The sequence below is a fragment of the Zingiber officinale genome, chromosome 1A, assembly GCF_018446385.1.
Source record: "Zingiber officinale cultivar Zhangliang chromosome 1A, Zo_v1.1, whole genome shotgun sequence".
NCBI lineage: Eukaryota > Viridiplantae > Streptophyta > Magnoliopsida > Zingiberales > Zingiberaceae > Zingiber > Zingiber officinale.
The window spans coordinates 79156222-79228310 of NC_055987.1; positions in this window are offsets into that span (position 1 = coordinate 79156222).

Genomic DNA, 72089 nt, shown 5'->3' on the forward strand with positions numbered 1-72089 from the left:
TTTATCAGCCAAGGCTGACTCATAATCAGACGTTAACTTGTTGAGCTCGACCATCTGTTTCTCTAAATTGGAAGTTAATTCTTTGTTAAGATCCGTAGCTGATTTAAATTGCGATTGAAGATTCTCAATTTGAGCTTCATATTGTCTTTTGGACTCCCCTGAAACTCTAGCAGAAGACATCTCAGTGATTTGATGCTTCAACTTCTTGTTCTCATCGTATAAGTTGTGCATCAATCGAGACAGACCCATATTCTCTAGCCATCGCTGGGACATGATAAAGGATCATAAAATAGTAAAAGATAGATAAAAAATAAATTTTGACAAACATACCTGGGTTTCCTTGTTAGAAAATCGGTCAATTACCTCAGGAGGAGAGAGCTCCCCAAAAAGAGAATGAATTTTTTCCCAGGCATCATCAAAAGAACCTCCCAGTAAGATAGGGACGACGGGAATGGCAGAAGAGCCTGTAGAAAAAGAAGAAGTTAGAATAGAAGGGGGAGCAAAAACTAGATAAGAAGAGGGTAAAGAAGGTAAAGATCCAGATGCGGGTATAGACAGAGGAAAGGTGAAAGAAGGGCCACCAAGAGAAGTGGTACTAGAGGAAGATGGAGAAGAGAAAACGAGAGAAGGATAAAGGTCAGCCAAAGTGAGCTCATCAGAAGGAAGGGTAGTAGAAGTAAAGTCTTCTTAGAACAATTCTTCGGCGGAAAGGATGAGTCTCCTTTTGGGAGGAGGAGCCCTAGTGAGTTTGCGCCCCGGGCGTTTGCCAGGAGCAACTTCAGCTATCGATTTACTAGAGCTCACAAGAGACGTAAGCTCAATGATAGGAAGGGGAGAGGCTGATGAGGGAGCAGTATGTAACAACCCAAATTTCCTCATTACAAGTCCTAATAGTGCTTAAAAATATTTAGAAATGCTTTAGAAATATTCTAGAGATTTTTAGAAATTTTTAGAGTATTTTTATGTAATTTTTGGAGTTCTTTCGGTATTTTTACCAAAAGAAACAAGCTGCAAAAAACTAAAGAGGTTAAGCCGAGGTTCGAACCGGAGACCTCCGGTTAAGCAAAGCCTTAAGTTATCTCGGCTGACCAGGAACCCAGCAGGGCCGTGCTGATTAAAGAAAGAGTGAAATTAATTTAAGTAGTAGTTAATAGAAAACAGAAAATATTAAGTATAAAAGGGATTCGGCCGAGGTTCGAACCTGCGACCTCCGACTCGACCCGAATCTTAAGCGAAGCGCGATAGCCAAGTGCCCAAGCTGGCGGTGCTAATCAAATAGAGGTCAGAAATTTATTTAAGAAGTAATAGTTCACAGAATACTTGAGTTATAAAGAGAGGAACTTAGGGCTTGATTTCTTCCGAGACCTAATTCTTTCCCCTCTCCTTTTCTCTCCCGACGGCGTGGCTTCTCTGTTGGGCGAAAACCAAAGAGAAGCTAGGGCTTCTCTCCGACGGCCAGCCGAGGGTTCAATCCGAGAAGTTCTTCCCGTCTTCACGATCATTTCGTCAAGGAGAGTTCGTGGACACGAGGAGGAGCCGAAGTTCGAGCTATCCTAAAACCCTAGAAGCCCTTTCATTCGGTTGTGAGTCCAAGAAACCATTGTAAGTTGCTTCTCACCTGCAGTAAGAGTAGTTTTGGAGCTTTATTTCACTCCTTACCATCCACAACATGCTCTTTTGTTTCGGATTGTGTTTGTGCCGAATTTATGCTTGCTAGGGATTTAATTCCTTCTTGTTTCGGATTATGTTGTGCAGAATTTAGGGTGTTAGAGGGTTGAGTTCTGAGATTTGCTTGCTGCTTTGTAGTTCTGTTGTAGCATGCTTAAAAAGGATTTGCTTGCTCCTTTGTGTTCTGTTGTAGCATGCTTAAAGAGGATTCAGTCGTGTGATTTAATAGCATGAACAGTTAGTTTAAGAATAGTTTTTTTAGCATGGTTGTGTTAGCTAGAGCCCTAGAGCCAATCATTTGATGATTGTATTTTGGACTTGTTGTATCATATTCTATATAAATAAAGGAATTTGGTTTTGGTTATTATACTTACTTGTATTGGTGCCAAATAAACTAAGTATAATAACGTCCTTGAGTAGACGGTTCTCACCTATATCAATCGGTTAGTTGAACCGATAGTGAGATGATATAGGGAACACTACTCTTAATCATTCCTAGTCGAGTATTAACATTCAGGGACAATGTTAATGCAATAAGACTTGCATGTAGGTCAACTCGATGACTTGATCTCACAAGTCATGGATATAGAGATATCAAGTTGACACATGGGTATGCATTGTAGAATGTATACTGAATGACCCGCCATGAGAAAGTATCATGGATCGTTATATGAGTGTCATATACTTTCTCATGTGGCTATTAGTATGACTACTAGTCCTTGGACCTGAAGTCACCATGGATACCTACATAAGGAGTTATGTACTTTGATTTCGTCAAACGTCACCCGTAACTGGGTGGACTATAAAGGCGATTACTGGGTATGTAACAAATTATGCGGTGGGATGTGAGTGATGTAGATGGGATCTATCCCTCCTATATGACGGGAGAGACATCGGTATTCTTGATAGAGTGAGACCACGAAGTGCATGGCCATGCCCGAATGAGTCAATATGAGATATTGAGCTCATTTGATTCAGTGAGTCTACTTGGAGTTCAGGATTTAGATTGATCAGTGGATGACACGGTCTATGCCTCACATTGATCAATCTAGATGTCTAGGATAGAAGGACACTTGTCATATATTGTGAGGAGTCACAAATAGTAGTCACAAGTTGATGTTGGATCTCAACATTCTTGTAACTTGGGTAGTAATGATGTATTGCTAGATACCGCTCATTACTTATGCTTCTAAATGAGTTTAGGGGCATTGCCAACGTTACAAGAACCTATTGAGTCACACACAAAGAACAAGTGGATGGAGATTAGGTTCATATGATGAACCAAGATGATTAGATTCATTTGATGAATCAAATTGGATTAAGAGTAATCCAAATTGGGCTAATTGAGTTGGACTCAAGTTGATTCATGTATTTAATGAGTCTAATTTAGATTATGACTAATTAAATCAACTTAATTTAATGAATTAGATTCATTATATTAAGTTGGCTTGAATCAAATGGTTAGATTAGATCAACCATGGAAGAGATTTGGTCAAGTTTGACTTGACTTGAGAGGAAGAGGAAGAGTCAAGTTTGACTTGACTAATTGCCACATCATTAGTGAGATGGCAAGATGTGGACCAATGATGATGCTCCACATCATCATGGTGTGCCACCTCATGGAGGTTACAAGCCTCCTTTCCCATTAATGTGGCCGGCCACATTAAATGAGTGGGAGTTACTCATGTGGCCGGCCACACAAGAGAATGAATGGGGAATGAATTTCATTCAAGGCTCTCATTCATTTCATCTCCTTCCTCTAGCCATTCTCTTCTCCCTCTCCTCTTTCTTGGCCGTGAGTTTCAAGGAAGAAACAAGGTGAGTGGTTTTGAGTTTCATGAAAGAAAAATAGAGTGATTGTCACATAGAAGAAGAAGAAGAAGAGTGTTCTTGTATTTCATCTTCTCTATTTTTCTTTCCAATCCCATCCGAAAGCCCTAGAAAGTGCTAGCACACTTATGGTGCTCTCTTCTCCATCCTTGTGTGTTAGAGAACACACCTTGTTCGTGTGGATATCACTAGAGAGTTGTCTACGTTGACAACTTCGAGATCCGGCGTACCTTGGACTTGTGGGATTGCGACGGGCACGCATCGAAGGTATAAAATGTTTTTCCTTTGTAGATCTACTGTAGATCAAAGTTTAAAACTCGTACTCGTATTTCCGAAATTTTTCTTTCGCACGGATCCAATGGCTAGGGGGTTTCGGGGTTTCCGCGACGCTAAAAAGCGATTTTCGCGGCTCGAAAAATCCAACAGGTTGCAGATTTAGTTCTTTTCGGTACAATACAAGTTCAGATTTCGGAATATGCTGTTATGGACTGGAATTTGCAGATTTCGATTTAGTTTTCCTCTTGGCTTTGAAATATGTTGTAAAGAATTGAGATTTGTTGTGGGCTAAGGGAAATTCTGAGATTTGTCATCTCTTTTCATTTTTGCAGTAGTTAGTTGAAGAAATTCTCTTTAGAGCTGATGTGCACAACTCTTTAGGGGTGTAGAATCTCCTTTGTTTTGTTGGCAGTAATTAGGCATGAACAACTCGTAGTAGAAGTGTAGAGTTATTCTTTTGCTGAATTGATAAGCATGTACAGTTCCTCTTTAGTATGTAGTTCAGATTTTGTTAAGCATTAGTGCAGATTTCTGTTAAGCTTTAGTGCAGATTTTGTTAAAAATTAGTGCAGATTTCTGTTAAGCTTTAGTGCAGATTTCTGTTAAGCTTTAGTGCAGATTTTGTAAAGTATTAGTGCAGATTTCTGTTAAACATTAGTGCAGATTGTTAATATGCATTGCAGATTTTTAATATGCATTACAGATTTTTAATATGCACTGTAGTGCAGATTTTTCATTAAGCATTTCAGTTCCAGATTTTGAGTTCCCTATCAGTATTTTGAGTCTAAGAAAAGTATAAGAAAGATAAAGGAAAGAAAGAAAAAGACCAAGGCCTTAAGTAGATCCCAAAGTCAAGACTTTAGAGATTTTGGCACACAAGGTGCATATTAAAATGCCAAGGCATTTAAAGAAGAAGTAATTAAGATATTTTACTTTGAAAGGCTAGTACTCGACTTCCGAGGTTGTCGTTAAACAAATCCAGGTGACCAATTCCGAGGTCTTGGCCCTGGTAAGTGTTAGCTAGAGCCCTAGAGCCAATCATTTGATGATTTTATTTTGGACTTATTGTATCATATTCTATATAAATAAAGGCATTTGGATTTTGGTTATTATACTTACTTGTATTGGTGCCAAATAAACTAAGTATAATAATGTCCTTGAGTAGATGGTTCTCACCTATATCAATCGGTTAGTTGAACCGATAGTGAGATGATATAGGGAACACTACTCTTAATCATTCCTAGTCGAGTATTAACATTCAGGGACAATGTTAATATAATAAGACTAGCATATAGGTCAACTCGATGACTTGATCTCACAAGTCATGGATATAGAGATATCAAGTTGACACATGGGTATGCATTAAAGAATGTATACTGAATGACCCGCAATGAGAAAATATCATGGATCGTTATATGAGTGTCATATACTTTCTCATGTGGCTATTAGTATGACTACTAGCCCTTAGACCTGAAGTCACCATGGATCCCTACATAAGGAGTTATGTACTTTGGTTTCGTCAAACGTCACCCGTAACTGGGTGGACTATAAAGGCAATTACTGGGTATATAACGAATTATGCAGAGGGATGTGAGTGATCTAGATGGGATCTATCCCTCCCATATGACGGGAGCAACATTGGTATTCTTGATAGAGTTAGACCACGAAGTACATGACCATGCCCAAATGAGTCAACATGAGATGTTGAGCTCATTTAATCGAGTGAGTCTACTTGGAGTTCAATATTTAGATTGATTAGAGGATGACACAGTCTATGCCTCACATTGATCAATCTAGATGTCTAGGATAGAAGGACACTTGTCATATTTTGTGAGGAGTCACAATTAGTAGTCACTAGGTGATGTTGGATCTCAACATTTCTTGTAACTTGGGTAGCAATGATGTATTGCTAGATGCCGCTCATTGCTTATGTTTTTAAAGGAGTTTAGAAACATTGCCAACGTTACAAGAACCTATTGGGTCACACACAAAGAAGAAGTGGATGGAGATTAGGTTCATAGGATGAACCAATTGGATTAGGTTCATATGATGCACCAAAGATTGGATTCAGATTAATTCAAATTAGACTTATTGAGTTAGACTCAATTAGATTCAATTGTTGAATGAGTCTAATTTAAATTTGATTCATTAAGTCAATTTATATTAATGAATTGAGATTCATTAGATTGAAATCGGCTTGAATCAAAGAATGAATTCAACTCAACATGGAAGAGATTTGGTCAATTTTTGACTTGACCAAAATGGGAAGTTGAAACATCAAGTTTGACTTGATGTATTGCCACTTCATGGAGGATGACTCATCCTACATGGCAGCCACATCATCTCTACCTCATGAGGTGTGCCACCTCATGGAGGTTACACCTCCCATTCCATTTAATGTGGCCGGCCACATTAAATGGGGAGGTTACATGTGTGTGGCCGGCCACACTAATGGTGTAGGAGGTTTCATTTTGTGTCATTCAAGTGGAGTTGAATGCTTCTCCTTCCTCCTAGCTCTCTTCCTCCTTTCTCTTGCTGTTGCCGTGGGTTTCAAGAAAGGGTGAAGGTGTGTGAGTTGTGTTCCAAGAAAAGGGTGAAGTGAAGGTCATAAAGGAGGGTACCTAGTGGATTATGTGAGATCCCTTTTCTTTCTCTTCTTTCTCCCCTTTTTAAATCCTACCCGAGAGCCCTAGAAAGTGCTAGCACACTTGGGTGCTCTCTTCTCCATCCTTGTGTGCTAGAGAACACACCTTATTCGTGTGGATATCACTAGAGAGTTGTCTACGTTGACAACTTCGAGATCCGACGTACCGTTGGACGAGCGGGATTTGCGAGGGCACGCTTCGAAGGTAAAATGTTTTTTTTTTGTAGATCTACTGTAGATCATAGTTTAAAACTTGTACTCGTGTTTTCGGAAAGTTTTCTTCGCACGAGATCCAATGGCTAGGGTGATTCGGGGTTTCTGCGATGCGAAAACGCGGTTTTCACGGCCCGAAAAACCCAACAGTGGTATCAGAGCCACGTGCGAAGACTTGTACGAGTTTAATTAGTATTTTTATGAAAAATATGCATACTGTAACATTCTGTGAATTTCCTAATTTTTATGATTTTATGGGTGTTTTTCTCGTAGAAGCGAAGCACAAGTGTTTTTACACTTGTAGGCTTCGACTACCGAGAAGAATTTTCCGAAACGGCAATGTTTCGACCCAAATCGTTTTGGGACAGTGGACTAAGGCGCTCTTGGATCGCTTAGGAGCAACTCGCGATGGTTAGATCGAGGGTAGGGGTACTACCCCTAACCCCGCAAGGGGATTTGCTCCGCGATTGCGCCCGAAATCGCTAATCGGGACCGCTGGGAAAATTTACTCATAAAATCTGTAAAATTATGAAAAATTACAGAAAAATTATGAAAAATATATAATTTTGAATTATATATTATTTTTGTGATAGTCATGGCCCAAAGACCCAATTCGATTGGACAATTGTGTTGTAATTCATAATACGACCTGCGTGCCGTTATGTGATGTGCGTGCTTGTATTTTTATTTTTTTATTTTATTTTCGCGACCTGCGCGTCGTGCCTTTCTCTTATATTCTGGTTGTAAATTAGATTTAGACTCGAATGTAACTCGAGTTTCAAAATTGTAATGTACAAAATTGGAGCTGTGGAAGGTCCACTCGAGACGGAATTACGAGGAGGGCGCGAGCAACACAAGGTGGTCAAACGAAGAAGCTTGAGAAGCTGTTGACCTTAGGTTGACCATCCGATCTTCTCATTGGCTTGAGAAGATCGTAGTAGGGCCATGGCATAATCACAAAAATATTTGATTAATTATTTAGTTAATTGTTTTGTGTGTATGTGATGCATGCTAGTTAATTAAGTAATTAATTAGTGCCTTACGATTAGATTAGATCTAAGTCGTGCACATGATGCACCCTTCGATTAGATTAGATCTATCGAGTATATGATACGCATCATCGTTTAGATTAGATCTAAATCACGTCAACTCATAATGCCTACCTTGCCGTAATACCTACCACTACCTCGATCGCATGTTGTTGTTGAATCTGCCAAAGCAGAGCAACATATACTATCTTGGTAGGGTACGGAGGGACAATCTTGGTCCCGCCTATCAACGCATGGGTGAGTACAACTCAATTAGATTGAGTATTCCTAGTTAACTCGGTTGGATCGAGTAAAACTATAGGCATTCTTCCAACAGTTGGAAAGATAGGTCAAAATCACATATATATTAATTCTCGGGCGTATTAGCCAAAGCTAACTCGAGTTTTAATATAAATGCGGATGTTGATCCTATAAACAAGAGTTGCATAGAGATGTAATTGGTAATCGTTACCTACCAATCATACTAAGTCTTGGGCGTATTAGCCAAAGCTAACTCAAGGGTTAGTATGATGTGGATCTTGTCCCACGTGAATTATAGAATTCAGTGGGAGCATCATTTAGTTAAAGGCCTAATTAAATGATTAAGAATATGATACTTATTTCTGCATTTATTTTTGTTGTAGAATTTTCATGACGTCGAATACGAACACCTTCTCTCTGCGATCTGTCCTTAAGAAGGACAAGCTCAACGGAGCAAATTTCCTGGACTGATACAGGAACCTGAGAATATTTCTCACCCAAGAACGTAAACTGTACGTTCTGGAGCAGCCTATTCCGGAGGCTCCTCCTGCCACTGCCACGCGAGCAGACCAAGATGCTTACAAGAAGCATCAAGTTGACGCATTAGATGTGTCTTGTCTTATGCTCGCGAGCATGAACTCTGAGCTTCAGAAGCAACATGAGTTGATGGGCGCTTAGATATGGTTGAACATCATTGTCACCTATATCAAGGACAAGCAAGGCACTGGAAGAGGAACTCCAAGGAATACCTGGAAGATCTTAAGAAGAAGAGAAATAAGATTCCTACTTCAGGTATACATGTTATAGAAGTCAACCTCTCAATTTCTTCATCATGGGTATTAGATACCGGATGTGCTTCGCACATTTGTACTAATGTACAAGCACTGAGAAATAGCAGAGCATTGACAAAGGGCGAGATAGACCTATGAGTAGGCAATGGAGCACGGGTTGCTGCTGTTGCTGTAGGGACTTATTTTCTATCTCTGCCCTCTGGGCTTATACTAGAGTTAGACGATTGTTGTTATGTGCCTGCATTAACTAAGAACATTATATCAGTTTCTTGTTTGGACAAGAAAGGTTTCTCGTTTACAATAAAGAACAAATGTTGTTCCGTCTTTTTAAATGATATGTTCTATTGTAGTGCACCTCTGATAAACGGACTCTATATTATAGACCTTGAGAGCTCTATCTATAATGTAAATACCAAGAGGTTCAAGTCTAATGACATGAACCAAACCTACCTCTGGCACTGTCGCTTAGGTTATATAAATGACAAGAGCTTATCCCAGCTCCATAAGGATGGTTTGCTGGACTCATTTGATTTAGAATCATATGAGATATGCGAGTCATGCCTACGAGGCAAGATGACCAAGACTCCCTTTAGTGGGCACAGCGAGAGAGCGACTGATTTGTTAGGACTCATACATAGTGATGTATGTGGCCCTTTCAATGTCGCTGCTAGAGGTGGTTATAGGTACTTCATCACATTTACTGATGACTTCAGTAGATATGGTTATGTGTACTTGATGACACATAAGTCTGAATCCTTTGAAAAGTTCAAAGAATTCAAGAATGAAGTACAGAACCAACTAGGGAAGATTATTAAAATACTTGATCTGATCGAGGTGGAGAATATCTTAGCCATGAGTTCCGTGACTATCTAGCCGAGTGTGGGATCCTATCCCAACTCACTCTTCCTGGAACACCACAGTGGAATGGTGTATCCGAAAGGAGGAATCGTACCCTATTAGATATGATGCGATCTATGATTAGACACACAGATCTTCCGACATTCCTTTGGGGCTATGCTCTAGACACGGCAGCTTTTATACTCAACCGAGTTCCATCAAAGGCCGTGATAAAGATACCATATAGGATATGGACTGGGAGAGATGCCCAGGTGTCTTTCATGAGGATTTGGGATTGTGAGGCTTACGTTCGACGTCAAGTCTCAGACAAGTTAGGACCCAAATCTGACAAGTGCTACTTTATAGGATATCCCAAGGAAACTAAGGGATATTACTTTACATTCCCAGTCAGCACAAGGTAGTTGTGGCAAAGACTGGGGTCTTTCTAGAAAGGGACTTTGTTTCTAGAAAGACTAGTGGGAGCACGTTCAATTTTGAAGAAGTTCAAGATGCGAACAATAGCACTGAAGCCTCGATGGAAGTTGAACTGGAACCACAAAGTGTTGTGGATGATGTTGTTCCACAAGTAGTTGAGGAACAACAACCAGTTCAAGTAGACATACCTCTTCGCAGGTCTGATAGGGTACGTCGTCAGCCTGAGAGATACTCATTTCTCTTGTCTGACCATGATGACGTTATGCTCATAGAAGATGAGCCTACCACCTATCAGGAAGCTGTGATGAGACCAGATTTCGAGAAATGGCTAGAAGCCATGAGATCCGAAATGGAATCCATGTACACCAAAAAAGTATGGACTTTGGTTGATCCACTTGAAGGGGTAAAACCCATTGGGTGTAAGTGGGTCTTTAAGAGAAAGACTGACATGGATGGACTTATCTATAAGGGTTGCTTGGTAGCTAAAGGTTTCAAGCAGATTCATGGTATTGACTATGATGAAACATTTTCTCCAGTAGCGATGTTTAAGTCCATTCGGATCATGCTTGCTATTGCAGCCTACCATGACTATGAGATATGGCAGATGGATGTCAAAACCGCGTTTCTGAATGGAAACCTACTCGAGGATGTGTACATGACACAACCTGAGGGTTTTGTAGATCCACAGCATACTAGCAGAGTATGCAAGCTGCATAGGTCCATTTATGGACTAAAGCAAGCTTCTCGGAGCTGGAATCTTCGTTTCGATGATGCAATCAAACAGTTTGGTTTCATCAAAAACGAAGATGAACCTTGTGTCTACAAGAAGGTTGTAGGGGACATAGTTGTCTTCCTCATATTGTATGTGGATGACATACTACTCATTGGGAAGGACATCCCTATGCTTCAGTCTGTTAAGACCTGGCGAGGGAGTTGCTTCTCAATGAAAGACTTAGGTGAGGCATCCCACATTCTAGGGATACAGATCTATAGAGATAGATCTAAGAGATTGCTTGGCCTAAGTCAGAGTACATATATTGACAAGGTACTCCTTCGGTTTGCCATGCAGAACTCCAAGAAGGGATTTCTGCCGATGTCACATGGCGTGAGTCTTTCGAAGACTCAAGGTCCCTCTTCTAGAGAGGAGAGAGATCGCATGGATCAGATCCCTTATGCCTCAGCCATAGGATCGATCATGTACGTCATGCTATGTACTTGACCTGATGTCTCGTATGCTTTAAGCATGACGAGCAGATACCAGTCAGATCCAGGTGAAAGTCACTGGATAGTGATCAAGAATATTCTTAAGTACTTAAGAAGGACTAAAGAATATTTCTTGATATATGGAGGCAGTGATGAGCTAGCTGTAAAGGGTTACAGTGATGCTTGCTTCCAGACTGACCAGGATGACAATAGATCGTAGTCAGGGTTCGTATTTTGCATTAATGATGGTGCTGTGAGCTGGAAGAGTTCGAAGCAGGACACAGTAGCTGATTCTACGACAAAGGCCGAGTATATTGCTGCATCAGAGGCAGCAAAGGAGACAGTTTGGATTCGCAAGTTCATCACAGAACTTGGGGTGGTTCCTAGCATTGCTGACCCTATTGAGCTCTATTGTGACAACAATGGAGCTATAGCACAGGCGAAGGAACCTTGCTCACACCAGCGAACCAAACACATACTACGGCGCTTCCATCTCATTCGAGAGATTATCGAGAGAGGAGATGTGAAGATTTGCAGAGTATCTACAGATGCTAACATCGCAGGTCCCTTGACCAAGGCTTCGGCACAGAGGAAGCATGAAGGTCACACTAGGTCATTTGGGCTTAGAGCCTACACTGATTGGTGTTGGGTTTTTCGGGCCGCGAAAACCGGTTTTCGCGTCGCGGAAACCCTGAATCACCCAAAGCCGTAGATCCGTGCAAGGAAAAACCGAATGAAATACAAGAACGAGTTTCAAAACTTTAGATCTACTCCTAGATCTATGTGTTGAGAGCTTTTACCTTTGAAGCGTGCCCTCACAAAATTCCCGCTCGTCCAAACGGTGCCGGATCTCGAGAGTGTCAAAATAGACACTCCTCTAGAAGTATCCACACGAACTAATTAGGCGGAGAGAAACTAAACAAAGGTGTGCTAGCACCCTTGATCAGCCACGGCAAGAAGAGGAGAGGGAGAGCTTGAGAGGAAGAAGGAAGAAGATACACGCTTGAATGAAAAATGAATTCTCATTCAAACCAAAAGTGGCCGACCACTCTACATTGTGAAACTCCCAAATTAATTGCATTAATTGCAATTAATATGAAGCCATTAAAGAGAATGACTTTGAAACTTTCATGAGGTGGCACCCATGATGATGTGGAGTAACATCATTGGTCCACATCAATGCCAACTCACCAATGAGGTGGCATAAAGTCAAGTCTAACTTGACTTTTAATCTTCCTCTCAAGTCAAGTCAAACTTGACCAAATCTCTTCCATAGTTGATCGAATCCAACCATTTGATTCAAGCCAACTTAATATAATGAATCTAATTCATTTAATTAAATTGATTCAATGAGTCAAAATCTAAATTAGACTCGTTGAACACATGAATCAACTTGAGTCGAACTCAAGTTAGCCCAATTAGGATTACTCTTAATCCAATTTGATTCATCAAATGAATTTAATCCTCTTGGTTCATCATATGAACCTAATCTACATCTAATTGTCCTTAGTGTGTGACCCTATAGGTTCTTGTAACGTTGGCAATGCCCTAAACCCATTTAGGAGCATAAGTAATGAGCGGTATCTAGCAACACATCATTACTACCCAAGTTACAAGAATGTCGAGATCCGACATCACCTTGTGACTACTAATTGTGACTCCTCACAATATATGACAAGTGTCCTTCTATCCTAGACATCTAGATTGATCAATATGAGACATAGACCGTGTCATCCTCTAATCAATCTAAATCTTGAACTCCAAGTAGACACACTAAATCAAATGAGCTCAATATCCTATATTGACTCATTTGGGCATGGCCATGCACTTCGTGGTCTCACTCTATCAAGAATACCAATGTCACTCCCGTCATATAGGAGGGATAGATCCCATCTACATCACTCACATCCCTCCGCATAATTTGTTACATACCCAGTAATCGCCTTTATAGTCCACCCAGTTACGGGTGACGTTTGACGAAACTAAAGTACATAACTCCTTATGTATGTATCTATAGTGACTTCAGGTCTAAGGACTAGTAGTCATACTAATAGCCACATGAGAAAGTATATGACACTCATATAACGATCCATGATACTTTCTCATGGCGGGTCATTCAGTATATATTCTCTAATGTATACCCATGTGTCAACTTGATATCTCTATATCCATGACTTGTGAGATCAAGTCATCTAGTTGACCTACATGCTAGTCTTATTGCATTAACATTGTCCCTGAATGTTAATACTCGACTAGGAATGATTAAGAGTAGTGTTCCCTATATCATCTCACTATCGGTTCAACTAACCGATTGATATAGGTGAGAACCGTCTACTGAAGGACATTATTATACTTAGTTTATTTTGCACCAATACAAGTAAGTATAATAACCAAAATCAAAATGCCTTTATTTGTATAGAATATGATACAATAAGTCCAAACTACAATCATCAAATGATTGGCTCTAGGGCTCTAGCTAACTATCTCCCACTAGCACTTGTGCCAATCAGTGTAGGCTCTAAGCCCAAATGACCTAGTGTGACCATCATGCTTCTTCTGTGCCAAAGCCTTGGTCAAGGGATCTGCGATGTTAGCCTGTGTAGGTACTCTGCAAATCTTCACATCTCCTCTCTCAATGATCTCTCGAATGAGATGGAAGCGTCGTAGTATGTGTTTGGTCCGCTGGTGTGAGCGAGGTTCCTTCGCCTGTGCTATAGCTCCATTGTTGTCACAATAGAGCTCAATAGGATCAGCAATACTAGGAACCACTCCAAGTTCAGTAATGAACTTGCGAATCCAAACTGCCTCCTTTGCTGCCTCTGATGCAGCAATGTACTCGGCTTCTGTTGTAGAATCAGCTACTGTGTCTTGCTTCGAACTCTTCCAGCTCACGGTACCACCATTAATGCAAAACACGAACCCCGACTGTGATCTATTGCCATCCTGGTCAGTCTGGAAGCTAGCATCACTGTAACCCTTTACAGCTAGCTCATCATTGCCTCCATATATCAAGAAATATTCTTTAGTCCTTCTTAAGTACTTAAGAATATTCTTGACCGCTATCCAGTGACTTTCACCTGGATCTGATTGGTATCTGCTCGTCATGCTCAAAGCATACGAGACATCAGGTCGAGTACATAGCATGACGTACATGATCGATCCTATAGATGGGGCATAAGGGATCTGATCCATGCGGTCTCTCTCCTCTCTAGAAGAGGGACCTTGAGTCTTTGAAAGACTCACGCCATGTGACATAGGCAGAAATCCCTACTTGGAGTTCTGCATGGCAAACCGAAGGAGTACCTTGTCAATGTATGTACTCTGACTTAGGCCAAGCAATTTCTTAGATCTATCTCTATAGATCTGTATCCCTAGTATGCGGGATGCCTCACCTAAGTCCTTCATTGAGAAGCAACTCCCTAGCCAAGTCTTGACAGACTAAAGCATAGGGATGTCCTTCCCAATGAGTAGTATGTCATCCACATACAATATGAGGAAGACAACTGTGTTTTCTACAACCTTCTTGTAGACACAAGGCTCATCTTCGTTCTTGATGAAACCAAACTGTTTGATCGCATCATCGAATCGAAGATTCCAGCTCCGAGAAGCTTGCTTTAGTCCATAAATGGACCTATACAGCTTGCATACTCTGCTAGTATGCTGTGGATCTACAAAACCCTCAGGTTGTGTCATGTACACATCCTCAAGTAGGTTTCCATTCAGAAACGCGGTTTTGACATCTATCTGCCATATCTCATAGTCATGGTAGGCTGCAATAGCAAGCATGATCCGAATGGACTTAAACATCGCTACTGGAGAAAAGGTTTCATCATAGTCAATACCATGAATCTGCTTGAAACCTTTAGCTACCAAGCGACCCTTATAGATAAGTCCATCCATGTCAGTCTTTCTCTTAAAGATCCACTTACACCTAATGGGTTTTACCCCTTCAGGTGGATCAACCAAAGTTCATACTTGGTTGGTGTACAAGGATTCCATCTCGGATCTCATGGCCTCTAGCCATTTCTCGGAATCTGGTCTCATCACAGCTTCCTGATAGGTGGTAGGCTCATCCTCTATGAGCACAACGTCATCATGGTCAGACGAGAAATGAGTATCTCTCAGGCTGACGACGTACCCTATCAGACCTGTGAAGAGGTATGTCTACTTGAACCGGTTGTTGTTCCTCAACTCCTTGTGGAACAACATCATCCACAACACTTTATGGTTCCAGTTCATTTTCCATCGAGGCATCAGTGCTATTGTTCGCATCTTGAACTTCTTCAAGATCGAACGCGCTCCCACTAGTCTTTCAATAAACAAAGTCCCTTTCTAGAAAGACCCCAGTCTTTGCCACAACTACCTTGTGCTGACTGGGAATGTAGAAGTAATATCCCTTAGTTTCCTTGGGATATCCGATAAAATAGCACTTGTCTAATTTGGGTCCTAACTTGTCTGAGACTTGACGTCAAACGTAAGCCTCACAACCCCAAATCATCATGAAAGACACCTGGGCATCTCTCCGAGTCCATATCCTATATGGTGTCTTTATCACGGCCTTGGATGGAACTCAGTTGAGAATGAAAGCTGCCGTGTCTAGAGCATATCCCCATAGATATGTCGGAAGATCTGTGTGACTTATCATAGATCGTACCATATCTAATAAGGTACGATTCCTCCGTTCGGATACACCATTCCACTGTGGTGTTCTATGAGGAGTGAGTTGGGATAGAATCCCACAATCAGCTAGATAGTCACGGAACTCATGGCTAAGGTATTCTCCACCTCGATCAGATCAAAGTATCTTAATACTCTTGCCAAGCTGGTTCTGTACTTCATTCTTGAATTCTTTGAACTTTTCAAAGGATTCAGACTTATGTGTCATCAAGTACACATAACCATATCTACTGAAGTCATCAGTAAATGTGATGAAGTACCTATAACCTCCTCTAGCAGCAACATTGAAAGGGCCACATACATCACTATGTATGAGTCCTAACAAATCAGTCTCTCTCTCGCTGTGCCCACTAAAGGGAGTCTTGGTCATCTTGCCTCGTAGGCATGACTCGCATACCTCATATGATTCAAAATCAAATGAGTCCAACATACCATACTTATGGAGCTGGGATAAGCGCTTGTCATTTATATGACCTAAGCGACAGTGCTAGAGGTAGGTTTGGTTCATGTCATTAGACTTGAACCTCTTGGTATTTACGTTATAGATAGGGCTCTCAAGGTCTAGAATATAGAGTCCGTTTATCAGAGGTGCACTACAATAGAACATATCGTTTAAAAAGACGGAACAACATTTGTTCTTTATTGTAAACGAGAAACCTTTCTTGTCCAAACAAGAAACTGATATAATGTTCTTAGTTAATGCAGGCACATAACAACAATCGTCTAACTCTAGTATAAACCCAGAGGGCAAAGATAGGAAATAAGTCCCTACAGCAACAGCAGCAACTCGTGCTCCATTGCCTACTCATAGGTCTATCTCGCCCTTTGTTAATGCTCTGCTATTTCTCAGTGCTTGTACATTAGTACAAATGTGCGAAGCACATCCGGTATCTAATACCCACGACGAAGAAATAGAGAGGTTGACTTCTATAACATTTATACCTGAAGTAGAAACCTTATTTCTCTTCTTCTTAAGATCTTCCAGGTATCTTGTGAAGTTCCTCTTCCAGTGCCCTGCTTGTCCTTGATATAGTTGACGAAGATGTGCAACCATATCGTAAGCACCCATCAACTCATGTTGCTTCTGAAGCTCAGAGTTCATGGTTGCGAGCATTAGACAGGACACATCTAATGTGTCATCTTGATGCTTCTTGTAAGTATCCCGGTCAGCTCGTGTGGCAGTCGCAGGAGGAGCCTCCGGAATGGGCTCCTCCAGAACGTACAGTTTACGTTCCTGAGTGAGAACTATTCTCAGGTTCTTGTACCAGTCCAGGAAATTTGCTCCGTTGAGCTTGTCCTTCTTAAGGATAGAACGCAGGGAGAAAGAGTTCGTATTCGACGTCATGGTTATCTACAACAGAAAATTTGCAGAAATAAATGTCATATTCTTTTAAAATCATTTAATTAGGCCTTTAATTAAATGATGCTCCCACTGAATTCTATAATTCTTGTGGGACAAGATCCACATCATACTAACCCTTGAGTTAGCTTTGGCTAATACGCCCAAGGCTTAGTATGATCGGTAGGTAACGATTACCAATTACATCTCTATGCAACTCTTGTTTATAAAATCAATATCCGCATTTATATTAAAACTCGAGTTAGTTTTGGCTAATACGTCCGAGAGTTAAAATAGATGTGATTTTGACCTATCTTTTCCAACCGTTGGAAGAATACCTATAGTTGACTCGATCTAACCGAGCAACTAGGAATACTCAATCTTATTGAGTTTATACTCGCCCATGCGTTGATAGGCGGGACCAAGATTATCCCTCCGCACCCTACCAAGATAGTATGCATTGCTCTGCTTTGGCAGATTCAACAACATCATGCGATCGAGGTAGTGATGGGTATCACGGCATGGAAGGCATTTTGAGTTGTCGTGATTTAGATCTAATCTAAATGATGTTGTATCATATACTCGAAATAGATCTAATCTAATCGATAGAGTGCATCTTGTACACGATGTAGATCTAATCTAATAGTAAGGGTGCATCTTGTGCACGATTTAGATCTAATCTTAATCGCTAGGCACTAATTAATTACTTAATTAAACATGCATCATATACACAAGTAATTAACTAAGTTTTGTGATTAGTCATGGCCCTACTACGATCTTCTCAAGCCAATGAGAAGATCAGATGGTCAACCTAAGGTCAACTTCTCAAGCGCCTTCCTTTTGACCACCTTGTGTTGCTCGCGCCTTCCTCGTAACTCCGTCTCGAGTGGACCTTCCACAGCTCCAAATTTGTACATTACAATTTTTGAAACTCAAGTTACATTCGAGTCTAAATCTAATTTACAACCAGAATAATAGAAAGGCACGACGCGCAGGTTATAAAATAAAATACAGGCACACACATCACATAACGGCACGCAGGCCGTATTATGAATTACAACACAATATCCAAATCTAATTTGGGTCATTTGGGCCATGACTATCACAAAATTAATATATAATTCAAAATTATATATTTCTGTAATTTTTCTGTAATTTTTCATAATTTTACAGATTTTATGAGTAAAATTTTCCCGGCGGTCCCGATTATCGATTTCGGGCGCAATCGCTGAGCAAATCCCCTTGCGGGGTTAAGGGCAGTACCCCTACCCTCGATCTAACCATCGCGAGTTGCTCCTAAGCGATCCAATAGCACCTAAGCCCGCTGTCCGAAAACGTTTTGGGTCGAAACGAAGCCGTTTTGGAAAAATCTTCCCGGTAGCGGAAGCCTACAAGTGCCGAAACACTTGTGCTTCGCTTCTACGAGAAAATTACCCATAAAAACTATAAAAAACTTATATTTACAGAAAATCACAGAAGGTTTAATTTTTCATAAAAATCAAATTAAACTCGTACAAGCTTCGCACGTGGCTCTGATACCACTGTTGGATTTTTCGGGCCGTGAAAACCGCTTTTCGTGTCGCGGAAACCCCGAATCACCCAAAGCCGTAGATCCGTGCTAGGAAAAACCGAATGAAATACAAGTACGAGTTTCAAAACTTTAGATCTACTCCTAGATCTATGTATTGAGAGCTTTTACCTTTGAAGCGTGCCCTCGCAAAATTCCCACTCGTCCAAACGGTGCCGGATCTCGAGAGTGTCAAAATAGACACTCCTCTAGAAGTATCCACACGAACTAATTAGGTGGAGAGAAACTAAACAAAGGTGTGCTAGCACCCTTGATCAACCACGGCAAGAAGAGGAGAGGGAGAGCTTGAGAGGAAGAAGGAAGAAAATACATACTTGAATGAAAAATGAATTCTCATTCAAACCAAAAGTGGCCGGCCACTCTACATTGTGAAACTCCCAAATTAATTGTATTAATTGCAATTAATATGAAGCCATTAAAGAGAATGACTTTGTAACTTCCATGAGGTGGCACCCATGATGATGTGGAGTAACATCATTGGTCCACATCAATGCCAACTCACCAATGAGGTGGCATAAAGTCAAGTCTAACTTGACTTTTAATCTTCCTCTCAAGTCAAGTCAAACTTGACCAAATCTCTTCCATAGTTGATCGAATCCAACCATTTGATTCAAGCCAACTTAATATAATGAATCTAATTCATTTAATTAAATTGATTCAATAAGTCAAAATCTAAATTAGACTCATTGAACACATGAATCAACTTGAGTCGAACTCAAGTTAGCCCAATTAGGATTACTCTTAATCCAATTTGATTCATCAAATGAATCTAATCCTCTTGGTTCATCATATGAACCTAATCTCCATCTAATTGTCTTTAGTGTGTGACCCTATAGGTTCTTGTAATGTTGGGAATGCCCTAAACCCATTTAGGAGCATAAGTAATGAGCGGTATCTAGCAACACATCATTACTACCCAAGTTACAAGAATGTCGAGATCCGACATCACCTTGTGACTACTAATTGTGACTCCTCACAATATATGACAAGTGTCCTTCTATCCTAGACATCTAGATTGATCAATATGAGACATAGACCGTGTCATCCTCTAATCAATCTAAATCTTGAACTCCAAGTAGACACACTAAATCAAATGAGCTCAATATCCTATATTGACTCATTTGGGCATGGCCATGCACTTCGTGGTATCACTCTATCAAGAATACCGATGTCACTCCCGTCATATAGGAGGGATAGCTCCCATCTACATCACTCACATCCCTCCGCATAATTTGTTACCTACCCAGTAATCGTCTTGATAGTCCACCCAGTTACGGGTGACGTTTGACGAAACTAAAGTACATAACTCCTTATGTAGGGATCTATGGTGACTTCAGGTCTAAGGACTAGTAGTCATACTAATAGCCACATGAGAAAGTATATGACACTCATATAACGATCCATGATACTTTCTCATGGCGGGTCATTCAGTATACATTCACTAATGTATACCCATGTGTCAACTTGATATCTCTATATCCATGACTTGTGAGATCAAGTCATCGAGTTGACCTACATGCTAGTCTTATTGCATTAACATTGTCCCTGAATGTTAATACTCGACTAGGATTATTATACTTAGTTTATTTGGCACCAATACAAGTAAGTATAATAACCAAAATCAAAATGCCTTTATTTGTATAGAATATGATACAATAAGTCCAAAATACAATCATCAAATAATTGGCTCTAGGACTCTAGCTAACAATTGGCACTAGTGCTAGTGGGAGATTGTTAGCTAGAGCCCTAGAGCCAATCATTTGATGATTGTATTTTTGACTTATTGTATCACATTCTATAGAAATAAAGGCATTTGGATTTTGGTTATTATACTTACTTGTATTGGTGCCAAATAAACTATGTATAATAATGTCCTTGAGTAGATGGTTCTCACCTATATCAATCGGTTAGTTGAACCGATAGTGAGATGATATAGGGAACACTACTCTTAATCATTCCTAGTCGAGTATTAACATTCAGGGACAATGTTAATACAATAAGACTAGCATGTATGTCAACTCGATGACTTGAACTCACAAGTCATGGATATAGAGATATCAAGTTGACACATGGGTATGCATTAGAGAATGTATACTGAATGACCCACCATGAGAAAGTATCATGGATCGTTATATGAGTGTCATATACTTTCTCATGTGGCTATTAGTATGACTACTAGTCCTTAGACCTGAAGTCACCATGAATCCCTACATAAGGAGTTATGTACTTTGGTTTCGTTAAACGTCACCCGTAACTGGGTGGACTATAAAGGCGATTACTGGGTATATAACAAATGTGAGTGATCTAGATGGGATCTATCCCTCCCATATGATGGGAGCGACATCGGTATTCTTGATAGAGTTAGACCACGAAGTGCATGGTCATTCCCAAATGAGTCAACATGAGATGTTGAGCTCATTTGATCGAGTGAGTCTACTTGGAGTTCAAGATTTAGATTGATTAGAGGATGACACAGTCTATGCCTCACATTGATCAATCTAGATGTCTAGGATAGAAGGACACTTGTCATATTTTGTGAGGAGTCACAATTAGTAGTCACAAGATGATGTTGGATCTCAACATTTCTTGTAACTTGGGTAGCAATGATGTATTGCTAGATGCCGCTCATTGCTTATGTTTTTAAAGGAGTTTAGAAACATTGCCAACGTTACAAGAGCCTATTGGGTCACACACAAAGAAGAAGTGGATGGAGATTAGGTTCATAGGATGAACCAATTGGATTAGGTTCATATGATGCACCAAAGATTGGATTCGGATTAATTCAAATTAGACTTATTGAGTTAGACTCAATTAGATTCAATTGTTGAATGAGTCTAATTTAAATTTAATTCATTAAGTCAATTTATATTAATGAATTGAGATTCATTAGATTGAAATCGGCTTGAATCAAAGAATGAATTCAACTCAACATGGAAGAGATTTGGTCAATTTTTGACTTGACCAAAATGGGAAGTTGAAACATCAAGTTTGACTTGATGTATTGCCACTTCATGGAGGATGACTCATCCTACATGGCAGCCACATCATCTCCACCTCATGAGGTGTGCCACCTCATGGAGGTTACACCTCCCATTCCATTTAATGTGGCCGGCCACATTAAATGGGGAGGTTACATGTGTGTGGCCGGCCACACTAATGGTGTAGGAGGTTTCATTTTGTGTCATTCAAGAGGTGTTGAATGCTTCTCCTTCCTCCTAGCTCTCTTCCTCCTTTCTCTTGTTGTTGCCATGGGTTTCAAGAAAGGGAGAAGGTGTGTGAGTTGTGTTCCAAGAAAAGGGTGAAGTGAAGGTCACAAAGGAGGGTACCTAGTGGATTATGTGAGATCCCTTTTCTTTCTCTTCTTTCTCCCCTTTTTAAATCCTACCCGAGAGCCCTAGAAAGTGTTAGCACACTTGGGTGCTCTCTTCTCCATCCTTGTGTGCTAGAGAACACACCTTGTTCGTGTGGATATCACTAGAGAGTTGTCTACGTTGACAACTTCGAGATCCGGCGTACCGTTGGACGAGCACGCTTCGAAGGTAAAATGTTTTTCCTTTGTAGATCTACTGTAGATCGTAGTTTAAAACTCGTACTCGTGTTTTCGGAAAGTTTTCTTCGCACGAGATCCAATGGCTAGGGTGATTCGGGATTTTCGCGGCCCGAAAAACCCAACAATATGACCGAGGTCTTTACCCTCATAGGACTGGTGGGTCGCTACCCCAGTTTCTATTAGGGAGCGCGCTTTGGGCCCAAGAAGAGATTGATTATTATTTTGAAGTATTAAAGTATAAGTTTTTAAATAAGTAAAATAAGCTTCACATAAGTTTAAAATTCAGCAAATTTAGTTTTCTTGTATGCCGACATGTTGTTTAGATTTGCTTACATGTTTAGTATTTCAGTATGCTATGTTTCTTTTGCTGTTAGATGAGCATGAGTAGTATCTTCTTTTGAGCATTCAGTTTCTAGATTTCTTCCAGTCACATGCATATTCGAGTTTTTTGTGAGTTAGATAGCGCTTACTAAGCAATTTTGCTTATAGTTGCATTGCCTCTTACTGCAGATAAAGGAAAGGAAAAGCTATAGCAAAGGAAGGCGACAAGGAGGTGTTCGATGATATGTGTGATGCCAGGACTATGGGAGAGACTTGGGGCATTATTAAATTTCTGCGTTTTAGTGGTTAAGAAACATTTGAGATTGTACCTTATATTCCATGCATTTGAGATTATTCTTGTTTTAGATCGCATGCTAAGATGAGTTCTATTTAGTAAGTAGGTACTTTTGTGTTTGCATTGAGATATAGTTTCATATGTTTATGCTATTATGAGTTATATGTGCATGTTCTGAATTTGGAGTATTGTATTGTATTTTAGTCCTGCTGAACTGCATATACTCTGCCGAAACTTTAAGTTTTCTGGAAAAATTTAAGGATAGTTTGTTATACTAGTTAAGTAAGAATCTATAGTAGTTATGTAACGGGCACCTTTAGAGAGTAGTGAGAAGGGTGGTCGTTACACAGTAGCCACTGATGAAGAAATAGTCGGCAAAGAAACAACAAGAATTTCTGCAGGAAGGCCTTCGGGAGCCTCAGGAACCACCTGAGAGCTGGACACTTCCACCAGGGGAATTGGATCTTCAACTGGAGGCGGCGGAGTAATGGCAGCAAGAAGCTCTTGTTCTTTTGCACGAATTGCATTCTCTTCCAGACGCAGTTCTTCATCGATTAAAGCAGAATAAAAATTGTCCACTACATAGAGAGAAAAATGTTTTAGTTAGTAAAAATCAATAAGGAAAAAGCACGATTTTACCTAAAGAGCCTTGTGTAGTAGGCTTGATAGGGCTTAGACCAAATAAGTATAGAAGATCGACCCTCAACCACTTAGGGATAGAAAGCCGACGACATAACAATTTTTCAAAATAAACAGGAAAAGAAGGATGAAGATGAAACTCCCTGACATCGGGTAAGGGAGGTAAGGAGGATCTCCAAGCATGAGACCAAGGAATGGGTCCTGGAAACTTTATAAAGAAGAAATGAGATTTCCGAGCTTTAAGAGACGAGGACATATCCTCAAAAAGGGTCATCTTAGTCTGGGATTGGAAAAGGAAAACACCGGGCTCCGAACACTTTGGGTAAGAAAACATGAAAAAATTTTGGGGTGTAGGAGGGATATCTAACAGACGAAATAGCATGTAGGTGCCACACAGATAACGAAAGGCGTTAGGTGCGAATTGCTGCAAAGGAATATCAAAATACTGACTCACATCAATTAGAAAATGAGGAATGGGCTTAAACCCCCTATTAATTGATCCTTGAAAAAAGTCACCCAGTTAGCGGGGGGATGATGACGATGATCATCTAGTTTCAGGATTAAGATGCTATATTCCCTAGGGATTTCATATTGATGGCGGATAGCAAGCCTAGCATTTTTATCAAAGGAAGAGGAAATTTGGACATACCAAGGAGTAATCATTTCCTCAGCCATAGACAGAAGTAAAGGTTGGCGGAACAGCAAGTTACTTACTGGAAGCGAGAAAAGAGATCGCCGAAAAGCGGTGAGCGCAAGGTTTTGATCAAAGACTGCAGTGAGAAAAGAACGCTAAGGCAAGAAAGAAAAGGACAAAGTTGACAAGAAGACGAAGGGTTTAGGGTTTAGAAAACACACAATCGTCGTCAGATCAAAACACTTTTTTCAATAGACGTTGAGGATTATAGAAAAAGGGCAAACGCTCGTATGACACAACAGAGAGAGAAGATGTGTGTCACATAATCATAAAGGAGCATTTATGTTGGATGCGACAAATCGAATCATGCTGGGGTTGGTAACACCTCGTCATACGCCTCCAACATTCTCTTACCATTGAAAAGCCAATCACAAGCAAGGAAATTCTAAAGAGGAGACGTAGTTTACTAGGTGTAATAAAGGAAGAGGGATGGAGTTTGACGAAATCCAGGCTAAGGACAAAAATAATGAAAGTTAATTAGGCATAAAGCATGGTCCAAATTAATGTCATTATAAGGCATAAACTGGCATCGATCGAAGTAATTTTACTTACAATATCAGTCCGCATAACTTTAGCTATAATAGATAAGTATAACATCGGTCGGGATAACCTTGTTTGTGATAAACAAGTGAATATCGGTCGGCATAACGTCAGCTATAATAGATAAGTATAACATCGGTCAGGATAACCTTGCCTGTGATAAACGAGAGAATATCTGTCAAAATGACAATGTTTTTGATATACAAGTGGATATTGGGCAAAGCATTACGTCTATTCTTATGAACTAGAGGGATTCAAAAAAGTCACCCAATTCAATTGTAACGCCCGCCCTTCCATTGCTTGCGAAGGACGGGGTTACTTAAAACATACATACATGCATATATGGCAGCGGAAGTGAATAAATAAAAACTAATAATCATGTTATCATAGAAGCATGTCCGTTATCATAAAGCATATATCAAAAACATGTCATGTGAACAATGTAATCATGTATCATATTAACATGTGAACATGCTAGCATTCATAAATTGATTTAACATCTACTACTTGCTACGTGATACATGATATTTTACTTAACTGGAGCATAAAGCATACTAACATGGAACATGAAAACAAAAGTTCATAATGAGTATAGACCATCAAGTATCATCCATCAAAAGCATTATGTAACAAAATAGGATCACATGCAAAGCTTTAAAACATATAAGCATAAAGCAGATCTGTTCCACCATGCCACTGCCACACACATCGTTGGCCTTCCTGCTGCTCCCTTTTAGTTTAACCATTCTTTTCCCTTTTCTGCAATACAAGGGAAATTAAACTATAAGCACATAGGCTTAGTAAGATCCTTTCCTACTCACAAAAACATAAATCATGCATTTAAACATAAAGTAGTGTCTTGTTCATTTAACCAACTTCTAGATATAAAATTTGCATGCTAGCATAAAGTAGTGTCATACTCATTTAAGCAAATCATAACATAGCATGTGAGAGCATAACCATAAAGTAGTAGCATGATCATCTAGGCATCATAGACATATTTTCAAAAAGCATCTTACTAAAACATAAAGAAAACCATTTAGCATGAAATAAGTATATGCAAGATGTCCTTTTGAAAACATGTATCATGAAATGAGTATATGCAAGATGCATTTTTGAAAACATATATCATATAAGTACTTAAACATAATCTCGACATGAGGGCACGACTTTGTACCACATACATGAATTTACATGAATTTGTGCGCATCCTAAATAGATCCGAGGTAACTAATTTCGAACCTATTAGGAACTAGGCTCGTTTCCTTGACCATCGACCTAGGGGCACTTAGGAGTCCATCCCTTACTAGGCCCGTTTCTTTGACCATCGACCTAGGGGCAACTTAAGAGCCCATCCTCGGTACAATCCATACAAAAGTAAAATAGCATATCATGTTTCTTATCATATCATGGCATATCATGTTTCTTGTCATATCATGGCATATCATGTTCTTGTCATATCATGTTCTTGTTATATCATGAAGAGTGCTCTTAATCCCAACTTAAGGGAAGCATCTCTTAGGCTTTTCATCATACATAAGCCTTGTATAAACATAACATGATGACATAAAGTGCACATAACATATAGCATATCATATAGAAAACAAAACATGATGGCATAAGTGCACATAACATATAGCATATCATAGAGAAAGCATAACATGATGGCATAAGTGCACATAACATATAGCATATCATAGAGAAAGCATAACATGATGGCATAAGTGCACATAACATATAACATGGTGACATAAAATCCATATCACATCATAAAGAGTCATTATCATGCATGGTTGGGGTTTTGAACTTCCTACAAACCCTAAATCATAACTTGGCCGAAACATATAAGCATGAATCATGGATTTTCAAGCAACATAAAAACATGGGATCAATAGCCTAAGTTTTCATGATACTTAACATAACATGTGAGACCTTTAAAAACCCTAGGTAGCTCCTCAACCTCATTTTTCTAGTCTTGGCTGAAACTTGTGAGCATGATCTTAGGTTTTCAAGCAACATAAAAACATGGGATCAATAGCCTAAGTTCTCATAATACTTAACATAACATGTGAGACCTTTAAAAACCCTAGGTAGCTCCTCAACCTCATTTTTCTTGTCTTAGCCGAAACTTGTGAGCATGGATCTTAGGTTTTCAAGCAACATAAAAACATGGGACCAATAGCCTAAGTTCTCATAATACTTAACATAACATGTTAGACCTTTAAAAACCCTAGGTAGCTTCTTAACCTAAATCCCTTGTCTTGGCTGAAACATGTAAGCATGATTCTAGTTTTCTTTTAACAACTTAAAGCATGAAACTTTTACACCATACATAGTATAGCAAGTGAGACTCTTAGTAGGCATAAATGAGGTTCTAACCCTAATGTTCAAATCTTGGCCGAAACCTCTAGAAGCATGATTCTAAATTTTAATGCACCATAAGGCATGGAACTTAAACTAACAATATATAGAAGATCATACATCATGAGGAAGCATAAGCAAACATAATTTAGGTCTAAAAACTTTCTCTAAACCTTTCCATTTCTTTTGGCCAAAACCTAAAGGTAAGACTCTAGGTTTTTAATGCAACATAAGGCACGGAAACTTAAACTAACATTATATAGAAAGTCATACATCATGAGGAAGCATAAGCAAGCATAGTATAGGTCTAACAACTTCCTCTAAGGCTTTTATTTCTTCTTGGCCGAAACCCTAAAAGCATAGTTCCAAGTTTTTTTTTTTTTTTAACAACATGAAGCATGAAAGCTCTTAATAACCATAGATAACCTCTTAACTTTATCTTGGCCAAAACTTTACAAGGTAAGACCCTAGGTTTTTCAAGCAACCTTTAAGCATAAAGCATACGAAAGCTATTTGTACTGCAGGTGAGGGAATACTTACATCCTTTCTCTAAGGAAAAGTACCCTTGCTTGAGATTTTTTCCTAGGAAGAAGACCCCTTAGCTTGGTTTCGGCAATGAAGAAGATGGGCTTGGGATTTCGGTGGGAGAAGGAAGGAGGAGGAAGAAAGAAGAAAAAATGAAGTTTTCCTTTCCTTTCTCTTATTTATGCTAAATGAAGGAAGAAGGCAAAACCATCTTCTCATTGGGAAGGAAGAAGGAAACTCAAACTTTTCCTTCTAAGTGAAGAGGGCCTTCACTTTCACCACCCTAACTACAATCTCCCTTCTCTTCCTAACAGCACACCCCTGCTGGGGCTACTGTTTATCACATACAACCACCTACCAAGAGGTTCAAGGTTCAAGCCTTGGTCATGCCTCTTTTTTGGTTTTTTTTTTGCTTTTTATTTTTTTGAAAAGTTTACATAAAGCTCATTTTAATCATGCAATGATTTATATAAAATTGCTAGGGATCCTATGGGTGTTACAATCCCCCATACATATTAAAAGTTCATCCTCGAACTTAGAATAACTCCGGGTACTTTTGTTTCCTATCGTAACTCATAACTTACCTTACTAGGGTTGGGATATTGTCGATAGCGACCTCAAGGTGATATGGCATGGGACTTCCTGCTGAGTGCGTGACTACTTTGTTTGCTTTTCCCGGATGATAAAATATCTTGCAATCATAGTCCTTGACTAGCTCGAGCCATCTGCGTTGTCTCATATTTAGGTCCTTCTGTGTAAAGAAATATTTCAGACTATGGTGATCTGTATAAATCCTACACTGAGCTCCATATAAATAATGCCTCCAAATTTTGAGAGCAAAGACCATGACTGCTAGCTCTAGATCATGAGTGGGATAATTTCTTTCATGTTCCTTGAGTTGCCTAGAGGTATAGGCAATGACTTTGCCGTTCTGCATGAGTACAGCTCCGAGTCCTAATCTGGAAGCGTCACTGTACATATCGAAACTTTCGTTACTTTCCGGAAGAGTGAGGATTGGAGCACTGGTCAGTCTCCTTTTCAATTCCGTGAAACTCTTCTCGCAATTATCTATCCATTCGTACTTCTTGTTCTTCCTGGTGAGAGCGGTCATAGGGTCTGCAATCCTAGAGAAACCTTCTACAAACTTTCTATAATAGCCTGCTAGCCCGAGAAAGCTTCTGATTTCGCTGGCATTGTTTGGTCTATTCCAGTTGCTTACGGCTTCAATCTTGATTGGGTCTACCGTACTCCATCCTTGGAGATAACATGACCCAAAAAGGATACTCGATCTAGCCAAAACTCGCATTTGGAGAATTTCACATATAGCTGCTTCTCCCGAAGAATCTGCAATACTATGTCCAGGTGTTCGGCATGCTCTTCTTGGGTTCTCGAATAGATGAGGATATCGTCAATGAAAATGATCACAAATTTGTCGAGAAATGCCGAGAATACCCAATTCATCAGGTCCATAAATAGAGCAAGAGCATTCCTCACTCCGAAGGGCATAACTACGAACTCATAGTGTCCGTATCTTGTTCGGAAAGTCGTCTTCGGTATATCATCCTGTTTCACTTTTACTTGATGATAGCCAGACCTCAGGTCAATCTTAGAGAAAACGGTGGCACCTTTAATTGGTCGAACAGGTCGTCAATCCGTGGTGGAGGGTACCAGTTCTTGATCGTCACTTTATTTAGCGCTCGATAGTCTATGCACATTCGCATAGACCCATCTTTCTTCTTCACAAACAGTACTGGAGCTCCCCATGGAGAGTGACTAGGGCGGATGAGTCCCTTGTCGAGTAACTCCCGTAGCTATTCCTGGAGTTCCTTCAATTCAGCCGGCGCCATACGGTAAGGTGCCTTAGAGATCAGTTTAGTACTAGGAATCAATTCGATCTCAAATTCAACTTCTCTATCGGGTGCTAACCCTGGTAGTTCATCGGGGAATACCTCTGGGTAGTTGCACACAACTCTGACATCTTCCCGCTTCTGGTCGTCTGCTTGACTGGTATCGACTACATGTGCTAGAAATCCAGTGCATCCGCGATCTAACATCTTTTGTGCCCTTAAGGTTGATAAGAATTTCTTAGTTTCTTTCCTTAGCTTTCCACTGAATTCAAACATTGGTTTTGCTTCAGGCCAAAAGACCACTTTTCTTTTATGGCACTTGATCGAAGCACCGTACTTACTCAGGAAATCCATGACCAATATAACGTCATAATCCTGCATGTCGAGCACTATCAGATCACAATAGAGCTCTCTGTCTGCGATTCTGATAGGTGTGACTCGCAGCACATGAGTAGATGGCATCACTTCTCCCGAGGGCAGGGTCGTTAAGAACTTGCAATCTAAAGCTTGCGGTGGCATGTCTATCTTCCTTGTGAAAGGTGTAGAGACGAACGAGTGCGTTGCCCCAGTATCAAATAATACAGTAGCATGCTGACTGAAAATAAATATCTGACCTGTGACAACTGTAGAAGCATTCGCCACGTCTTCCTTGGTGAGGGAGAAAATCCTAGCATTCGTTGTAACTGGCGGGGCTTCTAATCTCCCTTGGCTTATTGAAGTCCCTTCTATCACAGCTTGCATCTGGTGTAGCTGTGAGGGAGCACCCCTGTTCTGAACATACTGCTGAGGAGGTGTCTGAACCTGGGTAGGGCAGTCTCTGGCTCTATGCCCTTCTAGTCCACAATTGTAGCACCTATTTGTGCCCATACGACATACTCCAGGATGCTTCTTTCCACATATGGTACACTGAGGGTACATAGGTTGCTTGTTCGCTGGACCCCCCTTAGTGTAATTCCATTACTTCCTCTTGCCACTGTGGTTTCCTTTCCAGCTGGCTCTGGTGTTTTGAGATTTCTGTCCTCCCTATTGGGATTGACTCTTGCCCTCGTTCAGCGCCTTCAAGTAGTGTTCGGTGATCAGGGCACTGCTGATTAGCTCTTCTGCGGTCTGCGGTCTGCGGTCTATTAACTCCGCCGGCCACATTCAGAGCTATCTCGGGTCTGAGCATCTTCAGCATGAGTCTGACCCTTTCTCTCTCTGTACTGACCAGCTCTGGGCGTAGGCGCGCTAGTCGGTTGAATCTCTTCACAGCTTCATTAACTGATAGGTTACCTTGCCGGAACTCGGTGAACTCGTCGTAGTGCTTGTTTGTCACACGCATGTGGAAGAATTCTTCGAAAAATTCAGTTTCGAAGTCCGTCCATCTCATTTAATTCACTTGTCACTTTGCTTTAACTCTGTCCCACCACATTCTGGCATCTTCCGTAAGGCAGAACGATGCACACTTGACTTTCTCATGTTCAGGCCAGTCCAATAGCTCTACTATACTCTCTACAGTCTTGAACCAGGCTTGAGCGTCCCATGGTTCACAAGTACCAGAGAAGACTAGGGCAGGGCCCACAGGTGGTACTGGTGCTGGTGGTATTAGTACAGCCGTAGGTACGACTGGCATCGTATTCTGATTCACTGGTGGGGTAGCAGGGTTCCCCTGCTGATTCATCAGAGCATTAATTATTAGTTAGAGCCCTAGAGCCAATCATTCGATGATTGTATTATGGACTTATTATATCATATTCATATTTATATAAATAAAGGCATGTGTTTTGGTTATTATACTTACTTGTATTGGTGCCAAATAAACTAAGTATAATAAACTGCACCATTAAAAATAATCTCGTAGAGAACATGAACCTCACAATCAATAGGAAGAAAATCATAAAAAGGATGGAGAAAGAAAAATAACAAGAAGCGCGTAATTGTAAAGTTTTCCTAACCTGTAGGGTGAACAATCTATCATTGATCTAGACTTCTTTGGTCAAAAAGTAGGCTACAATCCCAAATTAAGCATCATAGATGTATAATTCCATCAAAAGAACTAACTCGCTGTCCAAAAGTAAGTTAAAAAATGCATAAAATGATTTAGAGACCTAACAAAACCTAATCTTAATCTAATTAGAAAACTCTAATTAGCTCCACCCAACCTATTCAATACTTGAAAGTTAATCAACATATCCTTACCATCTGACTCTAATTAACATAATCAATCACACATAGATTACATCTCCAAATCTGAGAGAATAGGTCAATAGCATAAGAGTAAGGAAATTCATTACCTAACTCTTCTTCTTTGACAATGCGATGATGTCCAAAGGTCCCTAGTAGTGCCACGGTGGCCAGGGGTTGACTTTGATTGCTTGGTCTTAGGTGGCGTCCTCACTGGCTGGTGCAGGGAGGTGGGAGCTCTTAGGGCACCAGAACAAAAATTAGGGCTGGTTGCTTACCTTTGAAGCCCTAAGGCAACCTCACGCCGGCGATCGGATGGCTCTAGCTTAAACCCACGACACCAGAACAAAAATTAGGGCACGGCTATACCTCAGACGCCGGCCACGATCTAGGTGAAATCGGAGCACAGGGAACCTACGCACTCCCTCGATCAACGGCGTTGTCGATCGGTCCTCAAGCCAAGGCGATGACGGATTTGCGAAGGAAGGGAGAGCTTGGCCGTGTCGGCGTCGCCTGAGAGAGGAGAGGGAGGACTCGACGACGGAAAAACCTAGGGCTCGGGTGGAAAGAGTTGAGAAGAAGAAGAGATCAGGATGATCCGGGCTTCGATCTCTAGCAAGCTCCGGCGACATGCTACCAGTCGACGTCAACGATCATCGGAGGTAGAACTCTGCTGCCCGTCGCCTTAGTGTTGTCCGCGAGAAAGAATAGAGGAAGAAGGGAAGAAAGGAAAAGGTTCGGGAGAGGTGAGGAACTCGGGTCGGGATCGACGTTAGGGAGAAATAATAAGAAAAGGAATATAAATAATTAAACATTTCCTTATTTAAACGGGTATCTCAAACAGGCCTTATCCGTACTCGTAATTTCGTCCCCTCAAAACACGTCACATGAGCTCCGAAAAGTTCCCAGAAAATTTCTAAAAATTTTGAAAAAATTCTATAAGGCTATTAATTAAATAACCCTATTTAATTAATTTTCCGATATCTCACAGAGGAGCTCGACGTCGGCAAGATCAGGAGAGGGGAAACTAGGGCACGGGAGAGGGGAAAGGGCGGTGGTGCGACTACAATAGGAAACTAGGGCACGGGGAGAGGGGAAAGGGCGGCGGTGATTGGGAGTAACCGACAACACCCTCGACGGCTGGCGATGGTTGTGTCTTCTGGAATGTGAGGGCAGCGCCGGCTGCGTCGGAGGTCAACAATGAAGAGGAGATCGTGGTGACGGTGAGATCGGCAGGAGAAGAGGAGGAATTGGGGGGGGGGGGGGGGGGAAGGAGATTGTTTAGATTTATATATGTAGGTTATTAAATAAATAAACTCCCACTTTATTGGTACTCGAAATAGGCTTTCTCTAAGTTTAATCGATTTACCCTATTAAATGTGTCATACCGACTCCGTTTATATTCTAATAAATTTCTAAAAATTTTCAAAAAATTCTACCTCCCAAGGAAGCGCCGAAAAGACGATGCGCTAACACTTTAAAGGCAAAGCAGCAAGAGCGACGAGGAGCGTCTTTCGCGGAGGAGTCGTGAAGGAGGAGTCGGAGATAGGTTTTTGTTCATTGAAGAGTCACAGAGAAGTGGGTTTTAGATTTTTTTTCATGAAGTTAAAAAAATTATTGTGTTTTTAGGATTCAACAACATTCAATAGACAACAGTTTAATAAAACTGTTGTATAATATCTCATAAGCAACACTAAAAGACAATAGTTTTTTAAAACTGTTGTCTTTGACACACATTAGACAACAGGTTTTTGAAAAACTGTTGTTATTTAAAAAACATTATGGTGAACAACAACAATTTTCAATAAAACTATTGTTAAATGGAAAAAAGACAACAATTTCTTGAAAAACTGTTGTCTATTAGGTGTGGTTAAATCCAAAATTTCTTGTAGTGCAAGTAGAGACTCACTCAATCAAATGAGCTCAACATCTCATATTGACTCATTTGGGCATGGTCATGCACTTAGTGGTCTCACTCTATCAAGAATAATTATGTCACTCCCATCATATGGGAGGGATAGATCCCATCTACATCACTCACATCCCTCCACATAATTTGTTACATACCGAGTAATGCCTTTATAGTCCACCCAGTTTTGGGTGACGTTTGACGAAACCAAAGTATGCAACTCCTTATGTAGGGAACCATGGTGATGTCAGGTCCAAGGACTAATAGTCATACTAATAGCCACATGAGAAAGTATATGACACTCATATAACGATCCATGATACTTTCTCATGGCGGGTCATTCAGTATAAATTATCCAATGCATACCCATGTGTCAACTTGATATCTCTATATCCATGACTTGTGAGATCAAGTCATCGAGTTGACCTATTGTTGGATTTTTCGGGCCGCGAAAACCGCTTTTCGCGTCGCGAAAACCGCTTTTCGCGTCGCGGAAACCCCGAATCACCCAAAGTCGTTGATCCGTGCAAGGAAAACCGAACGAAATACAAGTACGAGTTTCAAAAACTTTAGATCTACTCCTAGATCTATGTGTTAAGAAGTATACCTTGAAGCGTGCCCTTTCGCGTTCCCGCTCGTCCAAGGAATTACCAGATCTCTAGACCGTCAAGCGTCGGTCCTCTAGAAGTATCCACACGGACACGTAGGTGGAGAAAACCTCACACAAAGGTGTGCTAGCACCTTGGTAAGATTCGGCCAAGCAAGGAGGAGAGGGAGAGGGAGAGCTTGAGAGGAAGAAGGAAGAAGATACACACTTGAATGAATGAATGAAAATCAATTCATCCCATTCAAAATGTGGCCGACCACTATCTTCATGTGTAACTCCCCATTAAATGCAATTAATGTGAAGTTATTAAGAAAATGGCTTTGTAACTTCCATGAGGTGGAACCCATGATGATGTGGAGATACATCATTGGTCCACTTCAATGCCAACTCACCAATGAGGTGGCATAAAGTCAAGTCAAACTTGACTTTTAATCTTCCTCTCAAGTCAAGTCAAACTTGACCAAATCTCTTCCATGGTTGATCGAATCCAACCATTCGATTCAAGCCAACTTAATATAATGAATCTAATTCATTTAATTAAATTGATTCAATGAGTCAAAATCTAAATTAGACTCATTGAACACATGAATCAACTTGAGTCGAACTTAAATTAGCCCAATTAGGATTACTCTTAATCCAATTTGATTCATCAAATGAATCTAATCCTCTTGGTTCATCATATGAACCTAATCCCCATCTAATTGTCCTTAGTGTGTGACCCTATAGGTTCTTGTAACGTTGGCAATGCCCTAAACCCATTTAGGAGCATAAGTAATGAGCGGTATCTAGCAACACATCATTATTACCCAAGTTACAAGAATGTTGAGATCCGACATCACCTTGTGACTACCAATTGTGACTACTCACAAAATAATGACAAGTGTCCTTCTATCCTAGACATCTAGATTGATCAATATGAGGCATAGACCGTATCATCCTCTAATCAATCTAAATCTTGAACTCCAAGTAGACACACTAAAACAAATGAGCTCAATATCCTATATTGACTCATTTGGGCATGGCCATGCACTTCGTGGTCTCGCACTATCAAGAATACCGATGTCACTCTCGTCATATAGGAGGGATAGATCCCATCTACATCACTCACATCCCTCCGCATAATTTGTTACATACCCAGTAATCGCCTTTATAGTCCACCCAGTTACGGGTGACGTTTGACGAAACTAAAGTACATAACTCCTTATGTAGGGATCTATGGTGACTTCAGGTCTAAGGACTAGTAGTCATACTAATAGCCACATGAGAAAGTATATGACACTCATATAACGATCCATGATACTTTCTCATGGCGGGTCATTCAGTATACATTCTCCAATGCATACCCATGTGTTAGCTTGATATTTCCATATCCATGACTTGTGAGATCAAGTCATCGAGCTGACCTACATGCTAGTCTTATTGCATTAACATTGTCCCTGAATGTTAATACTCAACTAGGAATGATTTAGAGTAGTGTTCCCTATATCATCTCACTATCGATTCAACTAATCGATTGATATAGGAATGAACCTTCTACTCAAGGATGCTATGATACTTAATCTATTTGGCACTAATACAAATAAGTATAATAACCATACAAATGCCTTTATTAATATACAAGAATATGATACAATGAGTCCATACAATCATCAAATGATTGGCTCTAGGGCTCTAACTAACAATCTCCCACTAGCACTAGTACTAATCAGTATAGGCTCTAAGGCCTAATGACCTAGTGTGACCATCATGCTTTCTGTGTGCCAAAGCCTTGGTCAAGGGATCTGCGATGTTAGCATCTGTAGGTACTCTGCAAATCTTCACATCTCCTCTATCGATAATCTCTCGAATGAGATGGAAGCGCCGTAGTATGTTCTTGGTCCGTTGGTGTGAGCGAGGTTCCTTCGCCTGTGCTATAGCTCCATTGTTGTCACAATAGAGCTCAACTAGGTCAGAGATGCTAGGAACCACCCCCAGTTCAGTGATGAACTTGCGGATCCAAACTGCCTCCTTTGCTGCCTCTGATGCAGCAATATACTCGGCTTCTATTGTAGAATCAGCTACTGTATCCTGCTTCGAACTCTTCCAGCTGACAGCACCACCATTAATGCAAAATACGAACCTCGACTGCGATCTATAGTCATCCTGGTCGGTCTGGAAGCTAGCATCACTGTAACCCTTTACAGCTAGCTCATCATTGCCTCCATATATCAAGAAATATTCTTTAGTCCTTCTTAAGTACTTAAGAATATTCTTGACCGCTATCCAGTGACTTTCACCTGGATCTGACTGGTATCTGCTCATCATGCTCAAAGCATACGAGACATCAGGTCGAGTACATAGCATGGCGTACATGATCGATCCTATGGCTGAGGCATAAGGGATCTGATCCATGCGGTCTCTCTCCTCTCTAGAAGAGGGACCTTGAGTCTTCGAAAGACTCACGCCATGTGACATCGGCAGAAATCCCTTCTTGGAGTTCTGCATGGCAAACCGAAGGAGTACCTTGTCAATATATGTACTCTGACTTAGGCCAAGCAATCTCTTAGATCTATCTCTATAGATCTGTATCCCTAGAATGCGGGATGCCTCACCTAAGTCCTTCATTGAGAAGCAACTCCCTAGCCAGGTCTTGACAGACTGAAGCATAGGGATGTCCTTCCCAATGAGTAGTATGTCATCCACATACAATATGAGGAAGACAACTATATCCCCTACAACCTTCTTGTAGACACAAGGCTCATCTTCGTTCTTGATGAAACCAAACTGTTTGATTGCATCATCGAATCGAAGATTCCAGCTCCGAGAAGCTTGCTTTAGTCCATAAATGGACCTATGCAGCTTACATACTCTGCTAGTATGCTGTGGATCTACAAAACCCTCAGGTTGTGTCATGTACACATCCTCGAGCAGGTTTCCATTCAGAAACACGATTTTGACATCCATCTGCCATATCTCATAGTCATGGTAGGCTGCAATAGCAAGCATGATCCGAATGGACTTAAACATCGCTATTGGAGAAAAGGTTTCATCATAGTCAATACCATGAATCTGCTTGAAACCTTTAACTACCAAGCGACCCTTATAGATAAGTCCATCCATGTCAGTCTTTCTCTTAAAGACCCACTTACACCCAATGGGTTTTATCCCTTCAGGTGGATCAACCAAAGTCCATACTTGGTTGGTGTACATGGATTCCATTTCGGATCTCATGGCCTCTAGCCATTTCTCGGAATCTGGTCTCATCACAGCTTCCTGATAGGTGGTAGGTTCATCCTCTATGAGCATAACGTCATCATGGTCAGACAAGAGAAATGAGTATCTCTCAGGCTGACGACGTACCCTATCAGACCTGCGAAGAGGTATGTCTACTTGAACCGGTTGTTGTTCCTCAACTCCTTGTGGAACAACATCCACAACACTTTGTGGTTATATCAAGAATACCGATGTCACTCCCGTCATATAGGAGGGATAGATCCCATCTACATCACTCACATCCCTCCGCATAATTTGTTACATATCCAGTAATCGCCTTTATAGTCCACCCAGTTACGGGTGACGTTTGACGAAACTAAAGTACATAACTCCTTATGTAGGGATCTATGGTGACTTCAGGTCTAAGGACTAGTAGTCACACTAATAGCCACATGAGAAAGTATATGACACTCATATAACGATCCATGATACTTTCTCATGGCGGGTCATTCAGTATACATTCTCCAATGCATACCCATGTGTCAGCTTGATATCTCCATATCCATGACTTGTGAGATCAAGTCATCGAGCTGACCTACATGCTAGTCTTATTGCATTAACATTGTCCCTGAATGTTAATACTCGACTAGGAATGATTTAGAGTAGTGTTCCCTATATCATCTCACTATCGATTCAACTAATCGATTGATATAGGTATGAACCTTCTGCTCAAGGACGCTATTATACTTAATCTATTTGGCACTAATACAAATAAGTATAATAACCAAACAAATGCCTTTATTAATATACAAGAATATGATACAATGAGTCCATACAATCATCAAATGATTGACTCTAGGGCTCTAACTAACACCTACATGATAGTCTCGTCACATTAACATTGTCCCTGAATGTTAATACTTGACTAGAAATGATTAAGAGTAGTGTTCCCTATATTATCTCACTATCGATTCAACTTATCGATTGATATAGGTAAGAACCTTCTACTCAAGGATGCTATTATACTTAGTTATTTGGCACCAATACAAGTAAGTATAATAACCATAAACAAATGCCTTTTATATATAAGAAATATGATACAACGAGTTCATACAACAATCATCAAATGATTGTCTCTAGGGCTCTAACTAACAATCCCGAAGTGCTGCGACAACCTCCCGACGACCCGGAGCTTCGTTTCATTATCTCTAGTTGTCGGTATAAGATCATTATTTTAATTTGAGTTGTTATGGTTATTCTTGTAAACTTTATCGATTCTATAGTTGTTGCCCACCGAAAGCGGTCAATGACCGCGGACCTTGGAGTAGGAGTCATCACAGGCTCCGAACCAAGTAAACGACCTGTGTTCGAGTTGTGTGCCTTTTATTTTCCGCTGCTTTATTACTCTTATTACTCGTCGAGTTTTACGAAGTCGATTCCAAAACACGAAATAGCCACGAGCGCTATTCACCCACCCCCTCTACCGCTTTCTATCCAACAGGAACATGCACCGCATCTTCACATAGTCTTGGAGTCTCTTCGATGACATCAACTATATGCAAAGTTCAGCAAGTGTGTGTTTTGGCTAACCTCAGTCGATTTTCTGGGGCACGTGCTGTCTAGCTGAGGTATTTCCGTAGACTCTCATAAGATCGAGGCTACCACTAGCTGGGAGCAGCCGAAATCAGTGCAAGTGATCCACAGTTTCCTGGAACTGGCTGGATATTACAAACTGTTCGTCGAGGGTTTCTCTTGCATAGTTATACCACTGACACGCCTAACCAGGAAAGACGTGAAGTTCACTTGGTCAGAAGCCTGTGAGACCAGCTTCCAGGAGCTAAAGCGGAGATTAGTGTCGGCACCAGTTTTGATTTTTCCCTCTGGAGAGGACGGATTCATACTCTACACCGACGCTTCTCTACAGGGTTTGGGCGTTGTTTTGATGAGCATGGCAGGGTAGTCTTCTATGCTTCTCGTCCATTGAAGGATCATGAGAAGAACTACCCAGTACATGATTTGGAGTTGACCACTATTACCTTTACATTGAAGATTTGGTGGCATCATCTTTATGGTATTACATTTGAGATTCTCATTGATCATAAGAGTTTTAAATATCTTTTCACTGAGAAGGAACTCAATCTCCGACAGAGGAGATGGATGGAGTTCTTGAAGGATTATGACTGTATCATTAGCTACCACCCGGGGAAAGCTAATGTGGTTACCGATGCACTTATCCGAAAGTCCAGAGGGACTTTAGCTTGCCACCGAGCTTTAGTCACGGATTTGATTCAGGGTTTCTCCGAGTTGGGCCTTGAGGAGTAGGGACAGAAAGAGTAGGGTATTCTGGTTACCATGGTTGCTCAGTTGTCGATTAGGATGAGGATTTGAGAGGCCCAGGCCGGTGATTAGTGCTTACAGTCCATTGGCAGCCAGATAGCTTCCAGGCAGCATACCGAGTTCACCCGAGATGATGAGGGTATTATTTATTTCCGAGGCAGGTTATGTGTACCTTAATCTCACCCAGTCTTGCAGGAGCTACTTCAAAAGGCTCATCGCTCTCGATTTGTGATCCACCCAGGAGGAACACGCATGTATCAAGATTTGAGATGTTCCTATTGGTAGAACGGATGAAGAAAGATATTGTAGAATTTGTAGCTAGATGTCTAGTCTGTTTGGAGGTGAAGGTTGAGCACCAAAGACCTACCGGATTACTTCATAGGATTCCTATTCTAGAGTGAAAATAAGAGCACATCACTATGGATTTTGTGGTGGGATTGCCTACGACACGACGAGACCATGACGCGATTTGGGTGATCGTTGACCGATTAACCAAATCTACACACTTTTTAGTGATCCGGAAGACCGATTCTTTGGATTGATTAGCAGAGCTGTATTGTCGGGTGATCATCTAGTTGCATGGTGTCCCTTTGAGCATTATATCGAATAGAGACCCACAGTTCACATCCCGATTCTGGCAGAGTCTGCAGTAGTCCTTGGGCACATAGCTCCGTTTCAGTACAACATTCCATCCGCAGACAGATGGACAGTTAGAGCAGGCCATCCAAACATTAGAGCACTTGCTGAGGTCTTATGTTATGGATTTTGGAGGTAGCTAGGAGGACCACTTACCATTGGTAGAGTTTGCCTATAGCAATAGCTATCATTCGATTATCCAAATGGTACCGTTCGAAGCGTTGTATGGTAGACTTTGTCAGACATCCACCCTTTGGGAGGAGGTTGGGGAGGCCCAGCTGCTGGGACCATAGAGAGCTCAGTAGGAGGCAGAGTTGGTCCGCACTATTAGATGGAGGATGTCTGAGACGTAGGATCGTCAGAAGAGTTATGCTGATCGGAGACGGAGACCCCTGGAGTTTTCTACTGGCGACCATATATTTTTGAGAATCTCACCCACGAAATGGGTGAAGAGATTTGACCTCTGAGGTAAGCTAGCTCCACGATACATTGGGTCTTTCCAGATCTTGGAGAGGATTGGAGCGGTAGCTTACCGTCTGGCGCTACTACCGGCTCTGGTAGGCATTCACGATGTGTTCCATGTATCTATGCTGAGGAGATACGTAGCCGACCCAGCACATGTTCTGTCAGATATATCAGTTCCCATTCAGCCTGACGTTACCTACGAGGATGTTCTGGTACGGATTCTGGACCGCAAAAGCATATGCTGTGGAACAAGACTACCCGACTGGTTAAGTCAGATGACAGAATCAACACGAGGCTACGGGATACATAACTAGATACTTTTCAGAAGATCCATGCGAAGAAAATCATATACTAGTTGTGATGAGAGTTATACCTTTGTTGCGTATACATGAACTCCCAATAGCAAATTTGTCCTGAGTAGATTTTATTACGATCAAGTGGGAATGTATCAAATACGGCTAACAAATAATAATTTCATAATAAGGTTATTTGATGAAATAATCTTATTGGAATTTTTATAAATTTTTAGAAATTTTTAGAAATTTTTTGGGATTTAATCTGAGCTCGTATGACAAGTTTAAGGGGATCAATTATTATGCCAAGAGAAAGTCTGTTTAGGATACCCCATTTGAACAAGGAAATGTTGAATTTCTTAAATATATCTTTTCTTTTATTTTTCATTTCCTTCATTTCTTACCGTGCCCTAATCCTCCCGATCGTTGTCCCTTCTTCTCCCCTCTTCTCTTCTTCTCCTCTTCGCCTCCTCCAACCGACGCCGCGCGACGCCTCATCTCCTCGCTGATAAAGTCATCGGCCAAGGGAAGACCCGAAGCCCTAACGTCGTCTCCCTTCTCACCCAATCCCTGCCGACCTCCTCTCCTCCTCGACGCACTCCCTCTATCTCTACATCTTCATCGCGAGCCGCCAAAATGCGCCGACGTAGTGCAAGCCACCACCAGCCGAGCTACCATCTCCTCTGCATCGCATCGCCCTAACCCCAGACGTCACCGCCTCCTCCTGATCACAGATGCTACTCGTCCTCTCTTGAACCAGTCGCCGCAGACCTTCTCCCCGACCAGGATCGAGAGCTTCGACGCCGACAGCTACGAGCCCCGATCGCAGTAGCCAACGGCTGAGTCTGAGATGTAGGTGCCCTGTGAATGCAGCCGCCCACCCTTTGATCGGTTGAGCCAAGCCCTAGTTCAATCCATCACAGATTTAGGGCTTCCAACGACTGAATTGAGGTATGCATGAAACCTAGTTGTGGATTTGGGCAATTAATCTCTTACTTAGTGTTGATTTAGAGTGATTGTTTTCCAAATGGCAGTGGAGGATTAAGTGCAGTTGCTTGGTTCCAGCTTTGGACCTAGCCACTGTAGCTCCGGTTGTGAGCAACAACACAGTCAGATTTGGGTGAGTTTTTGGTTTGGTGTTGAGGTAAGAAGTAGAAGAATTGCTTCATTGCTGTAGAGTACACAGGTTTGAAGCTAGGAAAGGTAAGGGATGAACTGTACTCGAATTTATTTAAGTTTAGGTTGATTATGTATAGATTTTGATCAAATTGAATAGTGGAAGGGTTAGGGTTAATGGAGCTAACCCTAATTAACTTATGAGTTATATTTACTTAAGGATTAAGTACTGGATTTAATCTAAGCTTCGAATTAGACTCGATTATGTAGCTAACCGAGATATAATGAAAGAATTAGGGTTCCTGGTAAATAAGAATTTGGTTTAGCTGATTTGATATATATTTGTGGGAGTAGCTAAATTAAATGTGTTGTTATAGTACTTTGATTTGCGATGAGCTGCATTACATGGGGTTTCTTTTGGTACGCGCTATTTTTGAGACGGTACCTTGATTTATCTTTTGGATATTGTGATTTGATATGCATAGTAGATTTTTAATGAGTAGTAATAATTATGTTATATCTGCATCGATATGCCATTGCTTGATTATTTCAGCATGCTTATGTATTACCCGTTTTGCATCCATCATCCTCTTGATTATTTATGCTCATAGAGGTAGTGGCATACCATACCTTATGATATATCGGACTAGACATTTACCATATCTGATACATGTACCTACATCTTCTTATTTGAGCCATTTATTTTTGGTACATGTTTTATGGAGGTAGATATGGTCAGGATTTTCATGCTTAGTGTCATGCAATATCTCGCATGATTGCATGCTGAGTGATTGTTGGCTCCATTATTGTTGAGTACATCACTAGTTACATGGATCTGCACACACAACTACTCATGGGTTAGTGGTTTTTATTCAGGCAGGATGTGTTGCAGTAGGTTGTTCTATCAGTGCTTCGCTGGTCCACTCATGGGTAGCGTGACGGAATGTGGCAGCAGGACAGGGATCCTCCTCTGGACTGGCTCAGAGAGATAAGAGCACTGAGCTCCTCCACTTATGATTTGAGGTAGGAGGATAGGTGTACTCCAACAGCATCCTGTCCACTCGGTCAGTCAGAAACAGTGATGACAGAGTGCATAGTTGTTATAGCCTACCTATTGGTTGCTACTCGGAAAACCTAATGGTTCCACTGTACAAAATTTTATACAAAGGTCTGAACCTTTTCCTAGCTACCATGTGTTCTTTTAAATTAAACTTGGATCGCCTGCGGAACTTAACACGTTTGATCCAAAGTTTAATCTATTTGTTCTTTTAGGTTTAGACTTGGATCTCCTGCGGAACTTAACATGTTCGATCCAAATCACCTAGGTTATTAATTTTATTAAATATTAATTTCCAAAATTAGCTTCCAGGACTGCATGGCGAGGCACATGACCTTCTTGGATATGGGAACAACCACCACCGCCTAGACAAAGCCTTTTAAGGAAAGTTAATATTTAATTTCCTTAAATAACTTTAGGTCAACCGAAAAGAACAATCAAATCACAAGGAAAAGAAAAACAAAAGAACACAAATTCGAAAACTATTTCGAAATACTAGAATCGCAAGGCTCTTGTATTTGGTATTTTTACAAAAAAATAAAACTAGCATGATGCGGAAAAATATTACTAGTTTTACCTTTCTTTTGAAGACAAAGACCTCTTGATCTTCTACCGTATTCCTCTTCTAACCTCGGACGTTGTGTGGGCAACGATCTTCCGAGATGAGAACCGCCTTTCCACCTTCCTTCTTTCTTCTAGATTTCGGCCACAATAAACTCCTCCAAGGATGAAGAATTTCGGCCACCACCAATGCTCCAAGGGATGCTAGAGATGAAGCTTGCTTTCTCTCCTTCTTCTCCTTCCTTGATCCGGCCACAAACAAGAGCTCCACCAAGATGATAGATTTCGGCCAACAAGAGGAGAGAAGAGAAATAGGGCCGCCGACCTCTAAAATCAAAGAATAGAGGTAGAAAAAGAATAGAGGTTATGTCCCTTGAAGACACCTTAACCCCCTCTTTTATAATCCTTGGCCTTGGTAATTAAGGAAACTTATTTACAATAAAATTTTCCTTAATTATTTTTGTCAATGGTTATTTAGGAAAATTTAATTAAACTTCCCTCTTAACCATCTTATGGCCGGGCACAACAAGGATCAAACAAATAAGAAAAAATTTTCTGAAAAATTAAACTTTCCTTATTTGTTTCCGGAAAAATTTTAAAATAAAATTTATCCCTTCATGGTGGATAAAAAGAAATTTCGATAATTTTAATTTTTCAACATGTGAATAATTTATAAAGAGAAAAAATAAAATATCTTTCCAATCTACAAATAAGGAAAGAGATCTAATCTCTTTCTTTAATCTTTTGTAGATCATTTTAAAAGAGATATTTTAATTTTAAATCTCTCCAATAAATTATATCTTTCACATAAGAAAAAATTTAAAATTAAAATTCTTTTTAATTTAATGGGGGCCGGCCACCTAAGCTTGGGTTCAAGCTAGGGCCGGCCACCCATGAACCAAGGCTTGGCCGACCCTAGCTTGATCCACAAGCTAGCTTGGCTGATGTATATGAAGGTGGGTATAGGTGGGTATAGAACTCTATAAATAAGAGGCTACGATAGGGACCGAGAGGAGGAATTGATTTTGGTCTCCCGATAAAATTAAGCATCCCGTGTTCGCCCCGAACACACAACTTAATTTTATCAATAATAATTCATTCCACTAGAGAACTATTATTGAACTACCGCACCAATCCCAAATTACATTTTTGGGCTCCTTCTTATTATGAGTGTGTTAGTCTCCCTGTGTTTAAGATGTCGAATGTCCACTAATTAAGTGAGTTACTGATAACTCATTTAATTAATATCTTAATCCAAGAATAGTACCACTCAACCTTATCGTCATGTTGGACTAAGTCCACCTGCAGGGTTTAACATGACAATCATTATGAGCTCATCTTGGGGACACTACCAACCTAGATCTCTAGGACACAGTTTTCTTCTATAATCAACAACACACACTATAAGTGATATCATTTCCCAACTTATCGGGCTTATTGATTTATCGAACTAAATCTCACCCATTGATGAATTAAAGAAATAAATATCAAATATATGTGCTTGTTATTATATTAGGATTAAGAGCACACAGTTCCATAATAACTGAGGTCTTTGTTCCTTTATAAAGTCAGTATTAAAGAAACGACCTCTAATGGTCCTACTCAATACACTCTAAGTGTACTAGTGTAATTATATAGTTAAGATAAACTAATTCTTAATTACACTATGACCTTCCAATGGTTTGTTCCTTTCCATTTCGGTCGTGAGCTACTGTTTATAATTTATAAGGTACTGATAACATCATCTTCTGTATGCGGCACCACATACTATGTTATCTACAAGATAAATTAATTGAACAACTACAACTAAATGTAGACAATTTGACCAAATGTGATTCTTTATTCAAAATAAATGTTTACAAAAGCTTAGGCTTTCAGTATACACTCTAACAATCTCCCACTTATACTAATGACTAAGCTGCCATATCTTCTGCCATACATCTTAGTGAAAGGATCTGCCAGGTTATCTACTGATGCAATCTTGGCGATGACAACTTCTCCTCGCTTCACGATATCTCGTATCAGGTGGTACTTGCGCTCTATATGTTTACTTGCCTTATGGGCTCGTGGTTCCTTCGAGTTTGCAACTGTACCGCTATTATCACAATAAATTGTGATGATTTTAGGCAAACCAGGAATCACATCTAAGTCCATTAGAAAGTTCCTGAGCCATACTGCTTCTTTAGCTGCCTCAGAGGTTGCTACATACTCAGCTTCCATGGTTGAGTCCGAAACGTATTTCTGCTTAACACTCCTTCATGCAATGGCTCCACCTCCTAAAGTAAACACATAGCCTGATGTAGACTTACTGTTGTCCCTATCTGATTGGAAATCTGAATCCGTGTAACCCACAGGGAGCAAATCGTCTGCTTGGTAAAATAGCATATAATTTCCAGTCCTTCTTAGGTACTTTAATATATGCTTTACCGTAGTCTAATGTCCTTGTCCAGGGTTACTCTGATATCTGCTAACCATGCCCATGGCAAAACAGATATCAGGTCTCGTACATAGCATTGCATACATTAGGCTTCCTACAGCCGAAACATAAGGAACTGCTTTCATGTCCTCTATCTCCTTTGATGTCTTCGGAGATATCTTTTTAGATAGAGCTACTCCATGCCTAAAAGGTAAGAAACCTTTCTTGGAATCCTGCATGCTAAAACGAGCAAGGATTGTATCTATATATGAAGCTTGGGACAAACATAACATTCTTTTCTTGTGATCCCTTATAACTTTGATCCCAAGAATGTGTGCACAATCTCCTAAATCCTTCATATCAAATTGTTTGGACAACCATGTTAGGATCGTCGTACTCGGCTAGAGAGGGGGGTGTGAATAGCCGACCCACAATTGCTTGTTTCTTCCTACGATTAGGGTTAGCGCAGCGGAAATAACTAAATAGAAACGCAAAAAGGAAAGATCAAACCTCAAACTCGAACTCGACGATGTAACGAGGTTCGGAGATGAAACTCCTACTCCTCGGCGTGTCCGTAAGGTGGACGAAACCTATCAATCCGTCGGTGGATGAGTCCCCGGAAAATCGGCTAATAAGAACTCCTTCTGGGTGGAAAAACCTCACCACAAACTCTTGCAACAGCAAGATCAGAGTACAAGTACAAGAAGCACAGCAAGATACAAAAATAAAGATGAATGTAACAACTCTTGCTTGCCTTCTCGTCGTCGACTGAAATCTGTAGATGAAGCACCAACTTCACAGAATCATAGCAGCAGCTGAAACCAGTCGAAGAAGTCGAGGAAGCTCACGCGAAGCTTCGGAAGCGAGCTTAACAAAGCTCTAGAACAGCAGAAGCAATAACTTGCAGAAGCAAGAAGAAGATCAAGAAGAAGCAGAAGCTTCGGAGAAGAAGAAGAAGATTGTAGCAGCCCTCAATCTCCTTTTATAACCTCTGATATCCTGAGCCAACCTGCGAACCTGCAAGCAAAAAGGCCAGAACACAGAAGCCCGAAATAACCTAACCATTGAGTCACAACGGCTAGTCCTGGACCAATCAGGCTCCACCCTGATCGGTCCAGGGTTCTTCTGATCGGTCATGGAAACCGATCAGGCTCTATGCTGATCGGTCCCCAGACCGATCAGAATGCTTTCACAGAGAGTTGCCCAACTCTCTGTGCGTACCCTGATCGGTCCCGGGGACCGATCAGGCTTCCTGCTGATCGGTCCCTAGACCGATCAGTAAGCTCACAGAGGCACACTGATCGCTTTCTGATCGGTCTCCAGACCGATCAGGAAACCACAGTATCAGTGGATCGGTCACCAGACCGATCCAGGTCTTGGTTTTTGCCCAAACCAAGTCCAAACCAATATCTGGTCAACCTTGACCTCTTGGTACATCATGCTTAGCATCCGGTCACTCCCTTGACCTGCTAAGACTCCCCACCAAGTGTCCGGTCAATCCCTTTGACCCACTTGGACTTTTCTCTTCGTGTCAAGTATCCGGTCACTCCCTTGACCTACTTGACCTTCTCAACACCAGATGTCCGATCACCCTTGATCCATCTGGATTTTCCCTTGCCCGGCTTCACTCACCAGGACTTTCACCTAGCTTCACTCACTAGGATTTTCACCTGGCTTCACTCACCAGGATTTCCAACCTACCCGGCTTCACTCACCAGGACTTTCCAACTGCCTGGCTTCACTCACCAGGACTTTCCCACTGCCTGGCTTCACTCACCAGGACTTTTCCACTGCCTGGCTTCACTCACCAAGACTTCCCACTGCCTGGCTTCACTCACCAGGACTTATCCGTCTGCCTGGCTTCACTCACCAGGACTTTCCACATCCGGTCCAGAGAACGAGCTATCGAGCCCTCTCTGACCACAGTTCGAGGAACGAGCTACCGAGCCCTCTCCGACTTCCATCCGGTCCAGAGAACGAGCTCCCGAGCCCTCTCTGACCACAGTCCGGAGAACGAGCTACCGAGCCCTCTCCGACTTCCCATGTGCCAAGCTTCCAGACTTGGACTTCTCCGTGCCAAGTCTCCATACTTGGACTTTTCCCGTGCCAAGCTCCCTGCTTGGACTTTTCACCACGCCAAACTCCCTGCTTGGACTTTTCACCATGCCAAGCTCCCTGCTTGGACTTTTCCCGTGCCAAGCTCCCTGCTTGGACTTTTCCGAGTCAGGTCAACTCACCTCGGGTCAACCAGGTCAACCTTGACCACGGGTTGCACCCACAATCTCCCAAGCTTGTATCCTTGTAAAACATCAAGATACAACTTTTCTGTTTACGTCAAACATTGTCAAACATAACTCGTCAAACATCAAAACAAAACTCGAGTCAAGTCAACTCGAGTTTGGTCAACCAGGTCAACCTTGACCTAAGGTTGCACCAACAATCTCCCCCTTTTTGATGTTTGACAAAACTCATAATCAAGTTAGGTTAACCCGATAAACTAACTTAGGTTTTCCAATGTCCTTCCCTGAACATTCTCTAGACATTCTCCATTCTCCTCAAACTCCAATGAGACATTCTCCCCCTTTTTGACACACATCAAAAAGAGTGAATCAAGGTCAAGAGTTTCTTCCTAATGAAAGTCTCGTACCTTTCATTGAAACCCTTAATTTCCCCCTTGACACTAGAGTCAACAATTAACTTAGTGATAATCCCATATCACTTAAGTCTTTTAGAAGTAAAAACTCCCCCTAAAAGTCAACTCCCCCTTGACTAATAGGTAAAACTCCCCTAAAGGTCAACTCCCCCTTGACCATTGCACCAACAATGTCTTGGAGAGTTTCAACCCTTTAGAAATCCAAAACACCAACTTTATTGCTGAAATTTTAAAAATTTCAGACAGCATAGTCGAAACTGGCACACCCTGATCGGTCACCAGACCGATCAGGTCTTTCCTGGATCGGTCCGGTGACCGATCCAAACTTCCCTGGACCGATCAGGATCTTCTCTGATCGGTCCACAACTCTCTGATAAGGATTTCTGATTTTTCTCCCGAAATTCAGAAACCCCTAAAAAATTACAGAAAATTCCAAAAATTATAAAACTTTGAGGATACATTCCTCATAACATATACTATCCAGGAAAAATAGTTTTCTATGAAAATATCTTCCATTTTTCAATCTTGATACAAAGTTCAAAAGTCTTTGAAATAGCTCAAAGTTAACTCATCTTTGTATCACTTTGCTCAATGATGAGAGCTATCACTAGAAAAGCTTCATCAAGGTTTTTCAAATCAATTTTAAAATGATTTTAAACCCTTTAATTTAGGACCACAATCTTAGGGCTAAATGTACATGACTTGTACACAAGCTTTCCCTATGATCCCCAATTAGAATTAGGCTCATCTAGGTACAAGAACTATGCACCTTGATCCTAACTCACAATCCTAATATCTCACACACATCTAAGGTGTATCAAACACATCCAAGTCAATTTTGATGTGAGATATGGGTTTAGGTTAGCTTAATCTAAGTTCTCATGCATTTTTCTAAATAACAATTTGATCTCCATATCAAATTGTGTTTTAGTCCTTAAATCAATTTCATTGATCATTAATGCACAAGATGATGACATGGCATATAATTGTATCATAAATGGAAACATGTGCCAATTGTTAGGTTTTTCGGGCCACGAAAACCGCTTTTCGCGTCGCGGAAACCCCGAAACACCCTAGCCAAGGATCTCGTGCAAAGAAAAATCCGATTCGAAAAAATTCCACGTATTTATATCATGCTTAATACCCGAATATGTTAGATCTACTCCTAGATCTATAGTTTAAAGAAAAACTACCTTTGATGCGTGCCCTTCGCTTATCCCGCTCGACTAAGGTTGAAGTTGGATCTAGAGGGCACAAAGTAGAGCCCCTCTATATGTGTCCACACAAGCAATTAGGTGGAGAAGATGACCGAAACAAGGTGTGCTAGCACCTATGTGGTTTTCGGCCAAGAAGAGGAGGAAGAGAGGGAGAAGTTGCCGAGAGCACCAAGGAAGAAGAAGAAATCAAAAAATTGAATTCAAAAATTCAATCAATCCACCATATCATGTGGCCGGCCACATAAATGTCATTAAGTGGGCAATTAATGCTCTTAATTGCCCCCTTAATGTGGCCGGCCACTCATGGGTAACCTCCCATGAGGTGGCAAGCATGAGGTGGCATGGTGATGTGTAGCATCCCCATTGGTTCTCCCATGCCACCTCATCAAATGTGGTGGCATCCAAGTCAAGTCAATATTGACTTTCAACCTTCCTAATTTGGCCAAAGTCAAACATGACCAAATTAACTCCCTTAATTGATTTATCCAACATTTGGATCATACTTGAGTCTAACTCATAGTCAAGTCAAACTTGTGGATTTAGGTCAAGTCAAACTTGCCTTTTATAGACTTTCCATATTTAGCCAAGTCAAACTTGACTTCATCTTTCCTCTTGGTTCATCATATGAACTAGTCTCCATCTATTGCTCTATGTGTGTGACCCTATAGGTTCTTGTCAACGTTGGCAATGTCCCTAAATCCAATTAGGGACATAAGCAATGAGAGGTATCTAGCAACACATCATTGCTACCCAAGTTACAAGAATGTTGAGATCCAACATCACCAATATGACTAATAATTGTGACTCTCACAATATGTGACATTGTCCTTCTATCCTTGATATCTAGATTGATCTTATATGAGGCATAGACCGTGTCATCCTCCAATCAATCTAAGTGTCTTGAACTCCAAGTAGACTCACTATAATCAAATAAGCACAATATCACATATTGCCTTATTTGGGCATGGCCATGCACTTAGTGATCTCACTCTATCAAGACTATGATATCACTCCTGTAATATAGGAGGATAGATCCCATCTACATCACTCACATCCCTCCGCATAATTTGTTACATACCCAAGAATCGCCTTTATAGTCCACCCATTACGGGTGACGCTTGATGAAACCAAAGTACATAACTCCTTATGTAGGGAACCATGGTGACTTCAGGTCTAAGGACTAAGTCATACTAATAGTCACTTGAGAAAGTATATGACACTCATATAACGATCCATGATACTTTCTCATGGCGGGTCATTCAAGATACATTCTCCAATGTATACCCATGTGTCAACTTGATATCTCATATCCATGACTTGTGAGATCAAGTCATCATGTTGACCTACATGCTAGTCTCAATGCATTAACATTGTCCTTCTATGTTAATACTTGACTAGGAATAATTAAGTGTAGTGTTCTCTATATCATCTCACTATCGATTTAACTAATCGATTGATATAGATATGAACCTACTACCCTAGGACATTATTATACTTATTTATATAGCACAAATACACACAAGTATAATAATCACAATGCCTTTATTTATATATCAGAAATATATGTACAAGAATATGATACAAAGAGTCCAAAAAGTAACCATCACATGATTGGCTCTAGGGCTCTCACTAACAATCTCCCACTAGCACTAGTGCCAATCGCTGTAGTATCTAATACCCAATGACCTAGTGTGACCATCATGCTTAGTCTGTGCCAAAGCCTTGGTCAAGGGATCTGCGACGTTAGCCTCTGTGGGTACTCTGCAAATCTTCACATCTCCTCGATCGATAATCTCTCGAATGAGATGGAAGCGCCGTAGTATATGCTTTGTCCGCTGGTGTGAGCGAGGTTCCTTAGCCTGCGCAATAGCTCCATTGTTGTCGCAGTAGAGCTCTACGGGATCAGATATGCTAGGAACCACCCCAAGCTCAGAAATGAACTTGCGGATCCAAACTGCCTCCTTTGCTGCCTCTGATGCAGCAATATACTCAGCCTCCGTTGTAGAATCTGCAACTGTGTCCTGCTTCGAACTCTTCCAGCTCACAGCTCCACCATTCAAGCAGAACACGAACCCTGACTGCGATCTGTAATCATCCTGGTCAGTTTGGAAGCTAGCATCAGTGTAACCCTTTACAACTAGATGCTCATCACCTCCAAATATCAAGAAATAATCCTTAGTCCTTCTCAAGTACTTAAGGATATTCTTGACCGCAATCCAGTGATGCTCACCTGGATCTGACTGGTATCTGCTCGTCATGCTCAAAGCATACGAGACATCAGGACGAGTACATAACATGGCGTACATGATAGATCCTATGGCCGAGGCATAGGGGATCTTATCCATGCGGTCCCTCTCCTCTCTAGAAGAGGGACTTTGAGTCTTCGAAAGACTCACACCATGTGACATCGGCAAATTTCCCTTCTTGGAATTCTGCATGGCAAACCGAAGTAATACCGTGTCAATGTATGTATTCGACTTAGGCCAAGCAATCTCTTAGATCTATCTCTATAGATCTTAATGCCTAGAATGCAGGCTGCTTCACCTAAGTCCTTCATTGAGAAACAATTCCCTAGCCAAGTCTTCACAGACTGTAGCGAGGAAATGTCGTTCCCAATGAGAAGTATGTCATCCACATACAATACGAGGAAGACAACTGTGCTCCCACTAACCCTCTTGTAGACACAGGGTTCATCTTCGTTCTTGATGAAACCAAACTGTTTGATTGCATCATCGAATCCAAGACTCCAGCCCCGAGAGGCTTGCTTTAGACCATAAATGGCCCTATGCAGCTTGCATACTCTGCTAGTATGCTGTGGATCTACAAAACCCTCAGGCTGTGTCATGTACACATCCTCGAGGAGGTTTCCATTCAGAAACGCTGTCTTGACATCCATCTGCCAGATCTCATAATCATGGTAGGCTGCAATAGCAAGCATAATCCGAATGGACTTAAACATCGCTACTGGAGAGAAGGTTTCATCATAGTCAATACCATGAATCTGCTTGAAACCTTTAGCTACCAGTCTACCTTTATAGGTATGAGTAAGTCCGTCCATGTTAGTCTTTCTCTTAAAGACCCACTTACACCCAATAGGTTTGACCCCTTCAGGTGGATCAACCAAGGTCCAAACTTGGTTGGTGTACATGGAATCCATTTCAGATCTCATGGCTTCTAGCCATGACTCAGAATCTGGGCTCATCACAGCTTCCTGATAGGTGGTAGGCTCATTCTCAATGAGCATAACGTCATCCTGGTCAGGCAAGAGAAATGAGTATCTCTCAGGCTGACGACGTACCCTATCAGACCTGCGAAGAGGTAGGTCTACATGAACAGGTTGTTGTTCCACAACTTCTTGTGCAACAATCTCATCATCCACAACTCTTTGTGGTTCCTGTTCAGTATCCATCAATGGCTCAGTGTTTTGGTCGTTGTCTTGAACTTCTTCAAGATCAAACGAACTACCACTAGCCTTTCTAGAAACAAAGTCTCTTTCTAGAAAGACCCCAGTCTTAGCAACAAACACTTTGTGCTGACTAGGAATGTAGAAGTAATATCCCTTAGTTTCCTTGGGATATCCTATAAAATAACACTTATCAGATTTGGGTCCCAGTTTGTCTGAGACTTGACGTCTAACGTAAGCCTCACAACCCCAAACCCTCATGAAAGACATCTTGGGACTCCTCCCAGTCCATATCGTATATGGTGTCTTCATGACCGCCTTTGATGGAACACGGTTAAGTGTGAACGCTGCCGTGTCCAGAGCATATCCCCAAAAGGATATAGGAAGATCTGCGTGACTCATCATAGATCGTACCATATCTAATAAGGTACGATTCCTCCTTTCAGATACATTCCACTGTGGTGTTCCAGGAGGAGTGAGTTGGGATAGAATCCCACACTCTGCTAGATAGTCACTAAACTCATGGCTTAAGTATTCTCCACCTCGATCTGATCGAAGTATCTTAATACTTTTGCCGAGCTGGTTTTGTACTTCATTTCTGAATTCCTTGAACTTTTCAAAGGATTCAGACTTATGTGTCATCAAGTACACATAACCATATCTACTGAAGTCGTCAGTAAATGTGATAAAGTACCTATAACCACCCCGAGCAGCGATATTGAAAGGGCCACATACATCACTATGTATGAGTCCTAGCAAGTCTGTCGCTCTCTCGCTATGTCCACTAAAGGGAGTCTTGGTCATCTTGCCTAGAAGGCATGACTCACATGTCTCATATGATTCAAAATCAAATGAGTCCAGCAAACCATCCTTATGGAGCTGGGACAAGCGACTCTCGTTTATGTGGCCTAGGCGGCAATGCCAGAGATAGGTTGGGTTCAACTCATTTGATCTCAACCTCTTGGTACTCACGTTATAGATAGGGCTCTCTAAATCTAGAATATAGAGGCCATTCATCAGATGTGCACTACAATAGAACATATCTTTCAAATAAACAGAACAACATTTGTCCTTTATTATGAATGAAAAACCTTTATTATCTAAACAGGAAACTGAAATAATATTCTTTGTTAGTGCAGGGACATAACAACAATTATCTAGTTCCAATACAAGCCCAGCGGGCAGAGATAGAAAATATGTTCCTACAGCAATAGCAGCAACCCTTGCTCCATTGCCTACTCGTAGGTCCACCTCGCCCTTTGCCAATGCCCTGCTACTTCTCAGCGACTGCACATTAGTACAAATGTGAGATGCACATCCAGTATCTAATACCCATGATGTAGAAATAGAAAGGTTGACTTCTATAACATTTATACCTGAAGTAGAAGCCTCGCTTCTTTTCTTCTTAAGATCCTCCAGGTAGATCTTGTAGTTCCTCTTCCAGTGCCCTGTCTGACCACAGTGGAAGCAGGTAGCATCCTTTTGCACCCCGCCCTTGGGTTTGAGTGCTGAAGAGCTGGCTTTGCCCTTGGTTTGGGTCTTACCCTTACCCTTGGGCTTCCACTTGCCCTTACCCTTGCCCTTTTGTACCATCAGGACGGTACTGGTCTTGGTAGTGGTGAGATTGGGCTCAGCAGTTCTCAACATGTTGAGCATCTCGGGCAGTGGTTTGTCTAATTCGTTCATGTTATAGTTCATGACGAATTGACGGTAACTTGCCGGCAACGATTGCAGGATCAAGTCAGTGGCCAGCTCTTGGCCCAATGGGAACCCCAACCTCTCTAGGTTCTCGACGTACCCAATCATCTTGAGTACGTGAGTTCCTACAGGGGTTCCCTCTTTCATCTTACATGAAAAGAGGGCCTGAGTCACTTCAAACCTCTCATGCCTGGCTTGCCCTTGATATAATTGCTTAAGATGGCCAATCATATCAAAGGCATTCATGTTCTCGTGTTGCTTCTGAAGCTCAGAGGACATGCAGCATAGCATTAGGCACGACACGTCTAACGCATCGTCTTGATGCTTCTGATGAGCATCCTTAATGCTACGGGCGGCAGAGGCTGGTGGTGCTTCAGGAACTGCTTGCTCCAGAACGTACAGCTTACGTTCCTGCATGAGGACTATCCTCAAGTTCCTGTACCAGTCCAGGAAGTTAGCTCCTGTGAGCTTGTCCTTCTCAAGGACAGATCGTAGGGAGAGAGTGTTCGCGTTTGGTGACATGGCAATCTACAACATATTAAACATGCAGAGAATCAATATCATATTCTATCATCTAATTAGGCCTTTAATTAAATGATGCTCCCACTGAATTTTGTGGGACAAGATCCACATCATACTACATCTTGAGTCAGCTTTGGCTGAATCGCCCAAGACCTAGTATGATCGGTAGGTAGCTAATTACCAATTACATCTCCATGCAACTCTTGTTTATAGGATCAAGATTTAACTTTTACAAATAATCTTGAGTTAGCTTTGGCTAAATCGCCCAAGATTATTTATAAACGTGATCTTGTCCTACCTTTCCAACTATTGGAATACGCCTATAGCTTCACTCGATCCTATTGAGCTTTGCTAGCTACTCAATCTAATTGAGCTCAATCTAACCCGAGCGTGATAGGCGGGACCAAGGTTGTCCCTCCGCATCCTACCAAGATTAAATGCGTTGCTCTGCTTTGGCAGATACGACAATCGCATATGATCGAGGTAGTGATGGGTATCATGGCCCGGTAGGCGTTTACGAGTTGATTTCGATTTAGATCTAATCTAATCGACGATGTGCATCATATTTAGGCGTAAATTAAATCTAATTTAAATCCTAAATGTGTATTGTGCACATCAAGATGTGGTTCCCACATCACATGTGCATCACATACACTCATGCATATTCTATTCTACACAAACATGCATCACATACACATAAGCAAAAATAAAATATATACATTTAAATTATGTGATTGGTCATGGCCCTACTAGGATCCTCTCTAGCCAAAGAGAAGATCCAATGGTCATCCTAGGGTCTAGGTGGCAGCTTCTCCAAGCTCCTCCTTCCGATCCCCATGTGTTGCCGGCATGCTCCCGCGAGTCCGTCTTCTCCGGAATTTCGTCATCTTCAAATTTTGTACATTACAAAATTTATACTCGAGTTACATTCGAGTCTTAAAACTAATTTTTACAGAAATAAAATAATGGAAAAAGGCAACACGCAGGTCGCATCCACAATACAGCACACACAACACATGACGGCACGCAGGCCGTATTATGAATTACACGCATAATTTTTCATAAAAATTTTGGGACTTGGGCCATGACCAACACATACTGTACATAATTCAGAATTGTGTATTTTTTTTTTATTTAAAATTTTTCTACTGATTTTTCTGAATTTTTGAGTCCCTTCTCCACGGCGGTCCCGCTAAGCGGGTTTCGGGCGTAATCGCGGGACAAGGCCCCTTGCGGGGTTAGGGGCAGCGCCCCTATTCGCGAAATAACCTTCGCGAGTGTCCTCTTGCGATTATACAGCGCCCTTACCTGCTGTCCCAAAATCTATTTGGGTGAAACTTGCCGTTTCGGAGAAATTTTTCTCGGTGACAAAAGTGTACAAGTGCTTCGCACTCGTTCTTTCGCCTCTACGAGAAAAATACCCAAAAATTCCTAAAATTTAGAAAAATCACAGAAACTTAAAAGCATCTAAATTTTGTATCTAATACAGAAAAAAAATAAATACGTGCTTCGCACGATGGCTCTGATACCACTGTTAGGTTTTCGCGTCGCGGAAACCCCGAAACACCCTAGCCAAGGATCTCGTGCAAAGAAAAATCCGATTCGAAAAATTCCACGTATTTATATCATGCTTAATACCCGAATATGTTAGATCTACTCCTAGATCTATAGTTTAAAGAAAAACTACCTTTGATGCGTGCCCTTCGCTTATCCCGCTCGACTAAGGTTGAAGTTGGATCTAGAGGGCACAAAGTAGAGCCCCTCTATATGTGTCCACACAAGCAATTAGGTGGAGAAGATGACCGAAACAAGGTGTGCTAGCACCTATGTGGTTTTCGGCCAAGAAGAGGAGGAAGAGAAGGAGAAGTTGCCGAGAGCACCAAGGAAGAAGAAGAATCAAAAATTTGAATTCAAAAATTCAATCAATCCACCATATCATTTGGCCGGCCACATAAATGTCATTAAGTGGGCAATTAATGCTCTTAATTGCCCCCTTAATGTGGCCGACCACTCATGGGTAACCTCCCATGAGGTGGCAAGCATGAGGTGGCATGGTGATGTGTAGCATCCCCATTGGTTCTCCCATGCCACCTCATCAAATGTGGTGGCATCCAAGTCAAGTCAATATTGACTTTCAACCTTCCTAATTTGGCCAAAGTCAAACATGACCAAATTAACTCCCTTAATTGATTTATCCAACATTTGGATCATACTTGAGTCTAACTCATAGTCAAGTCAAACTTGTGGATTTAGGTCAAGTCAAACTTGCCTTTTATAGACTTTCCATATTTAGCCAAGTCAAACTTGACTTCATCTTTCCTCTTGGTTCATCATATGAACTAGTCTCCATCTATTGCTCTATGTGTGTGACCCTATAGGTTCTTGTCAACGTTGGCAATGTCCCTAAATCCAATTAGGGACATAAGCAATGAGAGGTATCTAGCAACACATCATTGCTACCCAAGTTACAAGAATGTTGAGATCCAACATCACCAATATGACTAATAATTGTGACTCTCACAATATGTGACATTGTCCTTCTATCCTTGATATCTAGATTGATCTTATATGAGGCATAGACCGTGTCATCCTCCAATCAATCTAAGTGTCTTGAACTCAAGTAGACTCACTATAATCAAATAAGCACAATATCACATATTGCCTTATTTGGGCATGGCCATGCACTTAGTGATCTCACTCTATCAAGACTATGATATCACTCCTGTAATATAGGAGGGATAGATCCCATCTACATCACTCACATCCCTCCGCATAATTTGTTACATACCCAGTAATCGCCTTTATAGTCCACCCAGTTACGGGTGACGTTTGACGAAACCAAAGTACATAACTCCTTATGTAGGGAACCATGGTGACTTCAGGTCTAAGGACTAAGTCATACTAATAGTCACTTGAGAAAGTATATGACACTCATATAACGATCCATGATACTTTCTCATGGCGGGTCATTCAGTATACATTCTCCAATGTATACCCATGTGTCAACTTGATATCTCATATCCATGACTTGTGAGATCAAGTCATCATGTTGACCTACATGCTAGTCTCAATGCATTAACATTGTCCTTCTATGTTAATACTTGACTAGGAATAATTAAGTGTAGTGTTCTCTATATCATCTCACTATCGATTTAACTAATCGATTGATATAGATATGAACCTACTACCCTAGGACATTATTATACTTATTTATATAGCACAAATACACACAAGTATAATAATCACAATGCCTTTATTTATATATCAGAAATATATGTACAAGAATATGATACAAAGAGTCCAAAAAGTAACCATCACATGATTGGCTCTAGGGCTCTCACTAACACCAATGTCATGATGTCATGGCATAAAGTATGAAACTTAAATAGAGCATGACATTTAACTAACCTAAGCATTATCATGACATTTTAAATGATCATAAAATAAATATGATGTCATGACATGGTATATGGCAAACAATATATGGCAAATAGCACATAAAGGTATAGAAAATACCTAATTCTAGCCTTAGTTGCCATTTTTGATAATTTTGATCATTTTGCCATAGGTTCTATATTCCTAAGTGTAATAGACCTAGCATCTTATACCAAAGATTTTTAGATCACTATGTGCCAATTAGATTGACTCTAGAAAACTCCTCAAATTTGATTGGCACATTCTTATCACCTTAGGAATAATTCTTAATTTCATTTTCAAGGCTTGATTATACCTTGAAAAATCCTAAAGTGCCACCTTTTGTCATGATTAGGTTAACTACCTATTCAAGTAAGGTTGGCACACCCTAACTAATCTAGCGTGATGAAATCACGCTCCTAGGAACCCAATACCTATTGGATCTCATTGGGTTCACTAAGTATTCACTAGGGATGACTTCCCTAGCAACCCTTCTAATGACTCTCCTAGGCTTTGAAGCCTTGGTCATTTGGGACTCATCAAGATCAACTCTAGGGGTGACTCCCCTTGTGACCTTGGTGATGGTCTTCCTTGCCCTAGATTTTGTTCCATAATCTAATGGAACATTGTGATAAGTGGGCTTGACCACTTGGGACTTAGGTTTGTGACCCAAACCTTTCTTTTCCTTGGACTTGGGTTTTTGACCCCTAGACCCTAGAGTCAAATCCTTAAGAGCCTTTTCTAGAGAGTCAAGTCTTGACCTCAAGACTAGATTTTCTTTCTCTAATACCTCAAGCTTTAATTTATCCTTTTTCTTTGAGGTATTCCCAGGCATGTGTCTAGTTGATTTGGGATTTCTACCTAGGTTCTCCCTAACCTTAGATGAGTTAATCCTAGGATTGACATTTCTAGTGTTGTCCTTACCTAGGCTAACATGTTTAGCACCTAAGCACATATATTGGCTCCTAAAGTTAACATGCTTATCATTATTAACAATTGCAACAAAACTACTAGCATGTGTCTTATTGCAAGCGTGAGACTTAAATGTTACCTTAGGGTTTGCCTTCGCTCCCCCTATTGACGTGCTCGGTCTTTTGTCCTTGTGAGGTTGCCTCCCCCTCGGACATTGACTCCTATAGTGTCCCCTTCGCTTGCATTGGAAGCACACCACGTGCTCCTTGCCCTTGCGTGTTGGGACTCCGGCTTCCTTGACCTTTGGCGCCGGTGGAGTCTTTCTAACCCTCTTTAGACATTTACTCTTGTAATGTCCAAATTCCCTACACTCAAAGCACATTATGTGTAATTTGCAAGAAACTAAATGGCTTGAGTTACCTAGTGTTGAGGATGGATGAACGCTCTCTCCTTCATCCCTTCCGGAGGTAGAAGCTTCTTCTTCTTGCTCCGAACTTGAAGAAGAACTCTCCTCCTCTTCTTCTTTAGATGTTGAGTGGCCCTCAACTTCTAAATCCATTCCTCCATGAAGTGAGCTACTTGGCTCACTTGACTCCTCTTCATGACTTGAAGTGGAGTTCTCCTAATGGAACTTTGCCAAGTCGTTCCACAACTCCTTGGCATCGTTATATCCACCTATCCTACACAAAACATCATTAGGTAAAGAAAATTCAAAAAATTTCAATACCTCATCGTTGACTAGGGATTGGTGGACTTGTTCCTTGGTCCACTCCTTCTTCTCTAGGGTTTCTCCTTTCTTGTCCATCGGAGGCTTGAAACCTAATTGAACACAACTCCAATTTTCAAGGTTAGTCATAAGAAAGTACTTCATTCTTACCTTCCAAAACGCGAAGTCGTCGCGATCTTAGAAAAGTGGAATTGTGACGTCTTCTCCAAATAACTCCATTCTCTAGCTCGTGCTCCCCCGGGTGTTGATCCAACGAAGAGCGACCTCGCTCTGATACCACTTGTTAGGATCGTCGTACTCGGCTAGAGAGGGGGGGTGTGAATAGCCGACCCCAAATTGCTCGTTTCTTCCTACGATTAGGGTTAGCGCAGAGGAAATAACTAAATAGAAACGCAAAAAGGAAAGATCAAACCTCAAAATCGAACTCGACGATGTAACGAGGTTCGGAGATGAAACTCCTACTCCTCGGCGTGTCCGTAAGGTGGACGAAGCCTATCAATCCGTCGGTGGATGAGTCCCCGGAAAACCGGCTAATAAGAACTCCTTCTGGGTGGAGAAACCTCACCACAAACTCTTGCAACAGCAAGATCAGAGTACAAGTACAAGAAGCACAGCAAGATACAAATATAAAGATGAATGTAACAACTCTTGCTTGCCTTCTCGTCGTCGACTGAAATCTGTAGATGAAGCACCAACTTCACAGAATCATAGCAGCAGCTGAAACCAGTCGAAGAAGCTCACGCGAAGCTTCGGAAGCGAGCTTAACAAAGTTCTAGAACAGCAGAAGCAATAACTTGCAGATGCAAGAAGAAGATCAAGAAGAAGCAGAAGCTTCGGAGAAGAAGAAGAAGATTGTAGCAGCCCTCAATCTCCTTTTATAACCTCTGATATCCTGAGCCAACCTGCGAACCTGCAAGCAAAAAGGCCAGAACACAGAAGCCCGAAATAACCTAGCCGTTGAGTCACAACGGACCAGGCTCCACCCTGATCGGTCCAGGGTTCTTCTGATCGGTAATGGAGACCGATCAGGCTCTATGCTGATTGGTCCCCAGACCGATCAGAATGCTTTCACAGAGAGTTGCCCAAGTCTCTGTGCGTACCCTGATCGGTCTCGGGGACCGATCGGCTTCCTGCTGATCGGTCCCCAGACCGATCAGTAAGCTCACAGAGGCACACTGATCGCTTTCTGATCGGTCTCCAGACCGATCAGGAAACCACAGTATCAGTGGATCGGTCACCAGACCGATCCAGGTCTTGGTTTTTGCCCAAACCAAGTCCAAACCAATATCCGGTCAATATTGACCTCTTGGTACATCATGATTAGCATCCGGTCACTCCCTTGACCTGCTAAGACTCCCCATCAAGTGTCCGGTCAATCCCTTTGACCAACTTGGACTTTTCTCTTAGTGTCAAGTATCCGGTCACTCCCTTGATCTACTTGACCTTCTCAACACCAGATGTCCGATCACCCTTTATCCATCTGGATTTTCCCTTGCCCGACTTCATTCACCAGGACTTTCACCTAGCTTCACTCACTAGGATTTTCACTTGGCTTCACTCACCAGGATTTCCAACCTGCCCGGCTTCACTCACCAGGACTTTCCAACTGCCTGGCTTCACTCACCAGGACTTTCCCACTGCCTAGCTTCACTCACCAGGACTTTCCCACAGTCTGGCTTCACTCACCAGGACTTCCCACTACCTGGCTTCACTCACCAGGACTTATCCGTCTGCCTGGCTTCACTCACCAGGACTTTCCACATCCGGTCCAGAGAACGAGCTACCGAGCCCTCTCTGACCACAGTTCGGGGAACGAGCTACCAAGCCCTCTCCGACTTCCATCCGGTCCAGAGAACGAGCTCCCGAGCCCTCTCTGACCACAGTCCGGAGAACGAGCTACTGAGCCCTCTCCGACTTCCCATGTGCCAAGCTTCCATACTTGGACTTCTCCGTGCCAAGTCTCCATACTTGGACTTTTCCCGTGCCAAGCTCCCTGCTTGGACTTTTCACCATGCCAAACTCCCTACTTGGACTTTTCACCATGCCAAGCTCCCTGCTTGGACTTTTCCCGTGCCAAGCTCCCTGCTTGGACTTTTCCGAGTCAGGTCAACTCACCTCGGGTCAACCAGGTCAACCTTGACCACGGGTTGCACCCACAATCTCCCAAGCTTGTATCCTTATAAAACATCAAGATACAACTTTTCTGTTCACGTCAAACATTGTCAAACATAACTCGTCAAACATCAAAACACAACTCGAGTCAAGTCAACTCGAGTTTGGTCAACCAGGTCAACCTTGACCTAAGGTTGCACCAACAATCTCCCCCTTTTTGATGTTTGACAAAACTCATAATCAAGTTAGGTTAACCCGATAACCTAACTTAGGTTTTCCAATGTCCTTCCCTGAACATTCTCTAGACATTCTCCATTCTCCTCAAACTCCAATGAGACATTCTCCCCCTTTTTGACATACATCAAAAAGAGTGAATAAAGGTCAAGAGTTTCTTCCTAATGAAAGTCCCGTACCTTTCATTGAAACCCTTAATTTCCCCCTTGACACTAGAGTCAACAATTAACTTAGTGATAATCCCATATCACTTAAGTCTTTTAGGAGTAAAAACTCCCCCTAAAAGTCAACTCCCCCTTGACTAATAGGTAAAACTCCCCCTAAAGGTCAACTCCCCCTTGACCATTGCACCAACAATGTCTTGGAGAGTTTCAACCCTTTAGAAATCCAAAACACCAACTTTATTGCTGAAATTTCAAAAATTTCAGACAGCATAGTCGAAACTGGCACACCCTGATCGGTCACCAGACCGATCAGGTCTTCCCTGGATCGGTCACAGTGACCGATCCACAACTTCCTGGACTGATCAGACTCCCTTCTGATCGGTCCACAACCTCTGATATCAGTTTCTGAATTTCCTTCCGAAATTCAGAAACCCCTACAAAATTCCAGAAAATTCTAAAAATTATAAAACTTTGAGGATACATTCCTCATAACATATACTATCCAGGAAAAATAGTTTTCTATGAAAATATCTTCCATTTTTCAATCTTGATACAAAGTTCAAAAGTCTTTGAAATAGCTCAAAGTTAACTCATCTTTGTATCACTTTTCTCAATGATGAGAGCTATCACTAGAAAAGCTTCATCAAGGTTTTTCAAATCAATTTTAAAATGATTTTAAACCTTTTAATTTAGGACCACAATCTTAGGGCTAAATGTACATGACTTGTACACAAGCTTTCCCTATGATCCCCAATTAGAATTAGGCTCATCTAGGTACAAGAACTATGCACCTTGATCCTAACTCACAATCCTAATATCTCACACACATCTAAGGTGTATCAAACACATCCAAGTCAATTTTGATGTGAGATATGGGTTTAGGTTAGCTTAATCTAAGTTCTCATGCATTTTTCTAAATAATAATTTGATCTCCATATCAAATTGTGTTTTAGTCCTTAAATCAATTTCATTGATCATTAATGCACAAGATGATGACATGGCATATAATTGTATCATAAATGTAAACATGTGCTAATGTCATGATATCATGGCATAAAGTATGAAACTTAAATAAAGCATGACATTTAACTAACCTAAGCATTATCATGACATTTTAAATGATCATAAAATAAATATGATGTCATGACATGACATATGGCAAACAATATATGGCAAATAGCACATAAAGGTATAGAAAATACCTAATTCTAGCCTTAGTTGCCATTTTTGATAATTTTGATCATTTTGCCATAGGTTCTATATTCCTAAGTGTAATAGACCTAGCATCTTATACCAAAGATTTTTAGATCACTATGTGCCAATTAGATTGACTCTAGAAAACTCCTCAAATTTGATTGGCACATTCTAATCACCTTAAGAATAATTCTTAATTTCATTTTCAAGGCTTGATTATACCTTGAAAAATCCTAAAGTGTCACCTTTTGCCATGATTAGGTTAACTACCTATTCAAGTAAGGTTGGCACACCCTAACTAATCTAGCGTGATGAAATCACGCTCCTAGGAACCCAATACCTATTGGAGCTCATTGGGTTCACTAAGTATTCACTAGGGATGACTTCCCTAGCAACCCTTCTAATGACCCTCCTAGGCTTTGAAGCCTTGGTCATTTGGGACTCATCAAGATCAACTCTAGGGGTGACTCCCCTTGTGACCTTGGTGATGGTCTTCCTTGCCCTAGATTTTGTTCCATAATCTAATGGAACATTGTGATAAGTGGGCTTGACCACTTGGGACTTAGGTTTGTGACCCAAACCTTTCTTGTCCTTGGACTTAGGTTTTTGACCCCTAGACCCTAGAGTCAAATCCTTAAGAGCCTTTTCTAGAGAGTCAAGTCTTGACCTCAAGACTAGATTTTCTTTCTCTAATACCTCAAACTTTAATTTATCCTTTTTCTTTGAGGTATTCCCAGGCATGTGTCTAGTTGATTTGGGATTTCTACCTAGGTTCTCCCTAACCTTAGATGAGTTAATCCTAGGATTGACATTTCTAGTGTTGTCCTTACCTAGGCTAACATGTTTAGCACCTAAGCACATATATTGGTTCCTAAAGTTAACATGCTTATTATTATTAACAATTGTAACAAAACTACTAGCATGTGTCTTATTGCAAGCGTGAGACTTAAATGTTACCTTAGGGTTTGCCTTCGCTCCCCCTATTGACGTGCTCGGTCTTTTGTCCTTGTGAGGTTGCCTCCCCCTCGGACATTGACTCCTATAGTGTCCCCTTCGCTAGCATTGGAAGCACACCACGTGCTCCTTGCCCTTGCGTGTTGGGACTCCGGCTTCCTTGACCTTTGGCGCCGGTGGAGTCTTTCTAACCCTCTTTGGACATTTACTCTTGTAATGTCCAAATTCCCTACACTCAAAGCACATTATGTGTAATTTGCTAGAAACTAAATGGCTTGAGTTACCTAGAGTTGAGGATGAATGAACGCTCTCTCCTTCATCCCTTCCGGAGGTAGAAGCTTCTTCTTCTTGCTCCGAACTTGAAGAAGAACTCTCCTCCTCTTCTTCTTTAGATGTTGAGTGGCCCTCAACTTCTAAATCCATTCCTCCATGAAGTGAGCTACTTGGCTCACTTGACTCCTCTTCATGACTTGAAGTGGAGTTCTCCTCATGGAACTTTGCCAAGTTGTTCCACAACTCCTTGGCATCGTTATATCCACCTATCCTACACAAAACATCATTAGGTAAAGAAAATTCAAAAAATTTCAATACCTCATCGTTGACTAGGGATTGGTGGACTTGTTCCTTGGTCCACTCCTTCTTCTCTAGGGTTTCTCCTTTCTTGTCCATCGGAGGCTTGAAACCTAATTGAACACAACTCCAATTTTCAAGGTTAGTCATAAGAAAGTACTTCATTCTTACCTTCCAAAACGCGAAGTCGTCGCGATCGTAGAAAAGTGGAATTGTGACGTCTTCTCCAAATAACTCCATTCTCTAGCTCGTGCTCCCCCGGGTGTTGATCCAACGAAGAGCGACCTCGCTCTGATACCACTTGTTAGGATCGTCGTACTCGGCTAGAGAGGGGGGGTGTGAATAGCCGAACCCAAATTGCTCGTTTCTTCCTACGATTAGGGTTAGCGCTGCGAAAATAACTAAATAGAAACGCAAAAAGGAAAGATCAAACCTCAAACTCGAACTCGACAATGTAACGAGGTTCGAAGATGAAACTCCTACTCCTCGGCGTGTCCGTAAGGTGGACGAAACCTATCAATCCGTCGATGGATGAGTCCCCGGAAAACCGGCTAAAAAGAACTCCTTCTGGGTGGAGAAACCTCACCACAAACTCTTGCAACAGCAAGATCAGAGTACAAGTACAAGAAGCACAGCAAGATACAAATATAAAGATGAATGTAACAACTCTTGCTTGCCTTCTCGTCGTCGACTGAAATCTGTAGATGAAGCACCAACTTCACAGAATCACAACAGCAGCTGAAACCAGTCGAAGAAGTCGAGGAAGCTCACGCGAAGCTTCGGAAGCGAGCTTAACAAAGCTCTAGAACAGCAGAAGCAATAACTTGCAGAAGCAAGAAGAAGATCAAGAAGAAGCAGAAGCTTAAGAGAAGAAGAAGAAGATTGTAGCAGCCCTCAATCTCCTTTTATAACCTCTGATATCCTGAGCCAACCTGCGAACCAGCAAGCAAAAAGGCCAGAACACAGAAGCCCTAAATAACCTAGCCGTTGAGTCACAACGGCTAGTCCTGGACCGATCAGGCTCCACCCTGATCGGTCCAGGGTTCTTCTGATCGGTCATGGAGACCGATCAGGCTCTATGCTGATCGGTTGCCAGACCGATCAGAATGCTTTCACAGAGAGTTGCCCAACTCTCTATGCGTACCCTGATCGGTCCCGGGGACCGATCAAACTTCCTGCTGATCGATCCCCAGACCGATCAGTAAGCTCACAGAGGCACACTGATCGCTTTCTGATCGGTCTCCAGACCGATCAGGAAACCACAGTATCAGTGGATCGGTCACCAGACCGATCCAGGTCTTGGTTTTTGCCCAAACCAAGTCCAAACCAGTATCCGGTCAACCTTGACCTCTTGGTACATCATGCTTAGCATCCGATCATTCCCTTGACCTGCTAATACTCCCCACCAAGTGTCCGGTCAATCCCTTTGACCCACTTGGACTTTTCTCTTCGTGTCAAGTATCCGGTCACTCCCTTGACCTACTTGACCTTCTCAACACCAGATGTCCGATCACCCTTGATCCATCTGGATTTTCCCTTGCCCGGCTTCACTCACCAGGACTTTCACCTAGCTTCACTCACTAGGATTTTCACCTGGCTTCACTCACCATATTTCCACACCCGGCTTCACTCACCAGGACTTTCCAACTGCCTGGCTTCACTCACCAGGACTTTCCCACTGCCTGGCTTCACTCACCAGGACTTCCCACTGCCTGGCTTCACTCACCAGGACTTATCCATCTTCCTGGCTTCACTCACCAGGACTTTCCACATCCGGTCCAGAGAACGAGCTACCGAGCCCTCTCTGACCACAGTTCGGGGAACGAGTTACCGAGCCCTCTCCGACTTTCATCCGGTCCAGAGAACGAGCTCCCGAGCCCTCTCTGACCACAGTCCGGAGAACGAGCTACCGAGCCCTCTCCGACTTCCCATGTGCCAAGCTTCCATACTTGGACTTCTCCGTGCCAAGTCTCTATACTTGGACTTTTCCCGTGCCAAGCTCCCTGCTTGGACTTTTCACCATGCCAAACTCCCTGCTTGGACTTTTCACCATGCCAAGCTCCCTGCTTGGAGTTTTCCAGTGCCAAGCTCCCTGCTTGGACTTTTCCGAGTCAGGTCAACTCACCTCGGGTCAACCGGGTCAACTTTGACCACGGGTTGCACCCTCAATCTCCCAAGCTTGTATCCTTGTAAAACATCAAGATACAACTTTTCTGTTCACGTCAAACATTGTCAAACATAACTCGTCAAACATCAAAACACAACTCGAGTCAAGTCAACTCGAGTCTGGTCAACCAGGTCAACCTTGACCTAAGGTTGCACCAACAAACCATACCCTTACATCCGATAATACCTTAACATTGTTGCCAATTAACAAAATATCATCTACGTATAGTACAAGAAATACCACCACGTTTCCGTTACACTTCTTGTATACACAAGACTCATCCGGACATTGAATAAATCCATATGACTGGATTACTTCATTAAACCGGATATTCCAAGATCTTGAAGCTTGCTTCATTCCATAAATGGACCAATTGAGCTTGCACACTAGATGCTCTTTCCCTTTTTCAATAAACCCTTCTAGTTGCTTCATATGGATGTTCTCTTCAAGACTTCCTTTAAGGAAAGATGTCTTGACATCCATTTGCCAAATCTCATAATCCATATGAGCAACAATGGATAAGAGTATCCGGATAGACTTAAGCATGGCTACCGGTGAAAAGGTCTCCTCATAATCGATTCCCTCTTTCTGAGTGTACCCTTTCGCAACAAGCCTAGCTTTGAAGGTTTCTACCTTCCTGTCTGTCCCTCTTTTCCTTTTGTAGATCCACTTGCATCCAACGGCTTTTACACCATCAGGTGGTTCTACAAACTCCCAGACCTTATTAAAGTATATAGACTCTATTTCAGAATTCATTGCTTTTTGCCAAGATTGCTGCATCTATATCTTGGAGTGCTTCGTCATATGTTCGGGGATCAGGTTCATGTTTACCCAGGATCAAGTCCGAAGACTCTCCCAAAAACATGAATCTAACAGGCTACCTTACAACCCTCCCACTACGACGAGGCACTGTCTGTGGTTGTGTATCATGTGTGACACGTGTTGCAGTCTCTTGTGGTACTTCATCTTGTACTGTTTGTACTAAGGTAGATGTGTCCTCTCTAAGTTCTTCTAAAACAACTTTGCTACTTGGCTTGTGATCCATTATATAGTCTTCTTCTAAAAACTAGGCATTGGTGCTAACAATGACCTTCTGGTCTTTAGGACTATAAAATAAACCACCTTTTGTTCCTCTGGGATACCCCACAAACACGCGAACTTCTGTACGAGATTCTAACTTATCATAATATGATTTCAGCACATGTGTTGGACTACCTCAAATCTGAATATGTCTTAGACTGGGCTTTCGCCCATTCCATATTTCTGTGGGAGTAGAAGAAACTGATTTAGAAGGTACTAAGTTCAGAATGTACACTGTCGTTTCTAGAGCGTATCCCCAGAACGAATTTGGTAATTCTGAATAACTCATCATCGATCTAACCATTTCCATAAGAGTCCTATTCCTTCATTCTACCACACCATTCTGTTGGGGTGTACCAGGTGCGGACAGTTGGGATTTAATCCCGGCCTCTGATAAGTAATTCCTAAACTCTCCTAAGAGGTATTCGCCACCATGATCAGACCGTAGTGTCTTGATACTTTTACCTGGTCGTTTCTCCACATCAGCCTTGTACTCTTTGAACTTATCAAATCACTCGAACTTGCGGCGCATTAGGTAAATGTATCCGTATCTTGAATAATCGTCTATAAAAGAGACAAAATATTCAAAACCACCTCTTGCCTGGACAGACATAGGACCACACAAATCAGAATGAACCAATTCTAACACTTCTTTGGCTCTATACCCCTTGGCCTTAAAAGGCCTTTTGGTCATTTCACCTTCTAAGAAAGATTCACAAGTTGAAAAAATTTTCAACTCTAATGAACCCAAAAGTCCATCGGCTATATGCCTTTGAATCCTACTTAAGTTAATATGACCAAGCCTTAGATGCCAAAGATATGCTTGGTTCATTTCCGAAGGTTCTTTTCTCTTATTTGAGTTAGAATATGAGTTATAAATTTTCATGTTTTACTTTGTGGGAGAAATTAGATTTAAAGTATACAAATTGCCAATTAATGCACCAGAACAGATAATCACTTTATTTCTGTTAATAACTACATCATTACTAAAAGAAACTGAATATCCATCCAAAAACAGTTTAGAAACTGAAATTAAATTCTTTCTATAACTGGGTACATAAAAATAATTTCTTAAAACCAAATTTCTATTCCTATTAAAAGATAAGTAGATGTCTCCCACTGCAACAGCCGCCACCTTAGTAGCATTGCCCATGTAGACTGTTATTTCTCCTTCACATAGTCGTCGGGTTTCCTGGAACCCCTGCAAAGAATTGCAGACATGATCAGTGGCTCCCGTATCTACATACCAGGTACTAGTAGATAACACCGCTAAACATGTTTCAACAACTAGTGTTGGGTTTTTCGGGCCGCGAAAACCGCTTTTCGCGTCGCGGAAACCCCGAATCACCCAAGGCCAACGGATCCGTGCAAGGAAAACCAAACGATAAATACGAGTACGAGTTTGAAAAACCTTTTAGATCTACTCCTAGATCTACATATTAAGAACTTTACCCTTGTTGCGTGCCCTTTCGCGTTCCCGCTCTTCCAAGGAGTTGCCGGATCTCAAGACCATCAAGTGCCGGTCCTCTAGAAGTATCCACACGGACACGTTGGTGGAGAAACCTCACACAAAAGGTGTGCTAGCACCTTGGTGAGATTCGGCCAAGCAAAGAGGAGAGGGAGAGGGAGAGCTTGAGGTAGAAGAAAGGAGTAATCACTTGAATGAGCAAATTAAATTTTTCATTCAATCAAAAATGGCCGGCCACATTTTGTTGTGTAACCCCCATTTCCACTTAATTACAATTAAGTGGAGGCCATTAAGAGGTGTTGTGTAACCCCTATGATGTGGCACATCATGAAGATGTGGACCATTACCATTGGTCCACATCTTGCAACCTCACAATGATGTGGCAAATGAGTAACCTCCACTCATTTAATGTGGTCAACTCACATTAAATGTAATGGAGGCTTGTAACCTCCATGAGGTGGCAAAGCAAGATGATGTGGAGCAACACTATTGGTCCACATCTTGCCACCTCACTCATGATGTGGCAAAGAGTCAAGTCAAACTTGACTCTTCCTCTTCCTCTCTAGTCAAGTCAAACTTGACTCAATCTCTCTAATGGTTGATCTAATGTAACCATTTGATTCAAGCCAACTTAATATAATGAATCTAATTCATTAAATTAAATTGATCTAATGAGTCATAATCTAAATTAGACTCATTAAATACATGAATCAACTTGAGTCTAACTCAATTAACCCAATTTAGATTACTCTTAATCCAATTTGATTCATCAAATGAATCTAATCCTCTTGGTTCATCATATGAACCAAATCTCCATCTAAATGCCCTAAGTGTGTGACCCTATAGGTTCTTGTAATGTTGGCAATGCCCTAAACCCATTTAGGAGCATAAGTAATGAGCGGTATCTAGCAACACATCATTACTACCCAAGTTACAAGAAATGTCGAGATCCAACATCACCTTGTGACTACTAATTGTGACTCCTCACAATATGTGATATTGTCCTTCTATCCTAGACATCTAGATTGATCAATATGAGGCATAGACCGTGTCATCCTCTAATCAATCTAAATCTTAAACTCCAAGTAGACTCACTCGATCAAATGAGCTCAACATCTAATGTTGACTCATTTGGGCATGGCCATGCACTTAGTGGTCTCACTCTATCAAGAATACCGATGTCGCTCCCGTCATATAGGAGGGATAGATCCCATCTACATCACTCACATCCCTCTGCATAATTCGTTATATACCCAGTAATCGCCTTTATAGTCCACCCAGTTACG